Source organism: Notamacropus eugenii, chromosome 3, assembly GCF_028372415.1.
Source record: "Notamacropus eugenii isolate mMacEug1 chromosome 3, mMacEug1.pri_v2, whole genome shotgun sequence".
In the NCBI taxonomy this organism is placed as follows: domain Eukaryota; kingdom Metazoa; phylum Chordata; class Mammalia; order Diprotodontia; family Macropodidae; genus Notamacropus; species Notamacropus eugenii.
Genome location: NC_092874.1, coordinates 412,185,468 through 412,257,556, shown reverse-complemented (window position 1 = coordinate 412,257,556; position 72,089 = coordinate 412,185,468). Strand labels below are relative to the sequence as shown.

Genomic DNA, 72,089 nt, shown 5'->3' with positions numbered 1-72,089 from the left:
GAATTTTAAAATGAAAATTATATGACACATGTCGATCATTTTGGACTACAAAACTGTTCAACTGAAGTAGGGACAAATCACATGTCTGTAAGTACTACCTAAAATGCAACCTCCCAAGCAAATTGGATACATTTAGGAAATATTTATCATGAAAAATATGGATGAAGGAGTAGCTGTAGTTTTAAGTTTTTACAAATGTGAACTTTATTTAAAAGATGACACAACATTAAAAGAAGAGTTTTTAGCAAAATTATATGATGCTTAAGTAATTCCATTTAGCCCTTTATCTGCCATTTTGCAAAGTTAAGTCTCAACTTTATCTAAGTCATCTAATTTTGGAGAAGTCTTAAGATTACTCCCCATTTCAACTGTCACCTGACTTAAGGAATATCACAAAACTACCTCTTCTCACCTCAGTGTTTCCAGACCTCCTACATCAATGAGAAATCAGTTATCTCAATCCCTATACCCTGGTTTTGTGTCCCTTCAACTTATATTTTAACTGTGTAGAGACCAAGGTTCTGGGTCCTTGGCTACTGAGAGCCTTGGACCAGATTTGTTTTTGCAACCTCTGCACTGCTAAATAAATTCTTTGTCTGGATGAAACTTGGTTTCTTTATTTCACCCAAACAGACGATTGTGGCAAGAGCACCAGGTGTTTCTGCATAATTGTGAATCACTCTGGTTGTATCATGCTGAATACATAAAAGGGGTTTTCGAGTCAGAATAAAGAATCCTTTTTTTAAACTTAAAAGTGAATTCATTTTATAACAGAAACTTTTTTCTGAATTTTTTTTTGGTTTTGGGTGGATATTAAAAAACCCTCAACAACTGTTTCTAAATCAGAGGGTTCCAAATTAGACATGGCCTATATCCCATAACACTCCTGAGTGTGCCCTGAACCAGATTAAGATGTAGCTCCTATTTGATTTAAGTGTGTTGATATTTTAATAAAAACAAATATACAAACATAGTTTTCTAAGTCAATACACAGTCCATGGGGAACTTTATATATGGTTCAGTGGTCCATATTTCTATTTTAGTTTGACACACAAGTATAAACTTCATTAGAGTTTTAAAAATAAAGGCATTTTAAGAACATTAAAAATAATATTTTGTTGTATTTCTTTAATTCTAAAAAAATACTTGTTCTAAAAATTAGATAAAAGAAAGTAAGAGCCTATTAATTACTTGCTTTTACAAAAACATTTTTCATCTTATTTTAAAGACCTTGATATTTCTAAATGGATGACTAAAGAATCCACTTTCCATTGTGAAATATGATACATTGGGGTTTAATTCATATGAACAAGAATGCTTAATAGACTTGGCTTGTGATAGTTCATTGAAACAAGTGTTTGGAGCTGAAAATCTAATTATGATTTGGCTCTGTGTAAATAAAGCATTCTCTGGTTTGTCAAAACAGCACACATTTTACTATGATTTATAACATGGGATTTGCATAGGAAAAGGTTTTTTGTCTTAACTATTATAAAGACAAAAATATTGATTTTGATTATTGGTTGAAAACCAATTATGCATAGCAGTGCCCTCATTCTACTGTATTTTAGAAACTTTACAACAAAATACAATTCACCCATCATTTTATAATTACATTTGTTATTACTCCAGAGATTATAAATATGAAAAATATGAAATATTTTGTCAATATAGTTGTATTTGCTTTCTGTTCATTTCATGCAGAAGAAGCATTTGCATGTTATAAAATTGTATTACATTCTTAATTTTATTTGAATAAAATACAAGCTAAGATTATTTGCATAATTTGTTTTCTAGATAGTGGTTGGGATTATTTTGGTTTTTCTAAAAGAAGGGATGCTACTACATAAAGTTTGGAAATCCCATCCTTAATCTCATCCGCCTCTAACAATTATTTAGCTGTGTGACTATGAACAAGAAACTTACCTTCATCCTTTCTTGCTTCAGATGGAGTAGTGATACCCATACTACCCACTTCCCAGGTGGGCTTATATGATATAGTGCCTGTAGGGGGCTTTATAATCTGATGGTTCTTGGGAGCTTTTCCCAATTCGCTGCCCCCAGCTGCTCTCACTCCCCTCGCCCCAAATATTTTCCATATAGTTTGTATTTAATTATCAGCATAATGGTTGTTTTCTCCCAGTAGAATATAATCTCTTGAGGCTGGAGGCTACTTTGTTTTGTCTTTATATCCTTAGAGTCTGCACAATGCTTAACAAATGTTTTTTGACTTGAATTTAATGTGAGATTTGAAATACAGAATTCTTTTCCTTTGTTGTCTGGTAATCAAATATTTGTGATGTTGCAAACCAGGTCCTTGGAGAAGGGAGAAAGTCTCATCCTCTTGCATGTGATGATTGTGGGCCAGAGAAGCAACAAAAAGCTCTTAGAACCACATTTCTTTTACATCAGAAATAAATCAGGTATTTTTCTCTTAAGAAGTTTATTTATGCTTGCTCCTCACACTTTCACCTGATTCTTCTTATAGAAAGTGATACCTGGGGAATCAAAGACCATCCATCTTTATTATTGAAATTACAATCAGAGGACATATTCAGATGATTTATTTTAGTGAAATCATCTCCATGTATGAAAAACGGAAGAAAGTGTACAGTCACATTAGTATTTCTCACTAACTGTTGCTTTCCTTTATAGGCTGACAGCTAACACCCTAGAGCTGGTTTTCCTTTTTTCTTTTATAGTTTGTAGTTAGGTAAAACTTGATCAGGAAAAAAATAAGTATTTTAGAGAGCTGGCCTTGGAGTCATGAAGATTTTGGTTCAGATCCTGCCTTTGTCATATTCAGGCTGTGGGATTCTGGGAAAAGAAATGAATCTCTCAGGCCTTTAAGACTATATATTACAGAGAATTTGACAGGCACCCTGCATTGGTCAAATTTGAAAAAGACACCTGGGGACTAAAGAAAGTGGTAAATCTGAAAACATTCATAAAATCCTTTGTTTCTGACAACCCAATATGAAAATAAGAGTTCAATAGAAATCTGTTGTTCAAGGAACTGCCTGCATAAGTGTGGAGAGACTTTGTCACCAAATTTGCCTATCAGCAGTTAGGTAGCACAACAGATGGAGTACTGGGCCTAGTTAGCAAAACCTGTGTTCAAATCCACCATCAGACACTTATTATCTGTGTGACCGTGGTTAAAGCACTAATCCTCTGTTTGCCTCAGTTTCCTCAACTGTAAGATGGAAACAACGAGAGCACCTACTTCTCAGGGTTTTGTTGAAGATCAAATGAGATCATATTTGTAAGTCTTTAGCACATAATAGGTATTTAACAAATGCTTCTTTCCTTCCCTCCCTCCTTCCTTCCCTTTTTCCCTTCCTCTTTCCTTCCATCCTTCTATCCATCCATCCTTCTTTCTTTTCTTCTTTCCTTCCTTCCTGACTTTTTGCCTTCCTTCCTATCATGTAATTGTTTCTAATCCATAGAAATTAATGAAATTATCCCCTAAGGAACAAAAGGGTCAAGATCTACACTGCTGGGGAGAGTATCTGTATCAGTGCAATCATACATTTCTAAAATATTAGTTTACCCTTCAGTGACCACATTTTTTCAGGCCTACACGTATTCCATTCAAATGAATGTCCTTAATTTAGTGTTATAAATTTGACAAACCACAAGGAATGCCACATTTTAAACAAAAGATTTGGGTCTGGCATAGGGCAGACCATAAGTACAGATGAAATAATTAAGACTTTCATGCCAAACCCACCACTAGGACAAGGAGAGAGAAGTTAAAATTGATTCCTATATACATACAACCAAAGGACAGATGATTGCATCTCTTGCTTGAATAAGGAACAAAATGGTCTAATTTCTCCTTGTTCTATTTCAGCTTTTCTATATTTGTATTTCCTACACACTTGAAAAGAAGAGTCACTAAAAGCTGTTTAGCAAACTTAGAAGAATTTAATAGCATAGAGAATTTAAAAAAGACCCCTAAGAATGAAAGGAAGAGGTACACCTGAAAATGTGCACTTGTACACACACACACACACACACACACACACACACACACACACACACACACACACACACCCTCCTTTTATTTGACAACCCAATATAAAAATACTCTTCAATAGTATTTGGTTCACAGTTACTCAGTGTTGCTAAATGGAGCTATTCCCCCATCAGCTGGAGGAAAAGTATGAATGAGAGAATACATAGCTTTCCCAGCTGACTTGATCATTTGGGAAGTGATATTTTATTCTACCATGAGTCCACTGAGAATTTCTCAAGGTCTAATGGACCAGCACCAGTAAGATTTCCACTTGGCTAATGACCCAAATGGTAAGACCTCTTTCACTTTCTATATTTTCTTTAATTGGAATTTTCTGTACTATTTTTACCAGGTTCCATGTGGTTGCTTCCTTCATCAGAGCTTTTCTAGTGAATGGCCAATCACAGCAAGTATGGCCTTGTTAAACAGTCATCTTCTTAATGACACATGCATCCAGCTCAGCCTCCTTTCAGGGTACACCAAGTAGTGCTAGTGATCCATCCTTGAAAAATTGAATTTTATTTCTGATTGCTTTTCAGTTCTAAAAGAAATGATGGTGCATTTTATAGTGAATATAGAATTCTAGAGGAATATTTCAGGGTAATTTCCATGTGATTTTCTTGATTACAACCTAACTTTTTTTTATGACTAAGAGTATATTACCATGATAAAGATTAATTTTATAGATGATTACAAAAATCTATCCTCCAAAAAACTCTTTCTAGAGCCAAGTTAAGACTTTTATCATGGACTAGAGAGATTGAAGGATTATGCCAGTGAGTAGATGACACATCCGGGACTAAAACCAAAAGTCTCTTTGACTTCTCCAGTTGCCTGCATTAACCCTTGTAATTTGCACTCCCCTAAGTCTAAATGTCTATGGAATTGAAGCTATGTTTTTTGTAAGTTATTGGTACCCAGTCTTTAAATGACTTTCTCTTGAAGTATCAATTAATATAATGACAGGAAAGGGAAATTAACTGATTCTTCATTTACAAAAAGACAAAAAAAGTCAGCATATTTATTTATTATGAGGATGAAATATGTGCTGCTCATACAATTTCATGTTATAATGTAGATAATAGGCATTTTTTACTTTTTCTTCTTCTCCTCCTTTTCTTCTCCTCCTTCTCCTTCTCCTCCTCTTCTCCTTCTCCTCTTTCTTCTCCTCCTCTTTCTCTTCCTTCTCCTTCTCCTCCTCCTTCTCTTTTTCCTCCTCCTTCTATACATATGCATGTATGTATATATGTGTATATATGTATACATGTGTGTTCATATATACATATATGTATATATTATATGTATACTTTCTACTTTTGCTCATTGTTCTTAGATAGGTCCTGTGAAATAATAGAGAATGTTCATTTTCTCTTTGACAAAATAATCCTTCATTTTTTTCCAAAATGGGACATTTTGCTCAAAACTTTTCTGTTATTTCCTGATGCCTGTCTTGGAGATTCCTTGGTTTCGTTTAAGACTGATCTCAAAGGCTTCTTCCTGCTGCAAGAAGCCTTTCCCAGTCACCTTAACTGTTAATGTCTTCCCCATTAAGGCGACCCTCCTTAAACTATTTATTTTGGCTGCATTAGTCTATCCCCATTAGAATGTAGAATTTTTGAGATCAGGGACTGTTTGTGTTTTTAATTTTATCCTCAGTGCTTTAACATAGTGCTTGGAACACAATAAGGACTTAATAAGAAATGTTTATTATTTGATTAATTTAGGCTAAACATCCCTACTTAATTTCTTTCAACTCTCCTCATTTTTAGTCTCATCACCATCTTGGTCATCTCTTCACTCTGGATACAATCTACTCTTCTCATCTTTCACTGCAGTGTATTGCATAGATTACTGATACCTGCTTTACCTCACATTCATATAGTGCTTCAAGTTTAACAAACTGTTCTGTGTATATTGTATCATGGGATTCTTATAACAACCTGTGAGTTTGACACTATAATTATCATCCCCATTTGATACCTGAGGAAACAGTAGCTCAGAAGTATTAAATGGCTTGCCGAGGATCAAATAGCAAGAAAGTATCTGAAAAAGGATTTAAACTTATCTTCTTAATTCCTAGTAAAGAATGCTATCTGTCATACCACCAATTGTTTCTTTGAATAAAGATCATAAAAATCAAGTTAAGACTGAATGTTACTCCAGCAATTTCATTATATGGAGTAGAATTATAGAACTGTAGGATTTTAGAGCTAAAACGGCTTTTTAAAACAAATCATTTAGTTCAACCCCTTTATCTGACAGATGGAGACACCTAGGTCAAGAGAAGATAACTGCTTAAGCAAAGTAACACAACTTGTTTTTTAGTAGATTGGTCATTACCAGACTTTGGTTTCCAGGACTCCATGTTCAGTGTTGCTACCACTCTACTATATTGCCTCCCTATGTTATTTTTTTGGGATAATATTTACATGAATCCATATTATCTTGAAAATCAATGGGAAAGTGGGACATGTTATTGATAGTAAAGATGAACTTATATAGCACTTAAAAATATTTTGATCTTGAACTATCTGGCATTTAGTGCTTTAAAGTCCCAAAGTCTCTTCATGTCCTCCGCCTCATTTTATCCGCAGAAAAACCTTATGAGGTAAACTATGTATAATATTATACACATTTTAGAATTCAGTAAACTGAGGCTGATAGAAATCAATAAAAAGCTTGCTCAGGTTACAAAAATAGATGGTGAAGACAAGGTTTTAGACCTAGATCTTCGCATTCCAAGGATTCTTTCTTTCATGGATATTTCTGTTGGTTTATAAGTACTCTATAATTCAAGGGGATGCCTGAATAAAACAACTCACTGTACATTTTTATTTAGCTGCATTGTGAAAAAAAAGTTTGCCAGCTTAATGTACTAATCTGAGTACATTTTAAATGAGCTCTGAATCTCATTAAGTTATTTCATTCTAGAACTTTGGAACTGCAAGGATTCATTTGTCTCACAAACATCCATGTACACCTGGATTTCTTCCCAGTTTCTAACCATTCCAAAATCTCTTTTCCTCCAAGTTACAATTCAACTAAGTATCCACAAGATGGTGCTGTAGTGGAAAGCACATAACCAGAAGTTCTATAAACCATGTAAATTGTCAATATGTGTAATCACAAATCTCTGAATATATTTCTATGTTACAAACAAGGTCATTTCATTCATCACTCACATTGTATGATTGAATGGAGCATCACTACACTGGACCTTCCCTTGCTTTTCCCAATAACCTGTTCCACCTTTCTTCTTTTCTAGAGAAAATTATTCATAATGTTCTTAACTTTCTTCCACTAACTGGGCTCCCATTTAGCATCATGAGCTAGCTTTGTATTCTAAAGGCACGATTTCTGAATATGGTGAGGAAAACAATACTATTATTCATATTCTTTTAGAGAAAGTATTTTCCAGAGAGTTCATCAACGCATCCTACAAATGGCAAAAGATGGAGAAGATACTGTCTGATGAGAACTCATGTAGCATATTTCGGTGTTTAAAGTGACCATGAGTTTTATATGGGTTGATTGTGTGATACAGTTGCTAAAAATCAACCAAAAAGTATAGTCTTAAGATGCCTGATGACCTGACTCCTGAGCCTTACACAGAATGTACTTCTAGGTTTAAGTCATATTTTCATAAGAGAAGCATTTATAGACCATACATAGAGGAAGGAGCTCCATAGGTGACTTGCCTCCACTTCCTTTATTGTAAAATTTTATTTTCCCATTCATCTACAAAGCAAGGATGCTTTTCATGAATATATTTAGCATCTTTGGATATTTGAGGGACTTATCTGGCACAACATTGAGGTCTAGTGTTGCATAGAATTCTGGACTTGGTGTAAGAAAAAACTTAGTTCAAATCTCACTATTTATTTTTTTCTAGCCAAGGAAGCCTGAACAAATCATTGAATCTTATTGCTTTAGGCAACTTTCACTTATCAACGAAGTTATGGATGGGTTTTGCCCGACTTTGTTGGAAGGAGTTATCACACCTAAGAAATAAAAAAAAAAATCTTTGAATACTGATATTGATACATCTAGCACACCACATGATACATTTTTCTGTGACATTCAATAAAAAACAAACAACTCTTACACTCTTGATGCAAATTTAGTCATATAATCTAATCATTTAGTCATTTATATATTATATATGTATAATATATAAATGTTTGCATGAATGTATATATGTGTGTATATATGTACATATATATATAACATCATTTAGTCTTAGAGTCATAATACAAACTTTTGCCATCCTGTCTTAGCATATTCACTCTGCTATTTTCCACCTCTTTATACTATACTTTTATGACTTGTCTATCATGCCAATTTATTGTTTTCACCAACTTTTGTAGTAGAATTTCTGCCTGAATATTATAATTAATGCTTATTAATACCAGTTGTCTTCCAATGAAAAGTGTCACCATTGTATAGTGCTGGTCACTCCACCTTCATTTCATACTCAACTTTTCCAATGAATCTATAATCTCATCAATTCATGGTTCTATCATATGATGCTGATTTTAACTCAATCATACCTGCCTGTATTGGGCAACTCTTGTTCATGTTCTCCCAAAAGGTTGTCACAGGAAGTCCATGAAAGCTTCTGGAAGCTTTCCTTGCTTTCTCCCAAGATTCCATGGCATTAAATGGAGGACTCTTGCTATCATCCTTTGCTCTTGCTGGGTGATCAATCTATCCTCTTTTATCATGTAGCTTCTTGATGACATTCTTTCCTCTTGTTATTCTTTGGAATTCATAGATTATGTGTTGTGGTCTACTCATGCCCACCATGAGTCTGCCTCCCTGCATTGTCCTCTGTGTGATATTCATCTTTAATGTATCAGAGGCAGTGGTGCTCCATGTTTTGCTGCCATATAGCAACACCAGTAAAATGAAAGCACCAATAAAAAGATGGATCTTTACTTTCCCAAGAAGCTTGGCATCAGTAAAAATGCTTTGTAATTTCCCCAATGCTCACTCTCCTTTATAGCTCTGGGCCCAGTTTCCTATCCATCTGCATTATCTTTCCCAGATATACATTCTCTTGAACAGTCTATATGGAGTATCCATCCAAATGCATATTGAAACCTGGACAATAAGGATTCTTTATCCACTCGGTCCCATGTAAATAGACAAGCTAAATGTTTTGAATGATTATAAATTTTTTTTCTAGTAATATCTTGATACTTGATGCAATCAACACAGTTATCCACAGAAAGGGACAATTAGAAGATCTCATCATCTCCAGGGAATCCTTTCAGATCTGAATTCCTGTTGGATCTTCCCCATCACAATGATTCATACCTTGGGCAAATATTAGTTTTATATCTTAACTGATACTTAGTAGGAGATGGTCAATTTGCTTATTTTTGTTGTTACATTTTCCAAGGAATTCTATATGATTTTGATGAACCAATGCAAGACATTTTATTGCAAAAAAACCCCCTAAGATAGTAGTTTACCTTATAAATTCCTCTATTAGGGATGCTTTATTATAAAACTTTTGCATAGATAGGGAGACTAGTCATCTCAGTCTATTGCTATTGATGTCCTCTTATTTACCTTTTTCAACATTTATGATGTCTGAGATTCCCCTTCCTGATACTCTTGGTATCTTTCTTTCAGATATCTTATATATTGATCCCCCATCCCACCTTTATCCCTTCCAGCATAGATCTCCTTTATAAACACTAGATTCAGCCCAGTTACTTTTTCTATCTTGGTTCTCTTTAGTATCGTATCAATCTCCCTTATCCCACATGTCACTGAAGACTGAACCTAAAGTTGACTTTAGTCATTCTCAAAAGCTTTGAATCAAGGTAAGCTGACTAAGGAACAACAAATTAATCTGCTACACACTTCTTAGGCAGTGCTATTTATTGTTAATTCATGCATGTCATACATTTTCTAATTCAGTTTACTCAGTAATTTTGGTATAGTGGAAAGAGAATTGGTTTTGAAATCAGAAGACCTGAGTCCAAATTTTGCCATGCCACTTAATAGTTGGGTGACTTGAGACTGTCTAAGCCTTTTTTGTTCTCAGTTTTCTTATTTACATGGTGAAGAGATGCTTTTTTCCTCTTCTAGATGATTTATAAGATTCACTCCATGTTGACATCTTATGGTCCCTCATTGTCATTTGTTATATGTCTAGTATGCACTTTAGAGCAGTACAGTGGAAGATGCTGTTGGTGAGATAACTAAGCTAAAACAAGACATGGTTCTGGTTGATAAGCATTTATTAAGTGCTTCTTAGGTATACTACTATATTAGTACCTGAATTATAGGAGTTAGTAACTTAACTCTTACTAGCCATTACTAATTGTTACTATTATCAAGTGCCTACTGTATGAATTGCTTACAATATGGAGATTATAATGTACTTGAGGGAAAAGAGACACATAGCCAAATCATCCTAATAGACAATGATATTTAAGTACCTTAGAAATGTGCAAAAGACATGTGTTGAATTCTGTCTGCTATAAAAGGCCCCTACCAGTAGAGAGAGAGAGATGGCAATCAGAAAGGGCATTCTGAGAGAAATGGCATTTGGGTGAGACATTCAACAATGAGGGGGAATCCAGTGGGAAAAAGTGGAAGGAGCATATTTCAGGTAAAGGCAAGAAAGGCATAAAGAAAACAGAAGGCCTATGAATGAAGAGTTGTATAATTTTTGCTGAGCAACCAATCAATAAATATTTTTTTTCATTTTCCTCCTTTTATTTTCCCCAGTTAGATGTAAAAATAATTTTTAATATTTGTTTTTAAAACTCTAGCTCCCTTCTTCTGTCCTCATTCACCCTCATTGAGAAGGCAAGCAATTTGATATAAGAAGTACACATGTAGTCATATTAAAACTATCCATAAAAACATAGAAAAAAACTCAGGAAAAACAAAGAAAGTTTTAAAAAGTATGCTTTAATCTATATTTAGATACCATCAGTTCTTTCTCTGGGGATGGAGAGAATTTTTCATCATAAGGCCTTCCGAGTTGTCTTGGATCATTGTATTGCTGAGAATAGCAAAGCCATTCTCAACTGACCATCTTACATTATTGCTGTTACTTTGTACACTGTATATTTATTTCACTTTACATCAGACCATGCAAGTCTTTCCAGGTTCTTCTGAGAGTATGCTACTCATCATTTCTAACAGTACAATAGTATTCCATCATAATCACGTAGTGCCACTTATTTAGCCATTCCCCCATTATTAGATATCCCCTCAATTTCTAATTCTTTGCCCCCCAAAAAGATCTGCTATGAAAATTTTTGTACATAAAGGTCCTTTTCCTTTTTGTTTTTTATCTCTTTGGTCCTACGTACCTGGTAGTGTGGTATTGCTAGCTCAAAAGATATGTATGGTTTTATATCCTTTAGGCATAGTTCCAAATTGCTCTACAGAATGGTTAAATTAGTTCACCACTCCACCAACAGTGCGTTGTCTCATTTTTCCTACATCCTCTCTTACATTTGTCACTTACCTTTTCCGTGCTATTAGCTAATCTAATAGGGATGAGTACCTCAGAATTGTTTTAAATGGTATTTCTTTAATCAATCATGAGAGTATTTTTTTCCTATGGTTATGGTTAACTTTGATTACTTCATCTGAAAACTGATCATATCTTTTGATCATTTGTCAGTTGGGAAATGGCCCAGTTCTCTGCGTGTTTGAGAAACGAGGCCTTTATCAGAGAAACTTGCTTCAAAATCTTTTTCATGGTGACTATTGCTAGTTGTATTTCCCTCCATCTTATCCCTCCAACCCTCATTTATTCTCTCTCTCCTTTCATCCTGTCTCTTCTAAATAGTCTCTCTCCTACCCCAATCTGCCCTCCCTTCTCCCAATCTCTCCCCATTCTCTTATCCCTTATCCCTTTCCCCTCCTACTTTTCTGTAGGGTAAGGTAGATGTCCATAGCCACTTGAGTATGTACATTATTCCACCTTTGATTCAACGCTGATAAGAGTAAGGTTCACTCACTGCCCCTTACTTCATCCTTCTTCCCCACTGCTGTAAGGGATTTTTCTTGCCTCTTTTATGTGAGATAATACACCCCATTCTACCTCTCCCTTTCTCTTTCTTGTAGTACATTCACTCTCACTACTTAACTTTATTTTTTAGATATCATCCCTTCATATTCAACTTACACCTGTGCTCTCTATCTATATACTCCTAATAATGAGAAAGATCTTAGTTCCAAATATCATTTTCCATGTAGGAATATGAAAAGTTTACACTCATTAAGTCCCTTATGTTTTTCCTTTCCTGCTTACCTTTTTATGTTTCTCTTGAGTCTTGTATTTAAAAGTCAAATTTTCCATTCAGCTATGGTCTTTTCATCAAGAAAGCTTAAAAGTTCTCTGCCTCATTGAATGCTCATTTTTCCTTGAAAGAATATACTCAGTTTTGTTGGGTACATGACCCTTGATTTCAGGCCTGGCACCTCTTCCATCCAAAATATCATAGTCTAAGTTTCCAGTACTTTAATGTAGAAGCTGCTAAATCTTAAATCCTGACTGTGACTCCATGATACTTGAATTGTTTCTTTCTGGCTGCTTGCAATATTTTCTCCTAGATCCAGGGGCTCTGGAACTTGATTATAATATTCCCAACAGTTTTCATTTTGGCATCTAATTCAGGAAATGATTGGTAGATTCTTTCAATTTATATTTTCTCCACTGATTTTAGAATATCAGGGAAATTTTCCTTGATAATTTCTTGAAAGATGATGTCTAGGTTCTTTTTTTTGATCATGGCTTTCAGGTAGCTCAATAATTTTTAAATTACCTGTCCTGGATCTATTTTCCAGGTCAGTTGTTGTTCCAGTGAAATAATTTACTTTGCCTTTTTTCCCCCCATTCTTTGGGTTTTGTTTTATTGCTTTTTGATTTCTCATAAAGTCATTAGCTTCCATTTGCTCAATTTTAATTTTTGAGGAATTATTTTCTTCAGTGAGCTTCTGGATCTCCTTTTCCATTTGGCCAGTTCTGCTTTTCAAAACATTCTTCTCCTTGTTGCCTTTTTGGACCTCTTTTACCATTTGGCCTACTTTGTTTTTAAGGTGTTATTTTCTTCAGTATTTTTACCAAGACATTGACTCTTCTTTCATGATTTCTCTGCATCACTCTCACTTCTCAATTTTACTTCTTCCTCTCTTACTTGATTTTCAAAATCCTATTTGAGCTCTTCCATGGCCTGAGAGCAATTTCTATTTTTCTTGGAGGCTTTGGATGTAGGAGCTTTGACTTTGTTGTCTTCTTTTAAGAGTCTGTTTTCATCTTCCTTGTCACCAAAATAATTTTTTATAGTCAGAATTTCCCCCCCATTGTTTGCACATTTCCCCAGCCTATTACTTGACTTTTAATTCTTTGTTAAAGTAGGACTTTGCTTCAAGGGTGGAGGGTGCACCATCCCAAGCTTCAGGGGTTTTGAGCAGCTGTTTTCAGAGATACTTCTAGGGACTTATATTTTTATTCTTCCAAAGTTGTATGATTTAAGGAGAAGTGTTTACAACTTTCCTGGCCTGTGATCTGGTCTGTGAGGGACCACAAGCTCTCTTTTCTGCCTTGGAACTGTGAGGAGGTTTTCCTCTCCACTGGGGTTGCAGGCTCTGCTATGCTAGTGTTCTGCTTCCCCTTGAGACTGCCGCCCAGGACTGGGACCCAGATATGAGCATGGGCAATGCAAGAGTCCTTCCTCAGTGCTAGCAAAATGACACTTGTAATTTCCTCCTGACTGGCTGTTCAACTCTCTTACCATCTGTATCCTGAGAGCTCTGTAAGTAGCCACTGCCACTGGTGCTGCCACTGCTGATTTAGTTACTCCCACGGCCTGCTCCCACTTTGCTGTGACTGGGGTTATGATGGTATGGCTATATTAGACTGCTCTCCACTCTCCACTCTCAACAGACCTTTCCTATTGACCTTCCAAGTTGTCTTTGGGATCTGTGGGCTAAGAGCCCTGGAAACTGACACTGATGTCAGTGATTCAGTTGCCCCAAGGCATGCTCTGGGTTTGCTGGGGCTGGGTCTGTGCTGGCAGTGCCTGCACTACACTGTATTCCTCTTTCACCCTTGTGCAACAGACCTTTCCCACCTGTATTCCAAGTTGTCTTGAGCTGAAAATTTGTCACTCCATCTTTTTATGGGTTCTGCTTCTCTAGAATTTTTTCATTTAAAAACATTATTTGGAGGAGTTTGTGGGAGAGCTCAGTTAAGTGCCTGCCTTTACTCTGCCATCTTGGCTCTGCCTCCCCTATAAACATTTCATAAGGGTTTTTATGTACTAAGAACTTGTGCAAAGTTGAAGGCAAAATAGATCCTATGGTTCTTTCCCTAAAAGAGCTCACATTATAATGGGCAAGAGAAATGTCCATTGACAAGAACATATAAGAGACAAACACAGCAAATACAGGACAGTTCTGGAAGAGAAGGTATTAGCAGCTGAGGGAACCAACTTTCATAAGAAAAATTTCCCATAAAAGGTGGTCCTTGATGTATAAACCTTGAAGAAAACAATGGAATATTAAAGGCATTGGTAAGGAAGAAGAGGTTCCCAGGTCTTGGGGATAGCCAATTCCACGGCACAGAGATAGAGTGTTTGTTGGCCAGTGTGACTGAACCATCAAGATCATGGAAGAGGGAAATCAATCCAGAGGTTTTTGCAGAAGTCTAGGCATGAAGTGATGAAATCCTGAATTAGATTAGTAGAGTGGTGTCAGACATGAGAGATGTTGCAGAGACAGAAATGTTAAAATTTAGCACAGAGAAGAGTAATGTGAGATAATATTTGGAAAGGGGGGATGGCATTAGATTGTACAAGTTGAATGTCAATGAAAGGAAACTGAACTTTATTCAGCAGGCAAAGGGGAACCACTGAAGATGTTTGAGCAAATGAATGACAAGACATGGTCCATGTATGAAGAAAATTAATATGGCAATGTAATCAAGGAAGGATTGGAGACAGGGAGAGAGTGAAGGCAGGATACCCTATTGGGATTCTATTCCAATGGTCCTGGCATCTAGTAATGAGCATTCATGCTAGGGTAGAGGCAGTGTTAGTGGGATTAAACCCAGGGGCATCTCAGAAGGGCTAATCTAAGCTTAAGGTATTCTTTGATTTGCAAAACAATAACTCATATATCCTCACCAATGTTTTAATTTTTACTAGTTAGACCTAAGTTTAGTTCAAAGACATTTAATGAAATTGTCTAATAAGAAATGTGGGAATAGTACATTCTCTCCATGAAAGTGACCTACTCTCTTATAAATGATACATACTTTTAGTGGAAAGAGTAGATGACACGAATAGGGAATATATGTGAAACCAGCATGATATATAGAAATTGTATTGATTTTGGAGTCAAATGAACTGGATTTGATTACAATAGCTGCTACTAATTTTCTGTGCGACCCTGGCAAATCATTTAAACTTTCTGGGCCCTACTTCTACATTTGTCAGATGAATAGTTAAATTAGATTACCTGTAAAGATCTTTTAGCTATACATCTATGAGCCTGTAACTTGTAGGGGAAGACATATGGTCTGTTCCCAAGTGTGGTGTGGAAGCTCATTCCTCCAGTTCTGTAGCCCAAACAGTGTATTCTGGTGATATCTTCATACCTCTCATGGTGCTCTACTCAGTTTGTGGCAGCTGTTGAACAATGCCCCACTGTTCTTCTGACCAAAGTGATATTCTGTTTTGCTAGATTGTGGTTTCAGGGTTACTCTCTGTTACCAGCTTCTGGGCATTAGTCGATGTGTTCAATTGAACTGCTATATCTTTCTCAGAAGGGGATGAGTGTAATCTGTCATCTCTATTTTAGCTTTGGTCACAGAGATTTAAGTTCTTTTAGTGAGGGAGGTAACTTCCAAGCATCAGAATAAGGAAAAATTCTCAGCTTCTTTTTCTTCTTTGGAAGATAAATCTGCCATTTTCCACAGTCTCCCATACAAACTTACTCTCCAGAAAGAGTAGTTTTCAGGAGTCGAATTTTTGTTTTGAAACATAGAATAGTTGGCAGCTAAGTAGAGCCCATGGGCACTAAATTTATTTTTGAAACTAATTCTTCCTGCTTACCAGGGCAATGTCCTCAAAATCGTAGCATAAATTAGAGTTAAAAAGTCTTTGTAACTTCCATGTAATGCCTTTTTGGTGATACTGTGGTTCAACCCCATTATGTGAATTTCTGCCAAATAACTAACTGGGAGCCAGGTGTGACTGTGAAACTATGGTTTTTCTCCCTAACCCTCAGGTTCCTTAGTTCTTCTATCTAAATGAACAATAGAAGGGAAGGGAAGTATGGCAACAACTTAAACCTAGCTGAAACCATGCCAAAAAATCTCTCTTCAGCTCCATTCTTTGTTTCAAAATATGACCTTTGCTTCATGTGTGACTGACAACAATACTCCTAGGCTTTGAATCAACATATAGGTAGAATGGGCAGAACTTGGTAACTAATCCCCCTTTTCCTTGAAACAAAAAGAATAAAATTTCAAACACAGGAGACAGGTTGGAGTATGGTGCCACTGGCAGAAAAAATGAAGATAGAAAGAGGAACAGGCTTACTGAGAAACATACTACTACTATTGCTACTACTATTACTACTGCTATTACTACTACTACTACTACTACTATTACTGCGACTACTATTAATAACACTAATAATGACTTGCATCTATATAGTACTTTAAGGTTTGCAAAACTCTTTAGAAATATATTATTTTATTCCCAGAACAAGCCTTGGAGCTCCATAATATTAATATACTAATTTTACACATGAGAATTGAGGCAGACAAAAGTTAAGTAATTGGACAACGGTCATACGTGTAATGAGTGTCTGAGCAGGATTTGACAGATTTTCCAGAATCCAAGTCCAGTATTTTTTCTACTGTACCATCTGGCTGCTTTTAACAAACTAATAATAAATTTGATTTTATTGACTTTGAAACACTGGTAGAACACCCAGGGGCAGATAATATCTAGAAAATCAGAGGTGTGGGTCTGAAACTCAGAGGATAAGTCAGGGTTGGGGATTTAGATTTGGAAGTCATGTACTTATGAGTGGTAGCTGAAACCATGAGAATGAATGAGATTGGCAATGGAGAGAGTAAAGAAGAGACTGTGAGAAATGAATACTTTTTGTCTTGTAGTTAATAACCAATTAATATATGAAGGCTAATTTTTCTCCCTTTCCACATCCTCATCCAGAAACCAACTAATGTGGGAACTCTCTCTTAAAGATTTATCCAGGCTAAGAGCTAATCAGGCAGTAAAAAAATAAATTCTAAGTTCGGGCTAATGAGTGTATTCTTCTCATTGTGTTTCCTTAGAGGCCTGGGAAAATGTTGATTCTCCCTTTAATCAGGACAGGCAATATAGAAATTGATGTCTCTTTGATCAAGAATTGGGTTACCTAAGTTGCTTCAAAACCCTCATTTTAATATAGCCCACTTTCCATTGTGTTAACCAGTCAAAGTTGATAGTCACCCCTCAGGAATACCTACTGTTTGAATGGCATATAAACTGTGAGCCCATGGTCATGAGGGGGGTCTTTGGTCTAAGAGAGATGCCCAAATCACTGTCCTTTTATTAATAACATGCTGACCTTATTAATAACATGACTGAATTACATATAAGCTATGTCTTGGAATTTTTAAAAATTGCCATAAGAGTTAATTGCAGACTTTACAGTCCCTAAGAGCTCTGCAAGAAGATAGGGAGTCAGTGAGGGAGACATGGTAGACTGCTTAAAGAGGTAGTGAGAAAACCAGGTGAGTGTGGTATGTCTGGAGTCAAAGTAGGAGTGATTATCCAGTAGGAGAGGATGGACAACCCTAATAATGTTGCAGAGAAATGAAGGGGAATACAGCACTGTCTCTATGCCAATTACAGGTTTTTTGCTCTAAAAACTGTTGTGGGAAGAAGTCCTTTATTATTTACAAATCTTCTGTTTCCACCCTCTTAATGTTTATGTTTTTAGTCTCCTAAATTTGTCACTTCTTTCCCTCTCCCCTTTTATACATTCTAATATGATTTTAGATCATGTGTGTCCTTGTTTGATTTCTTTGGCTTTTTGTCACTTTGACTTTGTCCATATAGGCTTCCAATTATTTTTATTATTTCTGTTCCCTTTTTCTACTTTTAATTTATTATGTAGTCTTTATTTTGTTGGGTCATTTTTCAATCATGCCTGACTCTTTGTAACTTCATTTGGGATTTTCATGGCAAAGAGACTGGAATGGTTTGCTATTTCAATCTGCAGCTCATTTTACAGATGAGGAACTGAATACTTTGCCCAGGGTGACACAGTGTCTGAGGTCAGATTCAAAATCAGGAAGAGAAGCTTTCCTGACTTCAGACCCCACACTCTATCCACTAAACCACGTAGCTATCCTAGCTTCTTCAGGAATCATAGTTATAGGTAGGGATAGACATGGTGGACTCCTAATGTAGAATGAAACTTATACTTTTGAACATGGCCAGTCTGGGAATTTGTTTGGTTTGATTTTGCATATATGCTACAATGGTTTTGATTTTATTTATTGTTTCTTTTTCAGTGTTGGAAGAGTGACTAGAATAGAGAGAAAAAGAATTTTTTTACATCAAATATCACTGATAAATGCCTTTATTCAAAATAGAGAATTGATATAAACATATAATCTCAACAACCATTTGCCAGTAGATAAGTGGTCAGATAATATGAACAAATAGTTTTCTGTTGGAGACTTGCAAACCATAAATGACCAATGGATACATACTTCAAATGTGTAACAGTATAGAGAAATGAAAATTAAAACAATTATCAGGTTTCTCACATCCAACAATGCAAAAGATGGGAATGATGTTGGTGGGGCTGTAAAAACATAGGCACACTGATACCCAATTGGTTGAGCAAGAAAATAGTTGGATATCAGGATGTCACTTTGCAATTAGGTGAGAAAAGTGACCAAACTATTTGTACCTTTTGACCCAGCAATCTGAACATATATCTTAAGTAAATCAAAGAAACAAATGTTCAATTCATAAGAGCAAAAAAAAATTAATGACAACTTCAACAACCAAAAAAAGAGCAAAAACATTCAAATACACAAAGAAGAAAAAGGAGGAATGTACGTGAAACTGTAAAAAACATTGTATGAAATTTCTTTTTAGAGTACATGTTAAGGTAGTAACAATATTTTCTAATTTATACAATATTATCTAATTTATGTCTCCTTCTGAAATACTTAATTTTCTCTTGTATTTTATTATAGTGATATGCTTTTCTTTCCCTTTTTTTATATTTCCACCATTTCCTGCTAAATTATCCTCCCAATCCTGTCAAAGAGTGCCCTATTTTTTTATTTAAATTTTCAACATTCATTTCCACAAAATTTTGAGTTCCAAATTTTCTCCCCATCTCTCCCCTCCCCCAGCCCAAAACACTGAACATTCTAATTACCCCTATCACCAATCTACCCTTCCTTCTAACATCCCTCCCTTCCCTTGTCCCCATCTTCTCTTTTTTCCTGTAGGGCAAAATAAATTTCTATGCCCCATTACCTGTATTTCTCATTTCCTAGTTGTATGCAAGAACAATACTCAACAGTTGTTCCTAAAACTTTGAGTTCCAACTTTTCTTCCTCCCTTCCTCCCCACCCATCACCACTGGGAAGGCAAGCAATTCAATATAGGCCATATCTGTGTAGTTTTGCTAATGACTTCCATAATAGTTGTGTTGTATAAGACTAACTATATTTCCCTCCATCCTATCCTGCCCCCCATTTCTTCTACTCTCTCTTTTGACCCTGTCCCTCCCCAAGAGTGCTGACTTCTAATTGCTCCCTCCTTCCATTGACCTCCCTTGCATCATCCCCCCACCCTGCTTATCCCCTTCTCCCCCAATTTCCTGTATTGTAATATAGGTTTACATACCTAAATGAATGTGCATTTTATTCCTTTCTGTAGTTGAATGTGATGAGAGTAAGCTTCATGTTTTTTCACTCACCTCCCCCCTTTATCCCTCCACTGAAAAGTCTTTTACTTGCCTCTTTTATGAGATAATTTGCCATATTCCATTTCTCCCTTTCTCCTACCAATATATTTCTCTCTCACCACTTAATTTCATTTTTTAAGATATGATACCATCCTATTTGACTGACCCTGTGCTCTCTCTCTCTCTCTCTCTCTCTCTCTCTCTCTCTCTCTCTCTCTCTCTCTCTCTCTCTCTCTCTCTATATATATATATATATATATATATATATATATATATGTGTGTGTGTGTGTGTGTGTGTAATCCCACCAATTACCAGGTACTGAAAAAAGTTTCAAGAGTTACAAATATTGTCTTTCCATGTAAAAATGTAAATAGTTCAACTTTAGTAAGTCCCTTATGATTTCTCTTTGCTGTTTCCCTTTTCATGCTTCTCTTGATTCTTGTGTTTGAAAGTCAAATTTTCTTTTCAGCTCTGGTCTTTCCATGAGGAATGCTTGAAAGTCCTTTATTTCATTTAAAGACCATTTTTTTCCCCTGAAGTATTATACTCAGTTTTGCTGGGTAGGTGATTCTTGGTTTTAGTCCTAGTTCCTTTGACTTCTGGAATATCATATGCCACACCCTTTGATCCTTTAATGTAGAAGCTGCTAGATCTTGTGTTATCCTGATTGTATTTTCACAATACTTGAATTGTCTCTTTCTAGCTGCTTGCAATATTTTCTCCTTGACCAGGGAACTCTGGAATTTGGCCACAATGTTCCTAGGAGTTTCTTTTTTTGGATCTCTTTTAGGAGGTGATCTATGGATTCTTTCAATATTTATTTTGCCCCCTGATTCTGGAATATCAGGGTGGTTTTCCTTGATAATTTCATGAAAGATGATGTCTAGGCTCTTTTTTTGATCATAGCTTTCAGGTAGTCCCATAATTTTTAAATTGCCTCTCCTGGATCTATTTTCTAGGTCAGTTGTTTCTCCAGTGAGATATTTCACATTATCTTCCATTTTTTCATTCTTTTGGTTTTGTTTTGTGATTTCTTGGTTTCTCATAAAGTCATTAGCCTCCATCTGTTCCATTCTAATTTTGAAAGAACTATTTTCTTCAGTGATCTTTTGAACCTCCTTTTCCATTTGGCTAATTCTGCTTTTGAAAGCATTCTTCTCCTCATTGACTTTTTGATCTTCTTTTGCCAATTGACTTAGCCTATTTTTAAAGGTGTTATTTTCTTCAGCATTTTTTGGGGGTCTTCTTTAGCAAGTTGTTGACCCGCTTTTCATGATTTTCTTGCATCTCTCTCATTTCTCTTCCCAATTTTTCTTCCACCTCTCTTACTTGATTTTCAAAATCCTTTTTGAGCTTTTCCATAGCCAGAGACCATTGAATATTTGTTTTGGATATTTAGGTTACAGAAGCTTTGACTTTTATGTCTTTCTCTGATGGTAAGCCTTGTTCTTCCTCATCTGAAAGGATGGGAGGAGATACCTGTTCACCAAGAAAATATCCTTCTATGGTCTTATATTTTTCCCTTTTTTTGGGCATTTTCCCAACCAGTTCCTTGACTTTTGGTTCCTTTGTCAAGAGTAGGGTACACTCTGGGGATCTGTGAGATCTCAGTTCCTCCAAGGTAGCACAATCAAGCATGTGCACTGGTTTGGGAGCAGAGATAGATATTTGTGCCCAGAATGTTAGCAAATTTCCTCTTCACAACCACCTGACCTCCAGTTCTGCCAAGCCAGGACTGGGGGCTGAGATTTGGATAAGCTGCAGGGGCAGGCCCACCATTCAGTGTGAGATAAAGATCAGCTTGCCCCAGGGCCTCTATACAGGGCTGAGGTAAGAATCAGCTGCTCAGTGCCTCCAGGGGTTTTATGATCCAACAATGGATGTGGGCTGCTGCAGTGGCTGCTGTGGGAACTGCTGCTGCTTGCCCGATGTGGCCTCCATGGCCACTGCCTAAGGTGGGAGCTATGGAAAGGCCCTTCTCCCTTCTTGGCCAGCTGAAAAATCCCCATCACTGACCTTTGTCGCCTGTGGGTTGAGGTATCTGTGAACTACTGCTACTGTGACTGGGGATTCCGACTCAGGACTGCTCACATCCACGCAGTGTGGCCAATGCTGGGCTGGGCTCTGCTTCGCATCCAGTGCGACAGATGTTTCTCGTTGGCCTTTCAGGTCACCCTGGGCTGGAAATCTCATCTGTTGTTCTGTGACTTCTGCTGCTCTAGGATTGGTTGAGAATCTTTCTTTACAGGTATTTTATGGGCTGTGGGGGGGAGCTAGTATATGTGTGTCTATCTACTCTGCCATCTTGGATCTACCCCCTGAAAAAAATTTTTAACTAAGAAAATAAATAAAAAATAAACCTTTATCATTATTACCTCACTGGAAACTTTTCCCTTTCTTCACCCATCTCTATGTCAGTTTTAATATGTTGCATCTCTCTCTGGTCCCCAAAAAGAGAAAATGACTTTCTTTCCCTTCCTATATATATCTATATATCTATATCTTATTACATATACTTATATATCCTATTTTATATATATTTTTATTATGTATACATATGTATGTACATACATACACATAGAATATATATATGTGTGTGTGTGTATACATACATATATATATATATATATATATATATATATATATATATGTATATATCTTCCTTTTCCAATAAGAATTTGATTATCTTCCACATGCCTCTGCCAAGACTCTCAAATTCCAAAAAGTTAATACTGTTCTGTCAGCCTAGACAGTGAGGTTGAATCAGTGGGTACAGAGAAGCAGCTCAGGCATATTGAAAATGATCTGGCAGGCAGGGCATAACTTGAGCTCAGGTTTCCTGCACACCTCAGGCCATGAATGTGGCCCATAATGACAGGAGCTGTAGCAGAGATGACATGTCAGGAGAACAGATTAGTACATATTTATCCTCCATAAAGACTGAGTCAAGGGGTTGTAGCTCAATGCTCTTGATCCTGGCTATAGCTAAGGATTCCCTTTTTCTCTATTTAAAGGCAACCTGGACTAGTTATCAGAGAAAGCACTTACTGGGCCTTAAATCGTTAGATTAACTATACTTTGCCTCATTATATAAAATCAGAGGTTTTCACCTAGAAATTCACCTAGAATTCCTCACTAGCCAATAGTGCGATATTATCTGGGTGGGCTTGGGTCTTTTACTGTGTCCAGTTGCCTCAGTAAGGGTGTCCATTTGCTTCAGTAAGGTCTGACTCCCTTGGATTCTCTTATCCCCAAGGATTTGTGACTCACTGGTATTAGCAGAGGGGTCTAGTTAAGTAGAATGTAAGATCTAAGTCACAGATTGGTCTGAGAATGTTATAATCCTAAATCATTATATAATGACTTACATTTATACTTAACAGTTTACAAAATACTTTTAACATATGTTTCATTAGATCCTCAAAAAAACTCTAAAATAGTCATATAAGGTATAATTTTTGACTATTTCACACATGAAGGAACTAAGGCTCCCAAGAGTCCAAGTGATTTGCCTGAGGTTACTAGTAAATGAGAGTGATGAGATTTGAGGCTTCAGTCTTTTCAGGAATATCCTTCCCTTTGTAATGGGCCTGCCTTTTTTGTCTTTGTTGGCTTAAAAGAAATCTAGCTTTTTGAACAGTTGTTCAGGTAGGACAAACACCTCTAGTGTGAGGGATTGCTTAATGTTTTTGAGGGCTTCTTACCCACCTTTGGTGTCCACCTGTCTTCCAACTCTCACTTATAACTTCAAAGCTGCAGCATGCATAGTAGCTACACCCTGGTAAAACTGTCTCAGCTGATGGGATAAACCAGGTTGAGGGTATCTTACAAGCCTTGAACTCACTGGCGAGTTAGGGGAACCATGTGAAGACTTTCCCTTGTGGAATGGGTAACTTATAGCAATTGGTTCCAAAGACCATGAAGACAACTGAAGCAGAGATTGTGGAATACTCAAAACTTTGTCAGATATTTATGACATCATCCTCTTTGTCCTGGGCCACCATCAGTTCTGACTTTTGTCTTGCCATTGGACTTCAGTGACTTCTTGAAGGGAGAGTGAGGTTGATAACTTTGCACAACTCTGCCTCACTTAAATCTAATTACATGCAAGTCATCACTCTGTGATGTGATTGGTCTTCTTAGAAATCAAAGGATGAGTAGCAATACTTTGACACTGAAGTGTTTTTTCTTTTAATATTTCCCTTATGGTCTTAGAGCAATATCTCATCTCTTTGTATACCCTCAAACTGGTCTATTTATTGTGGTGTAAATTGCCATGAATTCCCTCTCAGAGTTTGGGTCATCCATGCTGCTGGTCAATGTCAGGTCCCCTACCTGACTAAGTTTATCTTCCTTTTCAAACCTGGAAACTTCTATTATCTCAGTGAACTTCTTATGTCTGGACTTTGTTATACTTATTGGGTGGATGGTAATAATGAAGTCCTACCTGCAATTAACTGTGGATAGATTTCTCTGGGCTTCATTCTTGATCAATACCTCCTCAAAACTGTCATGTCCTAGGGTCCTTCTCTGAGTGGGAAATTTCTAGACTTTAGATTTCATAAAGCAATAGCTTTAAAACATCAGGAATTTAGATTTCAAAATGTGTCAACAGTTCCCTTGGACATTGTCATACCATTTCTAGATATTATCCCTACTTGACATTCCATGCTATATTTATAGCTTGTCTATCATTACCACCCATACCAGTTATACCCTATTCTTTTAAAAAATATTACTTATTTTAAGCATTCTTTCCTTGTTAAATTTTGAGGTCAAATTCTCTCCTTCCCACTCCTATACCCATTGAGAAGGCAAACAAAATGATTTCAATTATACTTGTGAAATCATGCAAAATATATTTCTATGATTGCCATATCACAAAAGTAATTAAATAAGTGAAAAAAAATGATGCTTCAGTTTGCACTCAGAGTTCATCAGTTCTCTCTCTGGAGGTGAATAGTATGTTTTCTTGTTTGTTTTTGATTTTGTTTTATTTACTTTCAGTGTACTACAAACACTACCATATAACTTAGATTTTTTTTCCCTCCCTCCACCTTCCTCCCTGAGGAAGCATACAATTTTATATAGGTTCTAAACATACATTCCTATTAAATACATTTTCACCAGTCATGTTGTATAGAAGAATTAAAATGAATGGGAGAAATCATATAACAAACCAAAACGTAATACAAAAGAAAATGATCTGCTCCATTCTGCAACTGAATTCCATAGTTCTTTCTCTGGATGTGGAAGGCATTTTGCCTTAAAAGACAATTAAGAACTTTTTAAGACCTTTCGTTGCAATGAAGTTCTAAGTCTACCAGAAAAAGTCCTCACACATTGTGGTTGTTGCTATGTACAAAGTTCTCCTGGTTCTTCTCCTTTCACTCAGCATCAGATCATATAAGTCTTTCCAGGCCTTTCTGAAGTGTTCCTGTTCATTGTTTCTTATAGCGCAATAGTATTCCATTGCATTCGTATGCCATAATTTATTCAATCATTCCCCAATTGATGGGCATCCCTTTGATTTCCAGTTTTTGGCCACCACAAAGAGTGCTGCTATAAATATTTTTGTACAAGTGGGACCCTTTCCCATTGTCCACAGTAAAAGAAGCTGTATTGCTGGGTCAAAGGGTATGTACATTTTTGTAACCCTTTGAGTATAATTTCAAATTGCTCTCCAGAATAGTTGGATCAGCTAACAGCTCACAGCTCCACCAACAATGAATTAGTGTTCCAACTCTCCCACATCTTCTCCAACATTTATCATCTTCCTGTTTTGTCATCTTAGCCAATCTGATAGGTGTGATGTGATATCTCAGAGTTGGTTTGATTTGCATCTCTCTAATTAATAGTGATTTAGAGCATTTTTTCTTATGACTATAGACAGCTTTAATTTCTTCCTCTGAAGACTGCCTGTTCATATCCTTTGACCATTTATCAATTGGGGAATGACTTGTATTCTTGTACATTTGACTAAGTTCTCTATATATTTTAGAAATGAGGCCTTTATCACAGACGCTAGTTGCAAAAATTCTTTCCCAGTTTTCTGCTTCCCTCCTAATCTTAGTTGCATTGGGTTTGGTTGTCCAAAAACTTTTCAGTTTAATGTAATCAAAATTATCCATTTTGCACTTCATAATGCTTTCCATCTCTTGTTAGGCAAAAATTCTTCCCTTCTCCATAAATCTGATAAATACACTATTGCTTGATCCACTAATTTGTTTATAGTATCACATACCCATTTGGACTTTATTCCTGTGTGTGGTGTTAGGCATTGGTCTATGCCTAGTTTCCACCACACTATTTTCCAGTTTTCCCAGCAATTTTTGTCCAACACTGAGTTCTTATTCCAGAAGCTGGGGTCCTTAGGTTATCAAACAGTAGATTGCTATATTCATTGCCTACTGTGTCTTAAGTACCTAGCATATTTCACTTGTCTACCCTTCTGTTTCTTAGCCAGTACCAAGTGGTTTTGATAATTACTGCTTTATAGTACGATTTGAGATCTGGTAGAGCTGGGCCACCTTCCCTAGTATTTTTTTTTTTCATTACTTGCCTTGCTGTTCTGGACCTTTTGTTCTTCCAAATGAATTTTGATATTAGAAAATAATTATGTGATAGTTTGATTGGTATGGCACTAAATAAGTAAATTAATTTAGGTAGAATTGTCATTTTTATTATATTGGCTCAGTCTACCCACCAGCAACTGATGTTTTTCCACTTACTTAGATCTGACTTTATTTGTGTGAAAAGTTTCTTGTAATTTTGTTCATATAGTCCCTAGATTTGTTTTATCAGATAGACTCCCAAATATTTTATAGTGTCTATGCTAGCCTTAAATGGGATTTCTCTTTCTATCTCTTACTGTTGAGCTTTGTTAGTAATATATAGAAATGTAGAAGATTTGTGTGGGTTTATTTTGTAACCTGCAACTTTGTCAAAGTTGTTTATTATTTCAAGTAGTTTCTTGCTTGAATCTCTGGGATTCTCTAAGTATATCATCATATTATCTGCAAAGAGTGATAACTCAGTTTCTTCTTTGCCTATTCTAATTCCTTCAATTTATTTGTCTTCTCTAATTGCTACAGCTAACATTTCTAGTACCATATCGAATGATAGTGGTGATAATGGACATCCTTGTTTCACCCCTGATCTTACTGGAAGTGCATCTAGCCTATGTCCATTGCATATAATGCTTGCTGAAGGTTTTAGGTAGATACTGCTTATTATTTTATGGAAAATTCCATGTATTCCCATGCTTTCTCCAGTGTTTTTTTATAGGAATGGGTGTTGTATTTTGTCAAAAGCCTTTTCTGCATCTACTGAGATAATCATGTGATTTCTGTTAGGTTTGTTGTTGATATGATCAATAATGCTAATAGCTTTTCTTTGAACCAACCCTGTATTCCTACTATGGATCATACCTGATCATAATGTATTATTCTTGTGATAATTTGCTGTATTCTTTTTGCTAAAATATTACTTAAAATTTTTGAATCTATATCCATTAGAGAAATTTGTATATAATTTTCCTTCTCTGTTTTGGCTCTTCATGGTTTAGGTATCAAAACCATATTTGTATCATAAAAAGAATTTGGGAGGACTCCTTTTCCCCCAATTTTCCCAAATAATATATATAGTATTGGAATTAACTGTTCTTTAATTGTTTGACAGAATTCACTTGTAAATTCATCCGGCCCTGGAGATTTTTTCCTAGGGTTCATTGATGGCTTGTTCAATTTCTTTTTCTGAGATGGGGTTGTTTAAGTATTCAACTTCCTCTCCTGTTAATCTGAGCAATTTATATTTTTTAAAATAATCATCCATCTCATTTAGATTGTCAAATTTATGGGCATAAAGTTGGGCAAAGTAATTTCTAATAATTGTTTTAATTTCCTCCTCATTGGAGGTGAGTTCACCCCTTTCATTTTTGATATTGGTAATTTGGTTTTCTTCTTTCTTTTTTTATCAAATTGACAAAAGATTTATCAATTTTATTGGTTTTTTCATAAAGCCAACTATTGGTTTTATTTATTAATTCAACAGTTTTCTTAATTTCAATTTTATTAACCTCTCCACTGGTTTTCAGTATTTCTAATTTACTTGGGGATTTTCAATTTTTTTCTTTTTCGAGCTTTTTCACCTCCATGCCCAATTTATTGACCTGCTCTTTCTCTACTATATTCATGTAGGTATTCAAAGATATAAATCTTCCCCTAGGAACTGCTTTTGCAGTATCCCATAAGGTTTGGTAGGTTGTCTCATTATTGTCATTCTCTTGAATGAAGTTGTTGATTGTTCCTATGATTTGTTGTTTAATCCACTTCTTCTTTAGGATTAGATTATTTAGTTTCCAATTAGTTTTTGTATTTCTTTCCATAGCCTTTTATTACATAAAATTTTTTATTGCATTATGATCTGAGAAGGTTGCGTTGACTATCTCTGCCTTTCTGCCCTGGATTGTGAGGTTTTTATGCCCTAGTATATGGCCAATTTTTGTATGTGTGCCATGTACCACTGAGAAAGGGGTATATTTCTTTCTATCCCCATTCAGTTATCTCCAGAGATTTATCATATCTACCTTATCCAGAGTTTTATTCACCTCCTTATCTTCTTTATTGTTTATTTTAAGGTTAGATTTATCAATTTCAGAGAGGGGGAGTTTGAGGTCCTCCACTAGTATAGTTTTGCTGTCTGTTTCTTCTGGTAACTCCCTTAACTTCTCCTCTAAAAATCTGGGTGCTACACCACTTGGAGCATATGTGTTTAGTACTGATATTGCTTCATGGTCTATGGTGCCTTTTAGCAGGATATTGCTTCCTTTCTTATCTTTTGATTAGATCTATTCCTGTTTTTGCTTTGTCTGAGATTAGGATTGCTACCCCTGCTTTTCTTACATCAGCTGAAGCACAATATATTCTACTTCAGCCTTTTACCTTTACCCTGTGTGTATCCTCCCATTTCAAATGTCTTTCTTGTAAACAACATATTGTTGCATTATGGCTTTTAATCCATTTTGCTCTGGTCCTCTGCCACAGTAAGAGAAATATTCCTGAGTGATTTTCTTATGCTCATCTGCTATGAGACTATTTGTTTGCCCCTTCTGCTGATGCCACTGTTTGAGGATTTTTCTTGGGAAATATTTTATGGTTCTTTTAAGGTCAAAAAGGGGAGGGGGAGAGAGCACATACCCATCACTCTGCCATTTTGGCTCCCAGAAATTCAAGTAGGTGACTTACAGACATTTAACATGCGGGCTGATAGTCTCAGGAGCAGCTGCTGCTGATACCTGGGGCTCAGTGGCTCTCATTCCCTTGGCTCCACTGGACTCCTTCCCTGGGCTGCCACTCTGCTGTGCTGCTGCTGCTTCAGATCACCCTGGGGCTTTCCTGCTCAGCACTGTTGTGGTGGGGACATGCTAAGCTATGTGCTATATGCTCCATGATCCCTGTGGAAAAGATCCTTCCTGTCAACCTTTCAGTCTGTCCTGATCTGTGAATCTGCCACAGTCTGTCTCTTATTGGATTCTGCACCTCCAAAATTTTGTCAGATTCTCTTTTTAGAGGTATTTGAAGGAGTTTGTCTAAGAGTTTAGGTGAGTAGTTGCTCTCATTCTGCCATCTTGGCTCCACTCTAATAGTATATTTTTCATTGTGAGTCCTTTGGATTGCTTGAATTTTGTGTTAATCAGAGTAACCAAGTATTTCACAGTTGCTCATCATTACAACATTACAGTTACTGTGCACAGTGGTCTCTTGGTTCTTCTCATTTCACTTTGAATCAGTTCATATAGTTCTTGCCTTGGTTTTTCCACTGAAATCACCTCCATCATAATTTTTTATATCAGAATACTATTATTATTATTAATAGTATTAATAATGGTATTATAATAGTATTATATCAAAATAGTATTCCATCACAGTTGTATCCTACAGTTTGTTCAGCCCAAGTGATAAGCATTACCTCAATTTCCAATTCTATTCCATCACAAAAAAGAGTTGCTATAAATATTTTTGTCAGTATAGTTCCTTTTCCTTTGATCTCTTTGGGATATAGACTTAGTAAAGTTATTACTGCCTTGAAGGATATGCCCTTTGGGCATAGTTCCAAATTATTCTCCAGAATGATTGGACTAGTTCAAAAGTTCATCAATGATTTGTTAGTGTACCTATTTTCCCTCATCATCTCCAGTATTTGTCATTTCTGATACTTGCACAGTGTTACCTCAGAGTTGTTTTGATTTACACTTCTCTAATCAATAGTCATTTAGAACATTTTTATATGAGTATAGAGAGGTTTGCTTTCTTTTTCTGAAAATTTCCTATTCATATCATTTGAGCATTTAAAATTGGGGAATGGCTTTTATATTTATGACTCACTTCCCTATACATTTGGGAAGTCAGACTTTTATAAGAGAAACTTGCTGTGAAAATTTTTGTTATTGCTTCATCATCTATGTTATCTTCTAACAAAATATAATTTCCTTGAGTATCTCTTTTAATTAGATCTAATTTTTGCTTTCGTTCTGTCTGAAATCATGATTACCATTCCTGTCTTTTTTACTTCAGCTGCAGCACAAAGGATTCTACTCCACCATGCTGTTTTAACTATATGTGCATCTATCTGTTTCAAAGGTGTCTTTTGTAAAAAACATATTATTGGATTGTTATTTTCAATCCATTCTCCTATGTGTTTCCATTTTATAGGTGAATTCATCTTAGTCATATTCACTGTTAACTAACTATATTTCTCTCAATCTTATTTATCTTCTGTTTACCCTTCTCTTTTTTTAAATCTTGTCTCTTCTCAAAAGTCTGTTGTGCTTCTGACCACTGCTTCCCTTAATGAACTATCAGCTTTATCATTCCCCCAACCCTCACCAACGAGAATTGGGATAAGTAGATTTTATACCCAGGTGAGTGTTTATAACTATTATTCCTTCTTTGAACAAATCCCAGGCCACCATTTTCATCTCCACTATAAACAATCTTCATTGTGTAACTTTTTTATTTGGGAAAATTTTCCTCATTCTACCTCTCCTTTCTCCCTTCTCCCAAGGCATCCCTCTTTCTCAACTCTTATTCTTGTTCTTTTTCTCATCCCAACATGATTGACTCATACTCATGCCCTCTATATGTGTATGTTCCTTTAAACTGTCATAATAATAATAATGGTAATAATAATATTCTTAGGAGTTACATATATCATCTTCCTGAATAGGAATATAAACAGTTTAACTTTATTGAATCCCATATGTCTACTCTTTCATATCTACCTGTGCTTCTTTTGAGTCTTGTGTTTGAATGCAAAATTTTTTCCCTCAGCTCTGGATTTTTGTTTGAAAATCCTTTATTTCATTATATACCCATTGCCCCCGCCCAAAAACATTGTACTCAGTTATGCTGGTACATTATTTTTAGTTGTAATAATATCTAATTTTCTTTCTGCAATATCATATTCCAAGCCCTCCTCTCCTTTAATGTGGGAGCTGCTAAATTTTGTGTGATCTCAAATGTGGCTCCACAATATTTGAATTTTTTCTTTTTGGCTACTGGCAGTATTGTCTCCTTGACATGGGAGTTTTTTTTAATTTGACTATAGTATGCCTGGGAGTTTTCATCTTGCGGTCTTTTTCAAAAGGTGATTGGTGGATTTTTTCTTTTTTAAAAAATTTAAGCATTTTGATTTTGTCCTTAAATACAAAAGGACAAAAAGGAATGTTTTCAACAGAGCACAACACAAAAGAGGATTCAATATAAAAACATGCATTTCCATTTCATGTGTTTTACTTTAAAAAATTACATAATTAATATTACACATCATTTTCAAAGCTACCCTGCTTTTCTTTTGTTCTTTGCTGTGTATTTTTTATTCATTTTGTCCCTCCCTCCCCACCCCACTAGAAGAGACTACCATTAGATAGAAATATGTATGTATGTATGTATGTATAAAACTATACTATACATATTTCTATTTATTAGCTCTTTCTCTGAATTTAGATAGTATCTCCCTAAGCAGGCCCTTTGTAGTTGATTTGAATATTTGTAATACTCAAAATGAAATAATAATTCAAAATTATTCTTAGAACAATATTGCTGTTACTGTGTAAAATGTTCTCTTGGTTCTGCTCATTTCTACCTTTGTTAATTTGTGCAAGTCTTTCCATGCTTTTTCTGCAATCTGCCAGCTCAATATTTCTTATGGAACATTAGTAGTCCATCATAATCATACACTACAATTTGTTTGGCCATTTCCCAAGTTATAGGCTTCCCCATAATTTCCAACTCTTTGCTGCCACAAAAAGAAGTGCTATAAGTATTTTATTGTATTTTTAAAATCTTTTTTATTTTATTTTTTAATTTACTTATTTATTTTAAGTTTTCAACATTTTTTCCACAAAATTTTGAGCTCCAAATTTTCTCCTCATCTCTCCCCTCCCCGCACCCCAAAATGCCGAACATTCTGATTACCTCTTCCACTAGTCTGCTCTCCCTTCTGACATCCCTCCCTTCCCTTAACCCCATCTTCTTTTTTGTCCTGTTGGGCAAGATAAATTTCTATACCCCATTACCTCTTATTTCTCAGTTGTATACAGGAACAATACTCAACAGTTGCTCCTAAAACTTTGAGTTCCAACTTCTCTTCCTTCCTCCCTCCCCACCCATCCCCATTGGGAAGGCAAGGAATTCCATATAGGCTATATCTGTGTAGTTCTGCAAAAGACTTCCATAATAGTCATGTTGTGTAAGACTAACTATATTTCCCTCCATCTTATCCTGCCCCCCATTTCTTCTATTCTCTCTTTTGACCTTGTCCTTCCCCAAGAGTGTTGACTTCTAATTGTTCCCTCCACCCATTTGCCTCCCTTTCATCATCCCCTCCACCCTGCTTATCCCCTTCTCCCCTACTTTCCTGTATTGTAAGATAGGTTTTCATACCAAATTGAGTATGCATGTTATTCTTTCCTTGAGCCAAATGTGATGAGAGTGAGCTTCACTTTTTCCCCTCTCACCTCCCCCCTTTTTCCCTCCATTAGGCTTTTTCTTGCTTATTTTATAAGAGATAATTTGTCCCATTCCATTTTTCCCTTTCTCCTCCCAATATATTCCTCTCTTACCCTTTAATTTTATTTCTTTAGATATGATCCTTTCCTATTCAACTCACCCTGTGCTCTGTCTGCTGTCTGTCTGTCTCTCTTTCTCTCTCTCTCTGTATATGTATATGTATATATGTATATATATATATATAAATATATATATATAAATATATATATATACACATACACACACACATATATATGTGTGTGTGTGTGTGTGTATGTGTGTGTGTATAATCCCACCAACTACCCAGAGACTGAGAAAAGTTTCAAGAGTTGCAAATATTACCTTTCCATGTAGGAATGTAAGCAATTCAACTTTAGTAAGTTCCTCATGATTTCTCTTTCCTGTTCACCTTTTCATGCTTTTCTTGATTCTTGTGTTTGAAGGTCAAATTTTCTTTTCAGCTCTGGTCTTTTCATCAAGAATGCTTGAAAGTCCTGTTTCATTGAAAAACCATTTTTTCCCCTGAAGTATTATACTCGGTTTTGCTGGGTAGGTGATTCGTGGTTTTAATCCTAGTTCCTTTGACTTCTGGAATATCATATTCGATGCCCTTAGATCCCTTAATGTAGAAGATGCTAGATACTGTGTTATCCTGATTATACTTCCACAGTACTCAAATTGTTTCTTTCTAGCTACTTACAGTATTTCCTCCTTGGCATGGTAACTCTGAAATTTGGCTACAATATTTTTAAGAGTTTCTCTTTTTGGGTCTCTTTCAGGAGGTGATCAGTGGATTCTCTCAATATTTAATTTGCCTTCTGGTTTTAGAATCAGGGCAGTTTTCTTTGATAATTTCATGAAAGATGATGTCTAGGCCTTTTTTGATCATGGCTTTCAAGTAGTCCTATAATTCTTAAATTGTCTCTCCTGAAGCTATTTTCCAGGTGAGTTGTTTTTCAATGACATATTTCTCATTCTCTTCCATTTTTTCATTCTTTTGGTTTTGTTTTGTGATTTCTTGGTTTCTCATAAAGTCATTAGCTTCCATTTGTTCCATTCTAATTTTTAAAGAACTATTTTCTTCAGTGGGTTTTTGAACCTCCTTTTCCATTTGGCTAATTCTGCTTTTTAAAGTATTCTTCTCTTCATTGGCTTTTTGGACCTCTTTTCCCAATTGAACTAGCCTATTTTTAAAGGTGTTATTTTCTTCAGCATTTTTTGGGTCTCCTTTAGCAAGCTTTTGACTCACTTTTCATGATTTTCTTGCATCTTTCTCATTTCTCTTCCCATTTTTTCCTCCACCTCTCTTACTTGATTTTCAAAATTCTTTTTGAGCTCTTCCTTTGCCTGAGACCATTGAATATTTATTTTGAATGTTTAGGTACAGAAGCCTTGATTTTTATGTCTTTCCCTGATAGTAAGCATTGTTCTTCCTCATCTGAAAGGATGGAAGAGAATACCTGTTTATCAAGAAAGTGACCTTCTATACTCTTATTTTTTTCCCCTGTTGGGGGCATTTACCCAACCAGTTACTTGACTTTCTCATTCTTTGTCAAGAGTAAGGTATGCTGTTGGGACTTGTAAGATCTCAGTTCCTCCAAGGTGGCACAATCAAGTCTCCACACTCTTCTGGGAGCAACCAGAAACTTTTGTGCCCAGAATCTGTGAGTAATGGAATTTTCTCTCCACAAACACCTTGCCTCCATTTCTGCCATGCCAACACTAGCAGCTGATGTTCAGATCAGTTGCTCAGTTCCCCTAGAGACTTTATGATGAGGCCTCTAACAGCGGGTGCTGGCTGCTGCCAGCAGTGGGAGCTGCTGCCTGCTGTGGCCTCTGCTGCCACTGCCTGGGGCCAGCGGTGGGGTGGGGGAGACCCTGTTTCCCTCTCAGTCAGCTGGAAAAGTCCTCTCACTGACCTTTGGTGCCTATGGATTGAGAAATCTGTGAACTTCTGCTGCTGCTGGGGATTCCACCCCCAGGGCCTGCTCCAGTCCTCCTCTGCGCCACTTGGCCAAGGCTGGGCTATGCTCCATGTCCAGTGTGACAGACCTTTCCTGTTGGCCTTCCAGGTCACCCTCAGCTGGAAGTCTCCTCCACTCTGTTGTTCTGTGGCTTCTACTGCTCTAGAATTTGTTGAGAGTCATTCTTTACAGGTATTTTATGGGCTGTGGGGGAAGAGCTAGAATATACGTGTCTTTCTGCTCTGCCATCTTGGCTCCAGCCCCCTCCCCGTAAATATTTTAAAATGTATGTCCTTTTCTTTTTTCTCTAATCATCTTTGGAAACAAACCTAATAGTGGTATTACTGAGTCAAAGGATATACATAGTTCTATAACACTTTGGGCATAATTCCAGATTGCTCTCCAAAGTGTTTTGATCAAGTCACAGCTCCACCAACAGTGAACTAGCGTCCCAAATTTTCCACATCCCTTCTGAAATTTGTCACTTTACCTTTCTTTCATTTTAGTCAATCTCATAGGCATTCAATGGTTTTCAAAGTTGTTTTAATTTTCATTTCTCTAATCAGTAGTGATTTAGAGCATTTTTATATGACTATAGTTTTAATATCTTTAAGAAAAAGTGTCTGTTCACATTCTTTAATCATTTGTCAGTTGGGGAATGATATATATTCTTATAAATTTGGCAAAATTCTTTATTATATTTGAGATATGAGAGCTTTATCTGAGAAATTATCTATAAACATTTTCTCCTAATCTTCTGTTTTCTTTCTAATCTTGGTACATTGCTTTATTTGTAACAAAATTTTTTTTCATTTAATGTAATTAAAATTTTGCATCCCATAATGCTATCTATTGCTAGTTTATTCATAAATTACTCTTTTATCTATATGTCTGATAGGTATTATATTCCATGTTCTTATAGTTTTTTATATCTCCCTTCATATTTAGGTCATGTATCCATTTTCATCTTATCTTGGTATATTGTGTAAAATATTGGTGTATGAGAAATTCTGGTCAGACTGATTTTCAATTTTCACAACTTTTATTTAACCAAATAATTAATTCTTATCCAAAAGCTTAAATCTTTGCCTTTGTCAAACTCAAGGTTACTGTAATCATTTGCTACTGTGTATGTCCACTCTGTTCCACCAATGTACCTTTCTATTTCTTAGCCAGTACCAGATACCTTTGATAATTACTGCCTTATGATATAGTTTCAATTTTTTCATTAATTCCTTTGATATTCTTGATTTTTTTTGGTTTCCAAATGAATTTTTGGTATTTTTTTTTCTAGCTTAGTAAAATAATATTTTGGTAATTGAGATGGTATTAAATAAATAGATTAGGTAGAATTGTCATTTTTATTATACTGACTCTGCCCACCCATGGACAATTAAGATTTATCCAATTATTTAAATCTGACTTTATTTGTATTAAAAGTATTTTATAATTATATTCATGTAGTTCCTGGGATTGTTTTGGTAGGTATACTCCTAGGTATTTTATACTGTCTACAGCTATTTTAATGGGATATCTCTTACTATCTCTTCTTGCAGGGTTTTGTTGATGATATTTAGAAATACTTACAATTTATGTGGGTTTATTTTATATTCTCTTGTTTTGCTAAAATTATTGTTTCCACTAACTTTTTAGTTGAATCCTTAGGATTTTCCAAGTATATCATCATATTGTCTACAAAAAAAGTGATAGTTTTATTACCTCATTGCCCATTCTGATTCCTTCAATTTCTTTTCTTCTTTTATTATTATTTCTAGCATTTCTAATACAATACTGATTAATACCAGTGACAATGGACATCTTTGTTTCATTCCCGATTTTATTGGGAAAGCTTCTATTGTATCCTCATTACAGATCATGTCAGGTAGTGGTTTTAGGTAGATGGTTCTCATAATTTTAAGGAAACAATTGCTTTATACCTGTACTTTCAAGTGCTTTTTTAAAAATGGGAATGAGTGTTGCATTTTATTAAAAGTCTTTTCTGTATCTGTTGAAAAAAGTCATATATTTGTTACTTTGGTTACTGATATAATCAATTATGTTAATAGTTTTCCTTTTGTTAAACCATCCTGCGTTCTTGGTATAAATATCTTCTGGTCACAATGTATAATCTTTCTATTATGTTCTAGTCTCCTAACTAATATTTTATTTAGGATTTTTCCATCAATATTCATTCAATAGATTCTTTTAATTTCATTTTGCCCTTTAATTCTAGGATACCAGGACAATTTTCCTTTGTAATTTCTTTTTTTTTGATCCAATAGGGGTTTACTCCAAACAGAATACAATATGGTGTCATTAACACCAAACTCAAAAGACACCTCACATAAGACAAAAGACTAGTATTAGCTCATGTATAATTAGGCAAAGGGACAGCAAGTCATAAAGTACCGAAAAAAGTGATAATCTTGAGGATGAAGGTGCTTTTTCTAATGCCCATACTTTTGAAACTTCCACTCTCTGTTGTCCAGTGAGAACACCTGCCTGGTTTTGAGCCAGTGAGAGAGGCAGTGGAAATGGAAGGTGTGATTGCAAACTCCCCATGCATTCTTCTGAGGTAGCAGATGCCTGTTTGGCTTGACATTCTACCCAAAGGTCCATAATGTGTTTCCTGCAGCTTGTACAGTTGTCAACAACAACATCTCAGTCTCAAAGGGCCATGGTATTCCACTTTTTCACTTCATTTCTTGCAACGCCACTGTTGTGGCATTAGGGGTGTCCATATCCATCACCGTTGCCATTTTTGAAAGCTTGCTTAACAATTTCTTGAAACATGATGTTTGTTGATTATGGTTTTCAGGTAGGCCAACAATTCTTACATTATATGTCCTCGATATATTTTCTAGATTGGTAGTTTTTCTGATGAGATATTTAATTTTCTTTTCTTTTTTTCCTTCTTTTAATTTTGCTTTATTGTTTATCGTTGTCTAATGGTGTCATTAGCTTCCACTTGCCTATTCAAATTTTTAAGGCACTATTTAATCCAATGGGCTTTTTAATTTCTTTTTCTATTTGTCCAAACTGCTTTTTAAGGAGTTCCTTTCTTCAGTGAATTTTGTTTTGCCTCTTTTATCATTAGGCCAATTCTGTTTCTTAAGGTCTTATTTTCTTCAGCATCTTTTTGTGGCTCTTTTAGTAAGTTGTTAATTCTCTTTTAATTTTCTCATAGCACTCTCATTTCTTTTCCCAAATTTCTCTCTACCATTCTAATCTCTTTCTTCAACTCTTCTAGCAATGATGGTTTTTTGGCCAAGTTTTATTTTGTATGTTTGCTCACCCATTTTCCAACCTATTTATGAACTTGGAAATTTATGTTAAAGTTGGGCTTTGCTCACCCAGGTGTTGGGAGACACTGTCCCAAGATTCTAACTTTTTGTGCCGCTGTGTTCAGAGCTCATTCTGAGCATCTGCCAGTTTTCTAGTCTTTCTACTATAGTGTTATTCTTGGAGAGGTACGATCACTGATCACCTGGTATGCACTCTGGTCTTTATCCAGTAAGAGTCCCCTATCCCCTGTAAGCACAACAATTAGATCTCTTCTTGGCCCTGACCCCTGTTTCCCTATAGCTGCAAATCCTAGCATTCTTCCCTGCCTTGGAATTCTGACCAGGGCCCCTTCTTCCTTGTGACCAACCAGAAGCATTTTTCTCCATCCTGAAACTGTGACTCAGAAATACTTGTGGGCAATAGACTTTCCAATCAGCACCAGATTACCCAGTGCCAGAAAACTGTCCCCTATAATCTCTTTTTGACCACTTGGCCATCCCCTTTCTCTCTCTGGTCTGAGCACTCCCAAAGTTGCTGCTTGTGCTGTTGCTGTGGTTGTTGTGGCTGCCTTCAAGACCCTCTGCTGTTGCTGCTATTACTTGTGCTCTGGGCTGGCCCTGACCCCAGTGTCACAGACATCTACTGCTAACCTAATAAATTGCCTTAGGTTGAAAAAATATCTCACCCTAACCTTTTGTTGTTGTAACAATCCAAAACTTGATTTAAGAAGTTATTTTAAAGCTATTTGAAAGGGACTGTTGGGAAAGTTCAACTGGGAGGCTGCCTGTATTCTATCATCTTGGCTCCCCTCTTCATAATCCCTTCTTTACCTTAAATAAAGTATACCTGACAAGTAGTCAACTCTATCCTCTTCTTTGCTACAGTTCTAGCTCACACTATGTAAATCAAACCCCAAATCTGGCTATTGTTTCAGCTGACATTGTTACTATATCATAACATTTCATTATTTAAATGATAACATCTGCTGCATACAGTGGTCCATTTTTGTGAAAAAATAAATGAAGTGAGTTTTGATTGATTCTTGATCACCCCAGTGATGTCACTGTGAAGGTCACCCACTAGTCATATATCTTCTCCTTTAACACACTCTCAAAAATAAATTAATAGTTTCACTGCCTATCTTATATTCACATCAAATTTACTTCTTTCAGGGATTACCTACCTTCTGGATTCATAGAATCACAGGATTTTGAGCCCAAAGGGACCATAGATATGACTCAGTCCAGCTCATCTTAAAGATGAGAAAACTGAAATCCAGAAGTAAAATATTTTTTTAAATTTATTTTTTATTTAACTTTTAACATTCATTTTCACAAAATTTTGGGTTCCAAATTTTCTCCCCTTTTGTCCCCTCCCCCACCCCAAAACACCCAGCATTCTAATTGCCCCTATCACCAATCTGCCCTGTCTTCTATCATCCCTCTCTGCCCTTGTCTCCATCTTCTCTTTTGTCCTGTAGGGCCAAATAACTTTCTATACCCCTTTACGTGTATTTCTTGTTTCCTAGTAGCAAGAACAGTACTTGACAGTTGTTCCTGAAACTTTGAGTTCTAACTTCTCTTCCTCCCTCCCTCCCCACCCCTTCCCTTTGGAAGGCAAGCAATTCAATATAGGCCAAATCCGTGTAGTTTTGCAAATGACTTTCATAATAGTCATGTTGTCTAAGAATAATTATATTTCCCTCCATCCTATCCTGTCCCCCATTACTTCTATTCTCTCTTTTGATCCTGTCCCTCCCCATGAGTGTTGACCTCAAATTGCTCCCTCCTCCCCATGCCCTCCCTTCCATCATCCCCCCTACCCTGCTTATCCCCTTATCCCCCACTTTCCTGTATTGTAAGATAGGTTTTCATACCATAATGAGTGTGTATTTTATTCCTTCCTTTAGTGGAATGTGATGAGAGTAAACTTCATGTTTTTTTTCTCACCTCCCCTCTTTATCTCTCCATTAGTAAGTCTTTTGCTTGCCTCTTTTATGAGAGATCATTTGTCCCATTCCATTTCTCCCTTTCTCCTCCCAATATATTTCTCTCTCACTGCTTGATTTCATTTTCTTAAGATATGATCCCATCCTCTTCAATTCACTCCGTGCACTCTGTCTCTATGCATGTGTGCATGTGCGTGTGCATGTGTGTGTGTGTAATCCCACCCAGTACCCAGATACTGAAAAGTTTCAAGAGGTACAAATATTGTCTTTCCATGTAGGAATGTAAACAGTTCAACTTTTATAAGTCCCTTATGACTTCTCTTTGCTGTTAAGCTTTTCATGCTTCTCTTCGCTGTTAACCTTTTCATGCTTCTCTTCACTCTTGTGTTTGAAAGTCAAATTTTCTTTTCAGCTCTGGTCTTTTCCATCAAGAATGCTTGAAAGTCCTCTATTTCATTGAAAGACCATTTTTTCCCCTGAAGTATTATACTCAGTTTTGCTGGGTAGGTGATTCTTGGTTTTAGCCCTAGTTCCTTTGACTTCTGGAATATCCTATTCCACGCCCTTCGATCCCTTAATGTAGAAGCTGCTAGATCTTGTGTTATCCTGATTGTATTTCCACAGTACTTGAATTGTTTCTTTCTAGCTGCTTGCAATATTTTCTCCTTGACCAGGGAACTCTGGAATTTGGCCACAATGTTCTTAGGAATTTCTTTTTTTGGATCTCCTTTAGGAGGTGATCTATGGATTCCTTGAATACTTATTTTGCCCTCTGGTTCTAAAATCTCAGGGCAGTTTTCCTTGATAATTTCATGAAAGATGATGTCTAGGCTCTTCTTTTGATCATGGCTTTCAGGTAGGCCCATAATTTTTAAATTGTCTCTCCTGGATCTATTTTCCAGGTCAGTTGTTTTTCCGATGAGATATTTCACATTATCTTCCATTTTTTCATTCTTTTGGTTTTGTTTTGTGATTTCTTGGTTTCTCATAAAGTCATTAGCTTCCATCTGTTCCATTCTAATTTTGAAAGAACTATTTTCTTCAGTGAGCTTTTGAACCTCCTTTTCCATTTGGCTAATTCTGCTTTTGAAAGCATTCTTCTCCTCCTTGGCTTTTTGAACCTCTTTTGCCAGTTGAGTTAGCCTATTTTTCAAGGTGTTATTTTCTTCAGCATTTTTTTGCATCTCCTTTAGCAAGGTGTTGACCTGCTTTTCATGTTTTTCTTGCATCTCTCTCATGTCTCTTCCCAGTTTTTCCTCCACCTCTCTAACTTGATTTTCAAAATCCTTTTTGAGCTCTTCCATGGCCTAAGCCCATTGGGTGGGCTGGGATACAGAAGCCTTGACTTCTGTGTCTTTCCCTGATGGTAAGCCTTGTTCTTCCTCATCTGAAAGGAAGGGAGGAAATACCTGTTCACCAAGAAAGTAACCTTGTATAGTCTTATTTTTTTTCCCTTTTCTGGGCATTTTCCCAGCCAGTGACTTGACTTCTGAATATTTTCTTCACACCCACTTTGCCTCCAGATCCTCCCAGCCAGTGCTTGGGGTCTGAGATTCAAATGCTGCTTCCCAGCCTCAGGGCTTTGGGCAGGGGTGGGGCTGCTATTCAGTGTGAGATTAAGTTCAGGTGCTCAGGTGGGGGCAGGGCTGCCTCATGGGCTCAGTTCCCTCAGGGGTTTATGTGGAGACTTTCAACAATGGATCAGAGCTAATGCCTGCTTTGGGAGCCCCTGTCTGCTCCCACCTCAGCTGCTGCCTCCCGAGGGGGCCTGAGTTATGGGGGGAGCCCACCCCCCTCTTGGCAAGCCGAGAAGACCCTCTCACCAACCTTTGAGGCCTGTGGGTGGATGGATCTGCGTGGCTGCTGGAGATTCTGTCCCTGAAGCCTGCTCGGATCTGCTCCTCTTGGTGCCCCCGCGGCCAAGGCAGGGCTGGGCTCAGCTCCAGGTCCGGGGCGCGAGGGACCTTTTGTGAGAAGTTTTCAGGGCTCTCTGGAACAGAAATCTCCTCCGCTCTGTTGTTCTGTGGCTTCTGCTCTTCCAGAATTTGTTGGGAGTTCTTCTTTACAGATATTTTATGGGCTTTGGGTTCAGAGCTAGATTATGTGTGTCTTTCTACTCCACCATCTTGGCTCCACCCCCAGAAGTAAAATAAATTGTGAATTCATTATAAGAATTTTCACTGTAGAAGTCCTTAAGAAGGTATTACTACTACATACTTACAATAAACCTTCCTTTGTAAAGGCCATCCTGTTCACACCTATTAACCAGGTTCTCTTATTTATTTCTTTTTTTCAGAGTTCAGCACATCTGGACTTCCACAGGTTTTGTTTTGTTTTACTTTCTGGTTTTGATCTCGTAATTTTCTGTATTTTTTCTGTGTTCTCATTGTTCTTCTTTTGATAAGATTGCTTGAACTATTATATCATACTGATCTTCTATCAGAGGATCTGAGTTGAAATCTTTCCTTGGATACATAACACCCCTGGGATCTAGGGCAAGGCATATTATCCTTATGAACTGCAAGTTTCTCAGCTATCAGTAAGAGACTAGGCTAGAGTTTAGATTAGGTAATCTCCAGAGTCCCTTCCAGCTCTCAATTTATAGTCCTATGATCTTTGCAATTGCCTATCCTCCCTCTCCCAACCTACCATGGCAGAGTCAACTAAAGTTTTATGAGAAATTTGAAGAGGGTGAAATCCCTTTAAGCTAGAAGATAAAAGAAGACTTAATGGAACTGAGAATTTCTGAGTTGGGTCTGGTGGAGAAAATGAAGGATGAAAGAAGAGATAGCTTTTTAAATCTTTTTTTTAGGATTAAGTGAACCTAAATGTGAAGAGGTAAAAAAACAACATGCAAATTAAAGATAATGAATAATTTAATTTGGCTGGAATATCCCCATAATGAAGGCCAGTATAAAGTTGGAAGGATAGATTGGAAGCAGCCTACAAAGAGCCTTCAGTAATAGGATATGAAACTTATAGTGTAGTGTGTTAGTTTGAATAATATACCAGAAGACAGTGAGAAAGAATTTGACTCCTTCCTTTAGAAGTCAGGCCTTTCTGCCAGGACTCTAACTGGTCCTTATGAGGCTAGTGTTAGAGCCCTATAGGGGCAGAGGTATCCTCTGCTTCCACTCCAGCAGGATGTAACTACAATTCTTTATATGAGTGCCAATGGTGAACAACTGAAAAAAAAATAATGGGTGACTGGCATGATTAGAACCACAAATTAAGAAGATTCCTTTGGCAAAAGTTTGAACGATCACAGGGGAGATAGACTTGAAGCAGGAAAGTTAGTAGGACAGATTGCAATGAGATGGGATATGTTAAAAGGAATGCAGAGACATCATAGAGGTAGAACAATATGACTTTGAGCTCATCATATCTCTGATATGAGGGAGAAAGAAGAGTAAAAGATAATAGGGTTTCTAAACCAGTATGAATAGGAAAACTCTTAAACATCACTAGCAAAGGTGGAGAAGACAGAAGAAATTGCATTTGAGCAGAAAAGGATGAGTTGAGTTGGCTACACGTTGAGTTTGAGGTGCTGCCAAAAGCTGGAAGGGGTTCATTTAAAAGCTTTTATTTGGAAACCCAAAATTTCAGTCTATACTATTGAGGAGAACCCATATCTCCTTTGAGGTGAAACTCCACCTTTGATGATAGCCTCTTGCTTGACTGTGTAGACCAAGTTCATTCAGAGGAAGCTCCCTTCATGGTAACAAAGTGTGTATTAGTGGCATCCAGGAGTTGAAAAAGGAAGGCTTGCCCTTAGTTTTTGCTTAGCTTCCTCCCCCTCATATCATAAGGGAGGTGAGATTGAATATGATCTGGGGAAAAGGCTCAACACAAAGGGAAGTTAATAGGAAACTAGTAAGAACCAAAGTGAGAATACTGAAAATATGATACTATCTATGCTGAGACCTAGTCCCTGTGCCTGTTCTTGATCAGCTGGAGCAGTCAGAGTCAACATGTAAACATGTATTTCAATGCTAATAACTCAATAGTATAGTGTTTTAAGATTCCCTGGGAATCAGGGAAAGCTGATGCTGAGCAAGTTGCATAAATTTGTCTTTATTACATTTTAAGTAGCAAGCAGTGAACTGGTGCAGGGGCCTCACAGGACTAAGACTAAACATGTCTCTTGCTATCAACTTATTCCATCATTTGTTTCTTACTTCCCTTGCTATTTATTTTTTTAAATTTATTTTTGCCTTCAGGATTATATGGATATAATTTCAATCTATTATTATTCAGTAATGGTCCTTGTAACCACAGTCATCCTAGTTTTATTGCAGATTTCTCTATCTTCCTAGCTCAGGGCCAAGGATCCAATAACATGGTGTATTATTTGAGAAAATTAAAAATTATTCCATACAGTGCCAGCTCTTATGCCTGAATTACAGTCCTTCAAGTTGATTATATAATGGCAACATTTGGTATCATTACTCAGCATCTTGTGGTATTCTTGTTAGGGGGATCATTAGAGATCACAAATGGAAACTCAGAATGATTTTATGCTTTTGTTTTTAAGAAGAGATGTGTGTTAGATCATCACAGAAGTCAGTCTAGACCTGTTTGTATGATTGGACCTTCAGAATAATTGTTATGGAATCAATATCAACTTGGCAGCAGTTTTCAAGTGGAGGGTCCCAGAGATCTCTCCTTGACTCTATGCTATTCAATGCCTTTTGTCATTGAGCTGGATGAAAGAGAGATGACCGGTTTATCAGAATTGCAAATGCAACGAGGCTAGTAGGATTAGCTCACATCAAATAACAGAATCAATTCAAAAAACATTTATTAAACACTTGACTCTTCAAGGTTATATGGAGAAATAGACATCATCAACAACAAAGAATCATGAATCATGAGTGAATCAAATAAATTGAAATCTAATAGGGATAAATGTAAAGTCTTAAATTTGGAATAATTAAAACAAACTACATGCTTTCAGGGGCAAAGTCAATAGGCATCAGATTTTGTGAAGAGATTTTGGGGATTTTAGTAGAGTGCTATCTCATCGTGATCATAGAGTGTGCCATTGTACCTCCCTCCCCCAAACAAACAACTACTGAGATTTTGAGCTAAGGAGATGAATGAAGAGAGGCACAGTGTGCAGAGCAAAGGAAAAGATGATCTCTCTGCACTTTGCCTTTGCTGAAGCCTATCTATAGCATTATGTTGTATTCTGGATGCCTCATTTTAGGAACGATGATGACAAACTGGAAAGTGACTGGAAAGTGTCTAAGAGAGGCAGAATGAGTTTTGTAGAGACTGGATGCCTGCTATACCAGGATATATTGACTAGGAATATTTAGCCTGGAAAAGAAAAAAAAATTGTAGGGAAATTAAGTCTTCAAGTATTTGAAAGATTGAACATATGGAAGAGAAATTAAGACTTGCTCTAAATGGTCCCAGAAAAATAGATAGATATTCTAGACAAGATTTAGGTTCAATGTATAGAAAAATTTTTCCCATTAATTACAGGTCTAAAAGTGGCAGCTAAGTGGCACAGTGGATAAAATCCCAGGTCTGGAATCAGAAAGAGTAGTTCAAATCTGGCCTTAGTTGTGTGACTATAGGTGAGTCACTGAACCCTGTTTGCCTTGGTTTTTTCATCTTTAAAATTGTATCTGTAAATTAGCTAGAGAAGAAAATGGCAAATCACTCCAGTCTCTTTGTCAAGAAAACATCAAGTGGGGTCTTGAAGGGTTGAGCATGACTGAAATGACTGACCAGAAAAAGTGGAACAGTTTACCTTGGGAAGTACTTAGTTCTTTCATCACTGGGACTTTTCAAGTGGAAGACAGTTGAGAATCTGTCAGATATGTTGTAGGGGATTTTCACTCAGATATGGGTTAGGCTAGCTGCTTTCTGAAGTTTCTTCTGAGTTTTGGCTGCTTACAGTGCTTGTCGGTGTTAGACACACTAGTCATAATGAAAACATCACTTTGATCATTCTTCCAAATACCCCATGTATCATGAGAGAATGTAGTCTGCTGGGTTAACAAGTGAGGCAGAGAGTCTAAAAGCCTGGTTTCTAAATTGAAGATCTTTAACTGATTTGTGAAGAACATTTCCATGAAACACTATTTTGCCCCATTTCGCTGACACAGACTTAACTTTTTCAGACTTATGAAGACAGACTGTTGAAATATCTGCATACTGGGAGTAGTGGCTCCTAATTATCAAGCTCCAGTATGGCTTAATTAATTATTGTTGGTAGAAGTTCTTGGATGAAGGGAGCTATGTAAGTACAAATTAATACTGGCCGATATTCACCTATTAAGGAGCCATTGTTATAAATGAAGGTCATTGTTCAAAGGAACATAATCATGAAAGAAGCAATGAACAGTCAGGAGAAAATAGGATGTAATTTACAGTAACTAGCATATCATAGGTATATCATCCAAAGTTTAGTTGGAAGTACTATTCTTGAGAACTCATCCACTTGTGGTATGCTACAGTCTATGAGAGGCCAGAATCAAGAAAACTGGGAAATGATGTTATGGGGCATTTAGTGCAGTGGGGGAAGATGTGAGTCTGAGATGTTTTGTCTTAGATTTTTTTCCTTGCAGCTAACATATTCCTTATACTCCCTCTCTCCTCATGCAGATTCTCATGGAAATCTAAATAAAAATAAGAAGGAGGAAACAAATCCTTTGATTTAAACTCCCAACTAGCTATCTTTTCAGTTTGTCCCAATATATTTTAATCCCCTCCATCCCAGACAGCCCCTCCCCAAAGCCATATGTTCATAGTAAATTTGCTCTAATGTTCCTGAACCTTTATTTTGAAGGGATTGGCCAATTTAGACTGAAATAGTATGAGGAATAAGTGTGAGGAAAATAACCTTCATTGTGACTTTTCCTTCCTTCCTTCCTTCCTTCCTTCCTTCCTTCCTTCCTTCCTTCCTTCCTTCCTTCCTTCCTTCCTTCCTTCCTTCCTTCCTTCTCACTGTGTGTTTTGCCCTTCTTTGGTACATTGATTCTAGAGGAGAGGGTAAAATCTTATATAAGAGCAGGTGACTATTCTGAAAGCAATGTCCTTTATTCAGTTTCAGAAGTGAGTATCCTTTCAGCTAGATTGACCTTCTGTCACCAAGCAGGTAAGCTAGTTTCCCATGAAGTTACGCCACTGGGTAGAATTTGAAGTGTTTAGAAGGCTACTACTGTTGTGTTTACCTATCCAAAAAGTTGGAAAAATTTCAAATGCTTAATTTGCCTTCTGGTGTATTTGCAGTACTTTCCTCATGTACCCAAGTGATGCCTTGGACAATCCCCATTCCTGCCCTAATTTTGGTCTTCATATAGTCCTACCACATCACTGAAATGTGCTAGCCCCTTCTGGATGAAGAAAGCCTTAGAGCTAGGAGTGATGTTCCACTTACCTTGTTGCTAGGGAAAGGGGACCTAGAATGGGTGATTCCAATTGGACATACAATAATGCGCCTAAAGAATAAATGACTTCTTTTACATGACTTCTTTTTTTTTCTTTTTACTGTCATAGTGTGTGCTTCTCATATAGGTTTTGTGGATGCTCTGTGGCTTGCAGGGAGTTACAAATAGATATCTATGGAGTCATGTCAGCACTCTCTGAAGGAGACTTTTGAGTCCTGTCAGAAGTCAGCAGGGATGGCTTCATGAGGCCAAGCCCATTCTGCTTTCTTCAGAGAAGCAATACTAGACTATAATTATATCCATGTGCCTTCTTCATCTCTTCTCTCCAAAAAAGTGTTAAGCTAATAGAAATGATTTTTAGGTTCAAGCTGTTCTCCTGGTCATTATCCTTTAATAGGGAAGGGTTGCCCCACCCTGCATCCTAGGCAATTTCTAGTTACTCAAAGTCCATCACAAATATTGAAGAATGAATAAACTCACTTAGCCAAGCTGATACAAAATAGAAATCAGAGAAGTTATGCAAGTTATAATATACCATGCAATACACAGAATAAATGAGCTCTCTTACTGTGAATATTTCAACTTAACTGAGAGATTCCATTTCACCAAAGGGGGACACTTGAAGTCTCTAGTGTGGCAAGCCAAAAACCAGTGATATGTTTAAGGTGGCAACTCCTCTGCATGTCAATTTCTCTTCCTCCATGGGTCTCTCCCTGAAGAAAACCTGGATCTACATGTGTCCTTCCTCTAAGCTGGCAGCCAGAACACCATCTCCGTCTTTTCCAAATTCTCATGGTTGTATCCTTCGTCCAAAAAAAGTGTGACGAGCAATCATGGCATAGAATGTCTAATTATTATCTCCTCAAAATGGAAAATCTTATGCAAATGCCCAGGCTTGAACCACAGATTACACTGAAGTGTGGAATACATGTTTGGGAAAAGACTCTTGTTGAAGTTTTGGAGAATAGAGGGTATGTAGATGGACATATTTTGTTAGACTTTTATCTTGTGAACCTAATGAAGACATGAGTGTAGAGAGACATGATGGGATGACTATCATGAAGCTAGGGTGTAGGAAAAGATGAATGAGCAGAGTTTAAAAGTATAAAGTGATGTCCATGGAGTCTATACCTTGGGTACAATACCTTGGATAGAAGGGTTAATTTAGCTGAGTTCTCTAAATCCCAATATATATCAGCAGGTCTGAGGACTCAGACATTCCCAGTTAATAGAGGTTCTAAAATTGGATTTGAAATAACAGCAGACACCAATATTTTAAATTAACCTTTTTGCATAAGTAATTAGCAAGGATGTTTCTTTCCTCTCATCATCTCACCTCCTCCCTCTTTCTCTCTCTCTTCTACCATCCTCTCTTATTTTTCTCTTTTCTACTCTTCTCATCTCCTCCCTTCTTTCCATTTTCCTGACTGCCCACTCCAATTCTTTCCTTTCCTTTCCTACCTGTTTTCATTCTTCTCTCCCATTTTCCTTTCTCCTGATTCTCCTTTCCCATTTTCCTCTCCATTCACCTCTTTTCTCCTCTTTCATTTTCTTCTCCTCTCCCCTCTCATTGTCCTTCCCCAACTTCTCCTCCTCTCCTCCTGCCTCTCCTATTCTTTCCCCTCCCCTTTGTCTTCTCCTCTTTCTCTCCTCTCCTCCCCTATTTCTTCCCATTCCCCTCCCCTGTCCACTTGTGTTCTCCGCTCTTGTCTGCTTCCTAGCCAGACTGCCCATTGCCCTCCCAACCAATCACTCCCACAGCTGACAGAGATATCAATCATCCCACACCTATTAGGCTCAACAGAATCCTGGCTGCTGATGGAGGGGGCCTAGGAAACTCCAAAGGGAGTCTTTCCCAGCGGCTTCTAATTAGGGGACCTCATCTGAGCCGCCCGGACTCCAGCTCTGCAGGAGATAACAATCAATGCGAGCTGTGAGAAGAGACCAGAGTTCATTCCCTGGCCTTGTTGATTCCCCAGCACCCAGCAATGAGTACTAGGCAGCTGACATGTTTTGGCACTAATCACCCCCATCATTTTCTCCTGCAATTCGGGGTACGCATAATTCCAACCCCCCCAGTTTACTGTCTCTATAATGCTAGGCATGGGGCAGCATGTGCCCAGCTCCCATTAACTTTAATGGGAACTCAGCGGGAGCTCAGAGAGAACATCCCCGGGAGCGACTAATTTGGTGGAGAAATAGTTTTATCCCCTTGGTGTCTTAAATCTTTTCCTTGGACTTTGTTCTTTGCAGAGAGGGGAAAAATGCTCCAAGGGCACGTGTGTAATGAGAAGGGAAACAATGCTAGGTAAGATATCAACCCTCCCCCCCAGATCATGGGAAATGTGTATGTGTGTGTGTGTGTGTGTGTTAACAGACAAACCCCCAAAAAGAATGCCAGGGGGGAAATGGTTTAGCATCAGTCCTGAACTAGGTGGCAGTACTTAGTTTCTGTATGTTTTGCTGAGTTGGCCTGGGCATGATTAGGGATGAGGGGATGTGCAGAGGGCATTTGGAACTTTTAGCTCTCCCTTGTAACAGAGATCTCCTAGCGTTTGTATAGCGTTGTTGAGCACTGCAGGCACGCTGCTAACAGTGCAGTATTTCCTTGAGGAACCAGTTCCTTGTGGGAGCTCTGTATCTTGCCTCGTGTCATTAATCTACAGTGTGGCAAGAGTGGGGCTGATTAAAGTGACAAATGCCTCTTTCACTTGGGATTACTGTCACTTCTCTCTGCAGATAGTCTAAGGCAAGCCTAAAAGTCAGCAGATCTGGAGGTTTAGCCCACATAGTTCTCTTCTGAGCCCAGGTTTTCCTCAGTTCAGTTTTTAGCTTGGTTTGTATCAGTTATGTGGTGCCAATTTTGCCATCCCTTCCTAAATCTTATGTCCAGAACCATGAAGGAGACCATCTGGAAAGTGAAGGCTTTGTTTTGCCTTTGACGCTAGCCAGATTAGTTTATATAGGTCACTTAATGTGCTTCAGAATGCTTCGAAATCTGTAAGAATTCTTTGGTTTTCAGACAGGCCCTAGGGTACTCCCCTCCAATCCTTCTAGATGGATAGAGCTAAGTCATATATATTTTTCAAATTCTTGTGTTGCCTTTTATTTTTATGCCATTTTCCTTTACTGATATATTATTTCACTAATTCTCTTTCCTAACAAAGAACACTTAAACACAATCAACAAACACAAATTTGTATAAGAGAATTTTTATATTTCTTTTATCTTTTGTTTCTATCATGTTATCTTTGGAATTTTAACCCTAAGAAGGGTTCATTAAGAAAAGTTGACTCAGTTTTATAACTCGTTGCTGCATGTGGGCAAGATGGGCAGTGTTTACATTCATGGTAGCAATCTGGTGGCAACATGTGTGATGGAAGGAGCCCAGGTCTTAGAGTCGAAGGCCCTCATTCAAATCTTTGCTCCTTTATTTACTAGCTATATGACCTTTAGCGAGTCATTTAATGTTTCCGAATCCTGATTTCCTCATCTATAAAATGGGAATATAGAAATAAATGATTTCAGAGGTCTCTTCTAGCTCTAAAGTGCGGTCCTGCAAAGTTAAATTATGAGTCTTTTCAGGCAAAATGGATTCTATATGGTAAAATCAGATAGAAAGGAAAACATGAAGCATATTTTAAAGGTATGAGGTTATGTCCAGGAAGTCTACAGAATGATACAGGAACTTGGATAAAGGAATTAATGCAGCAGAGTTCTCCTAGAATTGTAAACACAGGACCATGGAAATGTCCATGACAATATACTGGGAAGTTTCTGCTTTCTTATTATTAATTCTTGCAGTTCAGACCTGACAGCAAAGCTCTGATGAGGGCTGGAAGAGAAAAAAGGGGTACAGGAACTCTAAGGCTGGAGTTGCCTGCATGGGCTGTCTGGAGAAGAATTCAGGTACTCAAGCATTCCTGAGGTCAAGGTAAAGATTTATTACACTTTTCAGTGGGCAAAAGTTCTTAGGGAACCTGCAACCTTACAGGGGTATAAGTAAAGTTTATATAGGATATTCTATAGTAAAACGTGTCAAATATGTTAACTAGGTGGTTCGGGGTGGCATTAGGGAATGGTTAAGGTGTGGTCAGTATTAGTAGGAACATGCATTTTTGGTGTCTACCAAGCAGGTATTTTACTAAGAGTTTGTCAGGAAATAGCCCAAGTAGGGCTACAGGGAGGTGTAGTTTTAGGCCTGAAACACACTAAGTTGATTAGTGGTCAAGGCAGACTAAGGAATACCAGGCTGCTCTCATCAATGTCTCGTTAGACAAGATAAATGTAAGGGAGTATGTGTATGTCTAAGTCTGGGATACATGTGATTGGTCAGTGAGTAGTAAATGTCGCTATGACCCAGTACAGTTCAGCCAGTACACAGCTGGTTCAGATTAATAAGTTCTATAGATGCAGCTGGCTACTGTATCAGGAAGGGAGATAATGGTTGTGGCTGGGGCAGGCTGTGTCTTTAGGCTGGGGAGAAACTGTCTGGGATAGCATTTTAAGGCTAGGAAGAAATGTGATTTTTAAAGAGAAATGTAATTTTAGAATTGGGTCCTGATTCTAAATCTTACACATGCACCCAAGCATCTCATCAGTTCCTTCCTGATGACTTTAATAAACATTAGTCTCTGACTAGGTACTTTCTCTATTCTCATCCCATAGAGTATCTTTTCCATTCCAAAAGATGAATGAGAACTCCTAAGGAGAGTTTGAATATCTTAGATACTCAAGGCCTGCGTACCTTATCTTTTCCATGACAGTGATATCATCTTCTGATGCTTGCACAGAGGCCTCTAAGGACTCTGATACTAGTTAGTAGGCATGGAAATGGAATGAGGGGGGAAAAGACAAGGATTTATTGAGTTCCCACTATGTGCAAAGCACCAGGGAAACAAATTGAAAATAAGACTGTCCCGAGGGGCAGCTAGTAGGCACATTGGATAGAGTACAAAGCCTGAAGTCAGGAAGACATATCTTTGTGAGTTCAAATTTGGCCTCAAACATTTACTAGCTTTGTGATCCTGGGCAAGTAATTTAACCCTGTATGTGTCAGTTTCTAATTTGTAAAATGAGCTAGAGAAGGAAATGGCAAACCACTCTAGTATCTTTGCCAAGAAAAGTCAAATGCAGTTTAAGTCTGCATGTCTAAGTCTGGGATACCTGTGATTGGTCAATGAGCAGTAAATGTTGTTATGACATAGACATAGAATTGGACATGATTGAAGTGACTAAACAAAGACTGCCTCTGCTTTCAAGGAGCAATGCCTCCTAATGGAGAGGACAATACATCTGGCAGATTTCAGTTGCAAGTCAGATAGCAAGGTCCCATAGTCCTCAGGGGTCATCAGGAAAGCAGATGGCAATGTCTCTCTTTTCTCATTTTTGTGAGTCATTTCCACTGATAAAATCATATCAGTTCCTGATGTTAAACCATTTGGCAGTGCCAAAGAGTTTGGTAGCAAGAACTTTCTTTTCTGGGTCATCAGTAACTATGACTGTAGCCCATGCACAAGCAGTTACCAGGCTACATCTCCACAGGGATTCCTCCTTAGCATGTTGACTACAAGGGCTTTGCTGGAAGAATGACTTTCCCAAGGTTTTGGGGTTCAGGGTCCTGGGCTGGTTCTGTTTGAATCTGAGAGAAGGTGGTGCTCAAAGGGGTGGTGATGGCTTGACTTATCTGGCATAGGACCTTAGTCTGATTGAATCTCTTAGCATATGGATATCATGCTATCAAGCTTTCCCTTCAGTTTGCATATATGAACTATTTTATTTCTTCTTTCTTCAGTGATCTATGCTAATGAAGGGAACGGTGGCATGAATAAAATTAAAGTGCCTACGATCTTGCAAATCCTTTCCATTTGGATTTAGAATATGTTACATAATATGTTGTAGCAGATTCTCTTCTGAGTTGTGCTGAGCTTGGTCTAATATTAACATTTTTTTGGATGCCCTGAATGCCTCCCAATTACTGGCTAAAAGAAATGCCCCAGATGTGTGCTAGATGGCAAGGATAATCCAAATTCAGATAACCAAGAGCTACTGCTGTTTTTAAAAATCATCCATATCACTGCTTACTTCCATTGGGTTTCCCTCCACAATTGGCTTAATTTCATTCTTACTCTTTTGAGAAATGGAGGTTGGGGGACACAGGGGCAACTTAGAACATTTGCTCACAAATTTGATAGTGCTAGTAAAGATGATTGTGAAGCTTCCTAAATGAAAAACTAAATGCGCCCACATTGTGTCTGTGGCTAGTCCACAGTCAAACAGTCTATTTGTGGCCTAGGCAGGGCTTGAACCCAGGCCTTCCTGACTCTAAGGCCAAGCTCTCTGCCTACCATTTTTTGTGTTACTTTTCTGCTGCTGAAATGTGCTGTCAGGCACTGTCAGAGAAAAGCCTAATGTGAATATTTCAGTGTGAGGCCAAGAGCTCAAATGAAGAGAAATTTGTGTTAGCTATGGATGCTTCCATAGTACTGACAGAATTTGCCTGATATCCTTGCAGTTGCTCATTCTACTTCTTTTCCTTGGGATTTGTCTATTTACTTTTATTTTCTCTAAATAAATAAAATGTTCTCATAAGAAAGGATCCAGAAAATGGCCATTCATTTTAAATAATTAAATTCCTTGCTCCATGATCTAATTTCCCTTAACTGCGTTGGTTTTATGCCTTTAGCAACTCTCATGATGAACACATAATTAGTTGGTCAGATTTGCTTTTTAATTATGAAAGATGTAGGGCTAATGTGTCATCACACAATCAGGAAGTCAGTTTTTAAGAAGAAAAAGAACATTTACGAAGCATATTATATGCCAAGCACTGTATAAAACTCTTGGGTTAATAAAAAATAAAAGAAAATACAGTTTTTGCCCTCAAGAAATTTGCATTCTAAAGGGTGAAATAAGACCTAAAGGGAAATGTGTGTGTGTGCGTGTGTGTGTGTGTGTGTGTGTGTGTGTGTGTACGTGTATCTTGGGTGGTGGTAGTGGAGTTCAGAAATTTACGAGGATGGTAAATGGAACCATAGGAGGGAATTTTGATATACTCCATCTAAGAAGATATACAGCATGGATTCCATTATAGATCATAGTTCAGAACTCTGGGGATGGGAAGGAAGGTGGTGGAGAAGGGAGGAAAGAGTGTCTGCACTACAAAGAAGAGGAAAATAAAGAAAAAGGAAAGGAAAACAAAAAAGAAAGCAAAGAGGAATTATACTCTTTAAAAATAATCCTACCTTAATGAGACTTCTTTAGAGCAAGAACCTTCTTAGCCTTGTCATAGAATTGTGAACACAGGAGCTCGGCATATCATGGTCCACAACAAATCAAATCCACATTGGTTTACTGAACAGCTACCACGGACTCCCTGATATGGGGCATGGAAAGAAGGGTGAGGCCAGGCTCCTGCCTCCACTCCTTTCTTGAGTGTTGCTAGTGCTGATTTGTCCTGTATTTATCTGATCACCCAAGAGCATAGACTTCTGGTTCCAGTGTCCCTTTTAGGTTACTGAGCATCTTTCTTTAATTAAATTTTTGAAAAATTTCCCCACCATGCAAGAGATGCTTGATATCTAAATATTTATAATGACTAAGGTATCTTGTCTATGGCATCTCTCCCTTTGTCTCTGTGAAAAGATGTTTTCATTCTTTGGAATCTACCTTCTTGCCCCCAGCACTCCATCTGTCTCTCTGGCTCTTGGGCATCCTTCCCATCTTCCCTTCTTTCCTATTGTCCCTTTAATCTGACTTTATATTGTCTGTTGTCCGGTTTGTTCCATCTGTCTTCATACTCCTCTGCCTGAAATGGTTTCGTTTGCATCTGAATCCTTTCCAGTTTCTCTTCCCTCTGTTCCCTAATCCAGGCTTGACAGTTCTTTTTCTGCATTTCTACACTTTAGGGTTTCAGGTATTTTCATTCTGTTTAAGGAACTGGAGCAATAGTATGGGTAAAGGGCATCCTTCATTATTCTCTCCAATCTCATGTTATTAAAAAGGCAGCTGCAGAGCAGATACCAGGATTGGAAATAATCGTCCTTTGGTATTGCTGAGATAGAAGGAGGGCATCTTGTCGCCTGTGTGCTAAGTGTTGGAGAGTTAAAACTCCAAATGCTAATTATAGCCCTTCCACCCTCTCCTTGGGTGACAACCAGAGGGAAAGCACTCAACCTCTACCTCTGCTTGCTAGCTTCTGAAATAGGGCACTCCTGCTGATCTGCCCCTCCAGGGATCTTGGGAGGAAGAATTCTTCTATGAAGTGAAATACTTTGAACATTGCCCCAGCATTTTTGAGCATTTTGAAAGACTCTGGTGAGTCTCTGCCTAACCTGCTATGCCCTGCCTGACCACAGTTCCTTCTTAACTCTGCTCTTGGGTCATTTGACAAAAAGATTGTTAGAACAAGATGCAGCACTATTTTTTTTTAATGCAGCTCTCCATGCAAGAATTTTATTTATAACTGTAATAGAGATGCTGACCAAGTACTTCCTAGAATTTTTTTCTGATCTAGCAACTCATCAAAAATTTGTAGTCGCAAAGACTCTGTGTGATCTAGATACGTCAGATCTAAACAGACAGCTCTTCATCTTCTCTGTTGAGAATGGAAAGGGCTATGCCGTCAGTAACCATCGTATAAAATAATAACTGATGGTTATATGCCTCTTGAAAATTTAAAAAGATCTTTATAAAGATGCCCTATTTGAAGCCTGGTAAGCATTATGGGTATATGATCTTCATTTGACAAATGAGGAGTCTGTGTCTTGGAGTAGTTGAGTCACCTGCTCATAGTTACAGAAATAGAGTGTCAGACGGAGGACTTGATGTCTACACCTTCCTAATGTGAAGTCCAGCATTCTACCCCCTATCCAACAGAGAGCCTTTTTAAACAAATAGTGTCACACATGTAGACCTAGAAAGGACCTCTGAGATCCTAGTCCAACTTTCTCATTTTACAGATGAGAGAAACTGAAGCCCAGAGAATTGGTTTCTTTGTTGGCCAACATTACATAAGGAGAAGGAAAGGAACAGAACTGAAATTTGAACTTGGTGGAAAGGTTAAACACTCTTTCCACTATATTAAATTGCAGCATGACATTACAGGTCTCCACATGCATAATAAAAATTTGGGGCTTTCTCGTGGTGGTAAGGTGCAAAGACCTTGATAAACCATAATCTTCTTTGACTTATGGAATTCTTGTTTGGTTTGACATGAAAATCAAGTTAAGCCTCAAAGCATGGCAATAACCACTGCTTTTCTGACTATAGAATGGTGTCATATTAATGATGTGAGTAATAAAGGCTGGCATTTTATTAAGGTAAAAAACAGTAGGGAAAAAACAGGACTGGAGTCAGAGAATTTGGACTCAAATCTCAATTTTGCCATTTAGAGCCTATGCAAATCTGGACCTGTTACATAACATCTTTGGGCTTCAGTATTCTTAACTGATGAGCTGGAACGTTGTAAAAACAGGTACCCCGACATACACAGGAGGGCCTGCTATCACAGGTTCTTAGATCTACTTTTCTAAAAGGAGAGCAATTTTTGAGGGGTGAACAATCACTTTAATCAACCACACAGATTATTCACTTAGCTCAGGGAAAAAATTAACACCCTGAACTTCAGAGAAAACAAGATCAACTGTCTGACCATAAGCAAAATCACCAGACAGATCCAACTGTCTGACATACATAGTAACCAGAGGGAAGCACCAACATCTGGGCTTTCATAATTGGAGGGCTCCTTAGTGGCTTCCCAAAGTCTTATCTGGCACACAAAACTTCTTCCAAAAAAGAAGCCCCAAAGTAAAACCTCACCTCTGAGTACTTGTACATTTTTCAGAGCCATAGGGCATCACAACCCTTGAAAACCAGTACTTTAGAAATTAACAAAAGGTGTGGGCCTCTCCCAATCAAGCTTCCCTTAATAGGCAGCCCTTCAACGGGTGGGGAAGATTTTTAACTCTCTAATTAGCATTACAGAAGTAGACAAGGTTATGATCCTATCACCCTTAATTGCAAGTGGTGATTAAAATCACAGACAATGCTGAAAGGTGGTCATTTTGTTTAAAATATCTTAAACTATACAAACAAGTATGCTCCCTAAAAATAGACCTAGGCCTTTTAGTGGTTATTGTTAAACTGACATGATAGAACCAAGTGCCACTTTGATTTGATACAGTGATTGGAATTGAACTCCATTCCATTTAGCAAACATTTATCAAGACCCTGCTATGCGCAAGGCAGTAGGCTAGGTTCTATGGATGCAAAGTCAACATGATAAACAGTCATTGAACCCAAGAAAATTATATTCTATTGAGGAAATATAACATGTAAACAAATGGATAAATACATGATCATTAGAAGAGGAAAAGGTGGGAGAATAGGATTGGAGACAAACATTAAGAAAGGCTTCCCTTAGAGGTGGATGAAAACTTAGCTTTGAAGGAAGGTAGAGATTCTAAGAGTTGAATGTGAGAAAGAAGTGGCTTCTAGGCATGGGGAACATTCTATGCAAGGGTGGGAGATAGTGTTCCTTCATATATTCTCAAATACACAGTGTTCATAAAGTCTTTACAAAGTAAAGATTTTACTAAATGTGTAATTAGTCACACATTTTACAAGTGTTTTTGAGTTTACCATAGTATGAAGAACACTTCTGAAAAAGACATCAAGATTATAGTCTTAGTTTGGCCAGTGGCTATTTGCATAAATTTAGTTCACTTTTAGTCCCTTTGGGACTCTCTCCTCCATAAAATGAGGGGACAGGACTAGATGAACTCAATGGTCTTTCTAAGTCTAAAAATGTAATTATTTGAAAAGATCATCTTTATATCATTCCTCAAAATCAAAATACTGAACCTTATGGTTTAACAAGTTTTTCTCTGTGGCTACCTATATAAAACTTGTATTTGCATATGATAATATAACTGAAAAATTTAAAAAAATATATTTGAATAACCATTATCTGATTAATGTAACACCCGGCTACCTGCCTTCTTTACCTTCCTCTCTCTTTGTCCTTCCTAACAACAGTGTAACCAATTAGACTCTGTGACTAAGGCTGTTTCAGCCCATCCCCTCAATCACCCAGAATGGAGTGGGAAATGCCAGGGAATATTTAAAGCCATGACCTACTGAATTGTGAGCAGTTCTTATGTGGTCATTAACACTTCACAGAAGAAAAGAAAGGGATAGTCGGAATTCTAATGGTGTAGGCAGTAGTAGGATCCTAGATTTAGAGCTAGAACAAGCTTTAGAGGCTAGCTAGTCCAACCCCCTCATTTTATAGATGATGAAACAAAGGCACAGAGAGGTTATGTGACCTGCCTAATGTCACTCAAGTTGTAATTGCAGAACTTGGGTCTTTCTGACTCTTAAAGCCCACCTATCCACACTACCATGTTTCTTCCTTAGCTGTATACCTGTGGATATTATAAATAAATGCTTGATCTGGATTAACTAACTAAGCCTAAATTAACCAGATAATTACTGCCCTATTAATGCTGTCCTGTAGATAAGTAGTCTTGGTATCTCTATTTATAACAACATAAAGTCCTTCTGAGAATGAGACTAATGATCTTCAATGTATCTCAGTCATGGCCAAGGACTTCAGGGCATTCTAATTTGCTTCAATGGGCTTTAACTTGGCAGTTCCCATTAACATTAATGGGACTACTGTGTGAATACCTAGTACGATGACAGAAAAACATAGCATTAAAACAAGCAAAGCTCTGAAATTGCACATCGGAATTATTTCCCACTATAAGCCACATTAAATTCACACTTCAAAAACAGACAGATTATAGAAGTCAGGTGATTGATTATTCAATATTATGCTCACATAATCGGAATGTTCTGCTGGACTATAAACATATCCAGGCTAGGAACACATAACTCTGAAAATGTCAGCTTCTGTCCTCTGCCAGTGATTACAACCAAGTGGAAACTCTTTATGTCCCTAGGATATCTCATTAACAGCAACATCTGTTATTCATGTCATAACAAAATAAAACCTTTGTTTTTGGAAGATGAAGCTCCATGCACACTGATGTTTGGAGAGGAGGAAGCCTGTCTGCAAACTGAATTACTTCTAGACAATACAGCTATCTACTAAAATCATTCTGGCAAGAAGTCAATAGGGATCATCTGTGCTGTTGGGAGAAAAATATATAAGTAGTTGTGTAATAGATGCCCTCCTACATGTCCACTTTATACTATTAAAAAAGCAAGTTTGGAATGAATAGCTAGAATAATATAGTTTGAAATTATATATGTATATATGTATATATATATATATATATATATATATATATATATATATATATATATATAGTAGACAATACATGTAAATGGATAATTGTGTATACATATGTGTACACACACACAGACACAGACACACACACAGACACATGTGAATGATCTCAATTTTACATCTCCCCCAGCCTTCCAGATAATATTTTCATTTTTTTCAAACTAAAGTTATTTTAATGTACCTATTTTCCTATCTATCTTTCTTTTGTTTGGTTGCTCCCTTGTAAACCTTTTGCACGTAAGTACAATAAGGCTTAAAATCCTTGCTCTTCATTTGAATGTTTTCCTTCCCTTTTCTTCCATCTATGTGTTCATTCTATTCCTATGCCACTATGATTCTCTTGGTCTTCCCACATATCTGTCTGTCTTTCTATCTGTCTCTCATTTCATGTAGATAAAAAAAAACAACAACAAAAATACAAGATCAATCATCCAGATGTTTCACTGGATTAGATGTGTTAGTGGATTTCTGGGAACCAAGACAGCAGAGGAAGTGGTAAACTGTTGAAATTCTCCCATGCTCACATCCAAATAATCACAAAATAGAGCCCCCAGATGAATTCTGGAACAGCAGAATGAGCTGAAAGATGGGGCAAAGCAATCTTTTAGCCCAAGAAACTTGGAGAATCAGCAAAAAAAAGATTCATCTCATTTAGGTGAAATGGGAGCGCAGCCCAGGATGGGAAGCATCCCAACAAGCCAGCAACAAGCCCCTCCTCAGCAAACCAATGGGAAGTCCTGAGCCTTTGTGTTATGGAGCAGGCAACTGTCAACACCAGGACCTCTCATGTGCCTTACCATAGCAGGAATATGGCAGACTCCAGTTTTGTGAACCACCATGTGCTTTAGCATAGCCCTGGGCAAAAAGGTAGATGCTAACCCTATAGGTGCCTAAGCAAACAGGCAACCACCAGCCAGCACTTGAGCATCAGCATAAATCTGGGCAAGCAGTCAGCCTCCAGAGGCTTGATTGCCATGTGCTTTAATGTAGCCTCTGGGAAATATAGAAACACCCCACTGGGACTTGTGGCATGCCACTAAGACTCCAGCTCAGCACCAGGTAAGGTTTCATGCCCCTACAGACTCCAGCAGCATCAGCCAATCCCCACCCCATCCCTCTCAGCACAGCACCACACACCAAGTAAACCAGCCAGAGCCTATAGACACTAGCAACAAGAAACCAGGGACAGTGACTCAGCAGAGTCCAAATTTAAAAGAAAGAAAAAGTCCCCTCCCCCCCCAAAGAAAGAATGAGCAGAAAACAACAACAAAACACAAGCTCAGAAGAGGACCACAATGTCAAAACACTTAAACGCAAAACTCCAAAGAAAAATGGGAAGTGATTTCAAGCCAAGAAAATTCTCATGGAAGAACTAAAAAAGGAACTTAAAATTAATATAAGAGAGAGATAGAAGAGAAATCGGGAAAAGAAATGAGAGTGATAGAAGAGAAATCGGGAAAAGAAATGAGAGTGATACAATGGAATTATTAAAAAAAAGTGTCAATAGTCTGGAAAATTGCTTAAAAAATAGAATTGGTTAAATGGAAAAGAAGATATAAAAATTCACTGAAGGAAACAACTCCTTAAAGAATACGATTGGCCAAATGGAAAAGAAAGTACAAAAGGTAATTGAGGAAAACAGTATCTTAGAAGTTCGAATTGGGCAAGTGAAAGCTAATGACTCTATGAGACATCATGAATCAATCAGATCCAAAAGAATGAAAAAAATGGAAGAAAATGTAAATCACCTCATGGGAAAAATAACTCAAATGTAGATAGACAAGGGAGAGACGATATCAGACTCATTGGAGCACCTGAAAACCATAATCAAAAGGAGAAACTATACAGCATCTTTCAAGAAATTATCAAGGAAAGCTGCCCTAATGTCTTGGAACCAGAAGGGAAAACAGATATTAAAAGAATCTACTAATCACCTCATCTTCCTGATCATCTTTTGAGATCCCCAAATAAAAACCCCAAGGAGCATTATAGCCAAATTTCAAACCTATCGGGAAAAAATACTGCAAGTGGCCAGAAAAAAAACCAATTCAATTATCTTGGAGTCACAATCAGAATCACACAGAACTTGACAGCTGCAACATTAAAGGATTGGAGGCCATGGAACTGATATTCCAGAGAGCAAATGAACTAGGACTACAACCAACAATCTGGCAAAATTAAGTATTTCTCTTCAAGGAGAAAATGGTCATTCAATGAAATAGAAGAATTTCAAGGCTTCATAACGAGAAGACCAGAACTAAACCATAAATTTTACCTCCAATATTGAGATCCAGCAGAAACATAAATAGGTGAAAAGTAAAAACATAAGGGATTCAGTAGAGCTAAACTGTTTGCATCCTTTCATGGGAAGATGATACTTGTAATTCTTAAAAATTGCATCACTCATAGTAGGAACATACATAGATGATATGGGTATAAGGTGAATTTGAAGGAATAACATAAAAAATAAAGGATGAGAGAGGAGTACAAAGGATATAGAAGGGAAGGAAAGGTAGAATAGTGCAAATTATCTCACAGGAAGAGGCAAGAAAGATCTTTTATAGTATAGGGAAGATGGGAGGGTGGATGATGGCATTGTTTGAAACTCACTATCATTAGTATTGGCTCAAAGAGGGAATAATATACACAATCAGTTGAATATAGAAAACTATCTTACCTGATAGGGAAGTAGAAAGGGAGGAGATTAATTAAAGTAAGGGAGTGGGGACTGACATAAGGGAGGGCAGATTGGGGAAATGGTAGATTGAAACAAAACACTAGTGAGGTGGGAAAGGGTGAAAAGAGAGACAGAGCAAACAGGTGGAAGAATAGGATGGAGGGAAATATACAGACAGTAATCATAACTGTAAATATGAATGGAATGAACTCTCTTATAAAACAAAAGTGGATACCAGAGTAGATAAAAAAACAAAACTAACAAACAAAAAAACAAAACCAGAATCCTACAATATGTTGCTTACAAAAAACACACTTGAAGCAGACAGATACACACAGAGTAAAGATAAGGTACTAGAGCAAAAACTACTATATTTCTTTTGAAGTAAAAATAAAGCAGCAATAGCAATCCTGATCTTTGACAAGGTGAAAGCACTAATATAATTGAAATAGATAAGGAAGGAAACTATGTCTTGGCAAAAGGTACCATAACCAATGAAACAATCAAATTGGAAGAGCAAAAAACAGCCTACCTGTTTAGATCGATGGGGAAGGGAAGAATTCATGAGCAAACAAAAGATAGAGAGCATTACAAAGTGTAGAATAGATAATTTTGATCATATTCAGTTGAAAAACTTTTGTGCAAACAAAACCGATCCAACCAAGATTAGAAGAAAAGCATAATGCTGGGAAGCAATCTTTATAGGAAGTATTTCTGATAAAGTCTTCATTTCTGAAATATATAGAGAGTCAAGTCAAATTCATGAGAATATTAGCCATTCCCCAATTGATAAATGCTCAAAGGATATGAACAGGCAGTTTACAGATGAAGATATCATCTATTGGCACATGAAAAAATACTCTAAATCAGTTTTTTTAATTTTAATTTTTCTTTTTAAACATAGTTTATAATAGATAAAACAATTCAAACTTTTAGTCAGGTGATACTTCTTTTTAAAGCATTTACAATATGGACCACAGAAGAATTTTTTTTAAACATTAACCGAGACACAAATAATATTTAAGTTGCTAACTTCACAAGCTCTTGACCTAATTGTCTCCACAGTATTGCTAAGAATTAAAGGACCCTAACTTATTGTTGGTGGTCTAAAGTCCTATGCCTTATAGCTTAATTTTAGACTTAACCTTGGATGTTCCCCTACCAATAATCTATAATTGAACAGATATGGCATTAAACTTGCAAACCTTTTGAGTATAGAAAATTGCCACCAAGAGTAGGGACATTGCAGGGATACAATATCTCCCTGACTTAATGTCAGTTCCAGGCAGGATTAGATTATCTACTTGCATTCAGTCAGGCTTAAGGTCTGCCAAGTGTCAGTGGGGATACTGAGTCAGGAGAATCCTACCTCAGCCCAGGCTAAATAGCTGCTCTCCCACCCTTCCCATGAGATCACCTTTTGCAGTTCATACCAGCATCTCACCAGCTTACTGACATCATGGGTCGGAGGCTCAGATCGCCTTTCTTGCTACCCATACCTGGAGTTAGACTCAGAAGAACAGTTACTTCATAGTCCCATAGCATCTAAAAAATGGCAAGTTCCAATAACCAGGTTTCAAATATGATTATAATTTCACTTTGGCCAAGGAACATCTTTGGAGGCAAATCTTAAGTTTTCTATGCATGTTCAAGTTCCTGATTAAATAGCAATCATAAAATCAAATTTACCATTAGAACCTTAACTTTTCCATCAATGTCAAATTTTACCTGAGGCTACCTTCCTCTAGGAAATTTAGACTGAAATTCTTTTCCCCAAACTAAAGATGTCATTGATTTATTCTCAGTAATTAATTCAGTCAATTGTTTTAATACTAATTGCTTTTACCTCACTTTGTAACATGTCCAATTTTTCCTCTGTTCTACTCTATGCCCCCTTATTTTTCCCCTACAATTGACCTTGTCCCTTCTCAAAAGTGTTAATTTCTAGTGATTCTCTTCTCCTATTTGCCCTCCCTTCTAACAATCCCCTCACCCCACTTGTCACCTCTTCTCCTACTTTCCTGTGGTGTGATATAAATTTTCATATCAAATTTAGTGAGCATGTTATTCCCTCCTTCAGCCACATGTAGAGATAGTAGCTTTATTCCCCCCCTCTCCCCTTCTCCCTTATCTCCTCTGTTGAATAAGATTTTTCTTATCTCTTTTATGAATTATAGCCTGCCCTTTTCATTTCTCCCTTTCTCTTCCTGGTATTTTCCTCCTGCACCCCTTAATTTTTTATTTTATTTTATTTTATTTTTTTGTGTAGATATCATCTCTTCTGATATAACACACCCTGTACTCTCTATCTATCTATGTGTGTGTGTGTGTGTATGTATGTATGTATGCACAATCTCTCCATCTACCCAAATACTGAGAAAAGATTCAAGAATTAAAAATATTTTCTTTCCATATAGTAATGTAAACAGTTCAATTTTAGAGAGTCTTTTATGATTTTTCTTTCCTGTTTTCCTTTACATGTTTCTTTTGATTCTTGTCTTGGGAAGTTGAATTTTTCTATATAGATTTGGTCTTTTCCCCAACATGAATGATTGAAAGTCGTCTATATCATTGAATGACCATTTTTTCCCTTGAAGTATTATACTCAGATTTGCTGGGTAGGTGATTCTTGGTTTCAATTCCAGTTTTTTTGACTTCTGAAATATCTCATTCCAAGCCCTTCAATCCCTTAATGATGAAGCTGCCAGATCCTGTGTTATCCTGATTGTATTTCCACAGTACTCAAATTGTTTCTTTCAAGCTGCTTGCAGTATTTTCTCCTTGATCTGTGAACTCTGAAATTTGGCCACAGTATTCCTAGGAGTTTCTTTGTTAGGGTCTCTTTCAGGAGGTGATTCATGGATTCTTTCAATATTTATCTTGCCCTCTGATTCTAGAATATCAGGGCAGTTTTCCTTGACAATTTCATGGAAGATAATGTCTAGGCTCTTTTTTTTCAGGTAGTCCTATCATTTTAAAATTATTTCTCGTAGATCTATTTTCTGGATCAGTTGTTTTTCCAATGACTTGTTTCATATTATCTTCTATTTTTTCAAATTTTTGGTTTTCTTTACTAACTGCTTGGTTTAACTGAAAGTCATTCATTTTCCTGAATTCAATTCTCTCTTTCAAGGAATTATTTTTTTCAGTGAGCTTTTTCACTTTCTCCTTCATTTGGCTAATTCCGCTTTTTAAAGCCTCTTTCTCCTCATTGGCTTTTTGGACCTCTTTTTCCAATTGAGTTAGCCTCTTTTTTAAAGCTGTTATTTTCCTCATCATTTTTTTGGTTCTCTTTTTTTTGATGAGTTTCTTCTTCCACAACTGTGATAAATATGTAAATATGTTTTACATGATACCACATATATAAACTGTATCAAATGGCTTACCATTTTCAGAAGGGGAGGGCAGGGAGGGAGAAAAATTTAGAACTCAAAATCTTGTAAAAATGAATGCTAATAATTTTTCTTGATATGTAATTCGAGAAAAATTGAAATACTATTTAAATAAAAAATAAAAAAAAAGTATGACCAATGCAATCAAAAAATTGACTAAGTTTTCTGGTTTTCAAAAATTTAGCCAACTTTGTTAAGCAACTAATTACGTGTCCTGTGTCAAGGCACTATCCTAGGTGCTGAGGTTGTAGTGACATTCTGCGAATCTTAAGAAATGAAACATTGAGTGCTCTCAGAAAGTTTGCATTCTAATAAAAGAGAGAGTAGCCAACAGTACATAAACATATATTAGGCACCTACTATATGCCAGCCATTATGCTAAGCTCTGGGTATACAAATAGGAAAAAAAAAAAGACAATCTTTTCCCTCAAGGAACTTACAATCAAAAGGGGATATAAGACACACAAAAGGAAGATAAGAAGGACAGGTGGGAGAAGGAAGTTAGAAAAGTCCTGTAGTGGCACAGTTATATGAGAAATGAGATGTCTGAGCTGAGCTCTTTTTTTAAGTGGAAGTTTAGAGTTCATGACCTTACATTTTAGAGAAAACATTTTACCTGCACATATGAATATATGCAAAAGAAATGACACAATATAGAGGGAATTAGCCTCTGGGTTTAGAAAATGATGAAGAAAGGCCCTATGTAAAACATGACATTTGAGCTGAACTCTGGAGTCCATTGTTTTCAAACTTAAATGATGTATGTAGTACAGCCATGAAAACTTTTCCAGTTAGTGTACCCCATGTAAGTAATGAATAGCAAGGAGAAAACATTTAAATTAAAACACTTTAAAACATGTGTCAGTTATCTCTTCTTGCTTCATTGTGTTTTGGTGAACTATGCCATAAAATGGCTTCTATTTTTTCCAATAAAACAATGATATAAACGGACATTGTATTCCTAACAAAAGAATTGGTATCATGTAGATCATAACTGTATGACTGGCAGTTTGTCATAGAATCCAAAATAACACAACTTTAACTTTCTGCAATCATTGCAAATAATAAAATAGTACTCTAGTATTGTAAAATCTACATGTGGGTGGTATATGGGGCCCTAGTGTGCTATAAAATGTATGTATGCCTCATAAAAAGGCAATTTTATTGTACTCTGCATACATTTTCCCTAAAACTAATAATCTACCAATGATATGGTGGAAAATGCATTGTAGGTGAAATCAAAAATCCTGTGTTTCAGTCCCAGTTCTCAAACTTATTGGATGTGTGATCATGGGAAATTCATTCAGCCTTTCTAAATCCCAATTTCTTCATCTGTAAAATGGGAATAATAATACTTTTGTTAATTTTGTCTTAGGGTTTTAGAGAAAGCACATCATAAAGCTTAAATGGAGCTATCCATATTCTTTTATTAAACATTTATTTAGCAATAATTTTATTTTTCTTTTTAGACTCCAGAAGTTTTATTGAGGTGATTATTTCAGTGGCCCAGATTTATTAATACATCTATCTATTAAACTTACAGCTGATACTTTCTTGTTACAATTTTACCCCAATATTAAGCCTAGATATACAAAACTGTAGAATACTTATTTTCTCTCTCTCTGGCCTCTATCTTGACTCTTAGGATTTTCTCTGCTATTCTACAGCAGCCTCCTCAGTCTGGAAGCTTGCTTTACCCTTGCAGCTTTTTTCTTTAATTGGCTGGTTCCTCTCAGAACCTTCAGAAAAGCACTTGAGCTAGTAATGTCTTCATTCCTTTCTAGGCACTGGAGACTCCTGACTTCTTGGACTTTCTTTATTAAACCCTCAGTATAGGGCAACTTGGTGTCAGTGGATAAAGTGCCAGGCCTAGAGTCAGGAAATGGCAAACAACTAGTATTAAATCCAGGTCCTTTCAGCTTTCGAATCATGTTGTCTTTTGAATATTCCATGCTACCTTTATCTCCCATGTGTTGTGCTTGGCAAAACTCACTGAATATATATCCAAAGAGTTGTCAATTCTTGTTGTTTCAGTCTCTGCACATCTCTTATGCATGTATCTTCTTGACTTATGTAACCACAACCCTAGTTCAGACCATCATTTACTCTCTCCTAGGTTACTGCAATAGCCTTCTAGTTGATTTCCTTGTCTTCACTATGTCTTTACTCTACTCCATCCTCCACATCCCATGAAAGTGGTTCTGTCTCTATATCCTGCTCCCCACAGGTAGCATAGAGGTGTCACGAATGGCAGTGGCAACAGCACTCATGCAGCTCAATGCCAGGGGTCATCCACTCTAGGCATTGATGCCTCTTTAGGGAGTTTATATTAAATGGAAAGTTAGAAATATCATGTTAGCTCAAAGCCCCCAGTTAGGAAAATTCTTATTAAGTCTTAGCCTCCTTGAGTTCCCAGGTGCTGAATTCAGTAGGAACCCTGAGGTGGCAGGGAGGTCTGGATAACTAACTTATATTAAGTGAGAAGTGTGTGTACTATGATAACCACTGCCACAATGATGACTGTTACTACTGTGACTACAACTGCTAATAGTTAGCATTTATATAGCAACTAAAAATGAAAAGCAATATACCAAAGTAATCTCATTTAATCTTCACAACAACTCTGCAAGATATGTGATATTTTTGCCCCCATTTTACAGATAAGGAAACTGAGACTGAGTTTGAATCTTGCCCAGGGTCGCACAGCTAATGAGTATCTGAGGTGGGATTTGAACTCCTACCTTACTGTCTCTAGCTAGATCCAATCCTTATTGCCCAACTTAGCTGCCCTTAGAACCTAGGCTCCTTGAAGGCAGGAGCTATTCTCACCATTGTGTATATTAACAACACCAGCACAATGTATGGGCACACAATGAATTCTTAATGAATGCCTTTTATTGACATGATTGCTTGACTCCACGGATTCTAAAGGCTGAGAATACTGAGGTATTGCTGTATAGTTATGCATTACCTAATGTATAACTATAATGGAAACATTCAAGCAGTTAGAAGGGACATTTCCAGTAGAATGCCATGCCATGCTGCCTCTCTGGCAAACATTTGGTTAATTGTAGGTGTGCATTTAAGGTGTCACAGAAGCTTTATTTAAAGATTGCTGTTGTTTCTTAGTAAATATATCCACTTCTGAGTCAGTTGTCAGTAATCGGGTGTTTTTGGCATTCAGGAGCTTTGGAATTTGTACTGACTTTCTGTTCCCTATAAAAATGGCTTTCAAATTATCTGAATAGTTTGTAGCAGTAGAGAGAAGCTACAAAGAAAATCAATGAACTATTATTCTGGGGCAATAGGAAGAGTGGATTCCCTTGGTAGTCTCATTGATAGCTGTCTCTTGGCACTTGGACCTGATCTTCTGCTTACTACTTGGGTAACCTTGGCCAAGTCACTTCATCTTTCAAAGCCTCAGTTTCTTCAAGTGGACGATGAAAGGATTGGACTTGATGATCTTTATTATCCCTTTCAGCTCTAAATCTGTACTGCTCTGTTCCTGTACTATGAAGGCAAAATGCCAGGACATTTTATGGTCGTTCTTAGAGCATATTTTTTCCCCACAGAGAAAAGAGTAATGAGGAAAGAGCGAGGGAGCCAAACTTTCAGTATCCCTCTCAGTGAATTATTTTATAATTAAAGTCATTTAAACATGCTGACATTTGCAAACATATAGATAAAACAGGCAATGAAGGATTCTGGGCAAAAGTATGATCCTGACTATGGTGTCTTCTAAACAGATACAACTTCATCAGTTAGATATTTATTCACCCATATGTTCTAGTTAGAGGAAAAAGACAAAGTTACAAAGAGAGATGAAGAAACTAAAGTGAGAGACTAAGAGAACCATAAGGATGAAGGTGAGATGGAGAGGGAGACCTATGAGAGAATCGGTGAAAAAATGACATTCAAACAATAGTTGGTCAGTGGTAATAGAAACCATCCTGTAGTTAGATCTTCATGTAACATGTTGCCAGTTTGAAGCAGGAACACATGGTGAAGGGTAGTTTATTACAATCACTTAAACTTATATTGAGAAAGGTAGGTTCAATGGAGATGAATGTAGATGTCTTAAGTAGGAATTACAAATAGAAGTCTTTACTAATCTGGGAGATTCATGGTGATGTCAAATTGATTTAAGTTGCTGCCTGATGTAGGTTTGTAGGATAAAAGTATAGATAATTGCACTATATCTCTTCCTTCCTTCCATTTTCCTCCTTTCCTCCCTCCCTCCCTTCTTCCCTCCTCTCCTTTTCTCCCTCCTGCCATTCCTTCTCTCCCTCTCTCCTTCCGTTCTTTCTACTTATTCCTTCCTTCTTTTCTTCCCTCCCCTCTTCCGTTCCTTCATTCATTTAATTTCCTTCCTTCCTTCCTTTCATTTCTCCCTCCCCCCTTACATCCTGTTTCCCACTTTAGTATGTACACATATTTCATATACATGGCTTTCACCACAAAAAACCATCCCAAATTTACTTGCCTGAAAATCTCTCAGATTAATTAAATTCACTAGAACTGTGGCTCCCAATAAGCCCTGGAGTTCTGAATACATTAAGGGAACTTTGATTACAAACTTTGCTGCATCTTGTTGCCAGGAAGGAAGTGACACAGATGTGATTTCTTTATAACACTAGTGAAATGGGAATTAGTTAATCTGCATCTTCAGTTGAAAGCATATTGCTTTGCACCAATGGAATTTACATGACAGCTGAAGTACCAGTAAAGGAAAATATTTTTCCCCCTTATTGATAAAGAAAATTGGTCCACCCCACTTTATTATCTAACTCCACAGGCTGTTTTTTTCTCCACTTAACAAGAATTGAGATGCAACTCCAAGTCCACAAAAATATTTGGCAGAAGGGTAAAATCACAGAATCATAGAAATTTAGAGCTGACGGAGATCTTAGAGATATCCTGTAAGCCATATAACACCTACATAAATTTGAAGCATCATTATCTGATCCAACTTCTTCAGTTTATAGAAGAAGGAACCTATACCTAGAGAGAAACTTGGTGTAGGGGAAAGATCTTCAAACTCAAGAGTTAGGAAAGTTAGCTGTGCAGTGTTGGACAAGTCACATCTTTCTGACTCTAAAGGTTTTTTTTTTAAATTTGTAAAAGGCAGAGATTGAGCCAAATGGTTATTAAGGCCTCTTTAAGTTTGAACATTCTTTTATTGAGATTAAGAGATTTACTGAATGTCCCATTGCTTGTTTTTTAAGACAAGAAGCTAGGTTTTCTGACTCCAGGTTCTAGTCCCATTATAATGCACTGCCTCCCATTTCCAATTACATGTAAGGCTGATTATTTGTCCCTAGATTAGTATTATCAAAGGACACAAGTGTATTCAGATTCTTAGAAGAAATGGAGCAGTGTTAACATGAAGTGATTTCCACCACACATGTCTGGTTGCTATAGCTCTTCTGGGAAGAAATAGGAAGAAGGAAATAGATCAGCAAATATTTATTAAATGCCTGTTATGTGCAAGGAGATACAAAGACAAAAATGAAACTAGTTTTGCCCTAAAGGAGCCTACATTCTATTGGATAAGGAGACACATAAGTATACATACCAGATCAATACAAGGTCATTTTTTGAGGTAGTGGTGGGGGTGGAGAAACAACGGGAGGTGACTCTAAAAGGTAGAGGGGAAGAGAGGCAATGTTTTTGGTTCTCACCTGCCCTTTCAGCTCCTCCTGCCAGATGCTCTTGTGTTTTAATCTGTTTTCCTCCTCACCAAAGGTGTTACAACTGTCAGGAGGGGTATTTTCTTTTGAACTAATTCATAAGAACCTAGGCTCACAAGATTCAGTGCTGGAAAGGACCTTACAGATCATTCAGTCCATTTTTCTCATTTTACAGATAATGAAACTGAGGTCCACAAAGGGTACCTGACTTCTCGATGCTAAATATCCAACTCCACCTATGTTCCTTGGTTCTGATAGGTCAGCTCTCACCTTGTCTTGCCTGAACTCTTAACCCCGTTCTACATCCCATTTATTACCCAATTCCTCATTCCCATCACCCTTAACCCCCC

The 72,089-nt window shown here is 37.1% G+C and overlaps 1 long non-coding RNA gene and 1 pseudogene across 1 annotated transcript; one reads left to right on the top strand and one right to left on the bottom strand.

The window, feature by feature from the left end:
• Window positions 1–21,910: 21,910 nt before the first annotated feature.
• LOC140531726 (uncharacterized) lies at window positions 21,911–52,318 on the top strand. The gene is made up of 3 exons (XR_011976410.1): window positions 21,911–22,263; window positions 49,918–49,972; window positions 51,469–52,318. It is a non-coding gene; the product is annotated as an uncharacterized lncRNA (long non-coding RNA).
• LOC140531725 (E3 ubiquitin-protein ligase RBX1-like) lies at window positions 37,476–37,857 on the bottom strand (annotated as a pseudogene).
• Window positions 52,319–72,089: the final 19,771 nt, after the last annotated feature.